General features: G+C 41.5%; 1 protein-coding gene and 1 long non-coding RNA gene across 2 annotated transcripts; both read left to right on the top strand.

Moving 5' to 3' along the window:
* The first annotated feature begins 34,077 nt into the window (after window positions 1-34,077).
* On the top strand, window positions 34,078-39,195 carry LOC117553042. Its single transcript, XM_034226795.1, has 2 exons — window positions 34,078-34,105; window positions 38,308-39,195. The coding sequence occupies exon 2, from the start codon at window positions 38,314-38,316 to the stop codon at window positions 39,193-39,195; it is 882 nt and encodes a 293-aa protein (XP_034082686.1). The 5' UTR covers window positions 34,078-34,105; window positions 38,308-38,313.
* A 41-nt stretch (window positions 39,196-39,236) lies between these two features.
* LOC117553043 lies at window positions 39,237-40,161 on the top strand. Its single transcript, XR_004570068.1, has 3 exons — window positions 39,237-39,316; window positions 39,758-39,913; window positions 40,135-40,161. It is a non-coding gene; the product is annotated as an uncharacterized LOC117553043 (long non-coding RNA).
* Window positions 40,162-72,089: the final 31,928 nt, after the last annotated feature.

The following is a 72,089-nucleotide window of genomic DNA, read 5'->3' as shown; positions in this document are numbered from 1 at the left end:
GACGTCTGTGAACAGGTTTTCTAAATTAATTGTTGACCTCTTATCTGCCAGTGCAGCTTCAGAATCTTAATACTTGGACTGTGCCAACTAAATAAGAACCCCAACATCTTTAGGTAAACTAAATAACATATTTCAATAGCTCTGAATTTCTGACAAGCATCTGTGTTTATTTTTAAATGAAATCATTGAGATCCCAGTTAAAATCTAAATATAATATGAACTGCTAATGTTTCTGGTAAATAAACACACTAATGTTATGGATTCAAAAACAACCAAAATCGATACTAACAAAGTGAATGATTTCCTGGTGATACTGCTTTTACCTGTCAGTGCTTAGATATTATCATGCTGAAAAAATGAATACAGAATTCCAACAAACTGTCATCAAATGTCTTTCTATTATGAATTTAGATGAAATGTATATCCCCATAATGACCTAAACAATAAAGTCTATGGCTTTTACTTCTTTACCCGGCTAGTTACATGATGTTGTCTAAATTAAATTCTGTCTCATTACATTACTATGTTTTAGATTTAACTGTAATATGTTCTTTCTACATTTCAAACCTCAGTTACTTTTATACCTGTTGAAACATTACTCACAGGTCAACTTCTTCAGTATTCCATTCTGGAATTACATCTCTCACAGTAGCCCCTTGGCCACTGATTCTGCATCTGTGTTACCTGTTATAACTCAATTAATATTAGAGACATGTCAACATTCATCAAACAGTATCTTATCCCCAGATATGGAGCAGGTCAATTCTAAAACTGTCAATCAATGGTCAGATTGAACAATCGAGTTGGGGCAGCAGGTTCCTTTCAGTCCCTAAATGAAAAATGTACATTGTGGAGTTTACACTCCCCCTTTTGACACATGAACTCATGTGTAACCAAAATCCTGTATGGGAAGAAAACCTTCAGGTAATAATGGATTATAAGAACATTTTTCTCAAATGTACATCCATCATTTCCACAGTAAACACTTCAGTGAAATGAAGTGTTTCTCTCCATCATTCAGTCAAAGAAACATAATCTTCATGTTTTAGTTTGAGTATCACATTCTGCAACCTGCCACCTCCTGTGGGAGTGAAATATCAAGTAGATTAGAAACGGGTCACCTGTACGGTTTTCCAATTTTTGTGGAATGTTAGGAAACCTCTCGTTGCCCACAGAGCCCCAGAATAATGTGTTAGTCCAAAAGCATGCTTGATTAGTCATTGTTTTAAATCATGCAGTTGCACTGATCACATGCAGACATACACTCACATTCACACTCACACTGTCAGGTTGTAAAGTCAAGTTTGGTCAGGTACACCCCAGAGTCAGTCATTGACAGTGCCTTCTCAAGTTACACTGTCGGTCAGGGTCAAAGGTCAGTTGGTCTCAGTCTTTTTGGCCATGTGTCGTGCTCTGCAGAGACTTTGATATTTCAGCATAGGCCAGTATCCTTTGTCTACAAAAATCTGTATATATGGAGCGCCATCATTTATTAATTCACAATTACAACTATAATGTTCAAGATATCTCTAACTTTTCATTGGAACAGCTGCTTCCCACATTCCCTGCAAAGTGTTAGCCAAAAAATGTCACTTCCTTATTGTACTACTACTGCAGTTAATTAACACCTAATCTATATTAACATGTCTAATAGATCTATTTCAGAAACTTGTGCATATAATTATTATCTTGAGTCAAACCATTACTAGGACCTGTGTAGCTTTTCATAGGTCATTATACTCATTTATCTTCAATTCTGGTCTACCTAAAAACAATGTTAAATTATTTAGCAGTGTGTGGAATCCCAGGTGTCCGAACATGCAACAATTACTCCCTACTTTATCCTATGGTAATAACTATGGCACAATGGTGAAATCAATACTTTATAGATTGGAATACTATATTTGGCTTGGCACCAGCTCTCCCTTTAGCCTTATCCATACAAATAAAGATTTGTCTTATAGAGTGGTTCCTAAAATTACCCTTTTAATGGTGATCAATATTGTAACAAATGAGATCAGTACTTTATTCACAGGTGAATACAAATCTCTTGAAGAATGATTTGTTAACATGATGAAAAGATTGAAGAATATGGTTATACTCTGTCATGTCTCCCCCTTTATCCCTCAGTGTGTTTTAGGATGATTCTCATTTTACTTTATAGTTTCCTCTTTACTGCTATTGTTAATTTACCAATTGATTAATTCATGGTTAATACAACTTTTTTCTTCACTTTATTTATCAAGTCAATTCAAGTTCTTTAAATGTGCGCTTATAATAAGTGTGTTTATGTGTAAACTCACTCATTCCCGTTGATTCCCTTCCCCTCTCCTCTGGTTCATCTCAAGCCGCGACCCCGGCCACCTCACATTCTGCTCCACCATCTCCTCTGATTCTGACTCCTCCCCCTTTATCCATCAGCTGTTGAATCCATTCACTGTAAGTCTTTGAGGCAGCCATCTGCCCAGCTACATCTGCAGCCCCCATCATGCCGCGGTTTTTGTACTGCTTTGCATTTCATCTCCACCTTTACAGTCTCTCTGCTGCTTTATGGAGGGCGGATTCTGCTCTCATGTCCCACACTTTGCTCTTGTGCCAAATCTTATGGCTCAGCTTGGAACTTCATGCCCTGCTTGAGGGACTGATGAGAGTAGATCTCTGCCTGTCAGCAAGCTGTTTGGTTCTGGATGCCACAGGTGGAGATAGTTCTGGATGCAGTTCTTATTGTTGTTGTTGGTTCAGCTCTGGTTCTCTGTCTGGTCTATTGAGAAGGAAGAGTCTCCTGGTTGGGATAGGCCTTTGTTTGCTCAAGCGGATCGGGGTCTTAGCCGTCTGACAGGCAGAGAGAGAGAGAGTCCAGGTCTCTGGACGCATTACCTATAGAAATTCTAGCACACTGAGGTTAAATAAATCCAACCCTTTCCACTCTGTCTCTTTCTAATCATACTATTTGTCTTAGTAGTTAACTGCCATCTAAACAACACCATTAATGTCTACTAATGATATTACAAAAACTCCATCTAATAATCGTTTCGTCCATTGTGACATATTTACACAAACTACGTTTTTCAACACCCACATGTTTCCAGCATCGCATATTTCACACACTATGAAAGAACCTCCCTGTACTTAAAAATCCCACTGCTTGGTCAGAACAATAGTAAACCTGCAGAGCACACTAATCAGATCACAGTAATTTAATTTGACCCAAGTGTAGTCCTATGTCGTTCCTAAAAATGTTAGCAAACACCAAACTCCAACAACATTTATAGATAAATTGATTTAGCAAAATTAAATCTTATGTAATTCAAAATGTGACAAAAGAACAATGATTTGTCTTACACAAGATTGTGGTCTAACACAATGACTCTTGACCTCATGGGGTCAATTAAATTGGATGCTGATCATCCTTAACATGTGGCCTGAAGAACAAAAGGACCTCTTACTCATTAACCCAATGGACTCTCAGAGATGAGATCTAGCCATGAGGTGGCTGACTTTAAAATGAACTGTGACAAATAAACCACATGCGTGTGGGTACATTATATTTTACACAATATAACACAAAACAACACTCCATTAAAACAATAACCACTCAAATGAGCCTTGGTGAAAAGCATGAAAAACAAAACAACTTAATCTACTCTCATTGTTCGTGTACATCTTTACTCCAACTATTGATCATAGTACCTTGTCTCTCTCTCTGTCTCTCTCTCCCTCCCTGGGCCCTGCAGATGTCCACAAGCTTCTCTCATCAATCACCTCCATGTGTTATCAAACCGTGTGAGATGGCTTTTAGCCTCGTGCAGCACCTCTGTAATGTTTAAACATTAACAGTTTCCTTCTGACTGACAAAGTTACACAACCTTAAAAACACAATTGTGGTGAATTGTTTGCGCTCTCAGTTTCCTATCTCACTGTTGTCTGATCAATACAACTCCTAAATAACATTACAATATATATTTCTTACAGTGAGTTTGTTATCTAATGTTTAACAAATTCTCCTCTTTCTATGTCTAATCTAGGTGGAATAATCCACTATTATATTCAATTTGAATCAAACTTTAACCTGCATGTACTTCATATACTCAGTAAACCTATTTTTACTTTCCCTCAACGTTACTGTATGCAATTAAGTTCCTCTGAAATATAATTAAGTACAATTCTCAGTTAATGACAAATACCACGAAATTCGCAATGCAATAGTAACAATCAGTTCTCAAAACTTCTCATGAAAACCACAATATCACGTAACTGTATCCCCCAAAAACTATGCTAAAAACAACAAATTATAGTTTCTTATTTATTTAAATATCTACCACCTCAAATCACACATCGATCTATTAATTTTCAATGTTATTCACTCCAACTTCAGATCAGTCGTTGATTATTCACTCCTTATTTTAAATTCAACGCTCAGCAGCCATTTTTCAGGCATTAGAGAAGAGAGCAAGCAGTCTGGCTCTGGGCTGCTGCACAGCAATTAGAGCAAAGCTGTGGAGAAAAAGGGGGCTTTTTTGAAACAAGAATGACTTCGTATTACTTTATCTGACTAAGGCTATTGTATGTTCAATAATATATTGTATTTATCCACAAGCACATAAATATATATCCTCCACGCTGTCTGTTCAGCTTTTAAGATGCGATATTTCTTTCAACAGAATGGGCGTTAAACCCAACAGAACAAGACAGTGAGAAATCCGTTAATTTCAATGGCTTTTGAAGTTCGCTTTTCTGCTCTTGCATTCACATATAGCTCACCTCCAACTCCTATGAACCTTGGATTTGCTATTCAATTTTGTCACGGATGGAGACTCGATACTACCACTTGACTTCCACCAACGAAGTATACCCTGCGGGGACTCGATACCTCCACTAGGCGTAGGGACTCTTATACCCTTCCAGCCGCCAGAGACTCAATACCTGACGCTGAAATACTTCGCTGCTTCACTTTTATATTATATAACTTTCCTACCTATGCTAATATATGTATTGCATTATCTTAACGTGAAGACTATGACACTGGGAAATATCTTTGACAACTCTAAAATGTAGCTTGAGCCAATTACAGACCTTCGATAGAAACAGTTTTACCTTTCAGTTGTAGGATCCTTAGTTGTCAGAGATTATTCCAGGCATCTCCCTCCGTCCGCTGCAAGTGCTTCCTCTAAAAAAAACTACTCATGACGTCACCACGTCCTCAAGTCACCACGTCATGACGTCATCACGTCGGGGTCACCAAATTGTTGGAGAAGATATCTCTGCTCCGCACCGATCCTATATGAGTTTGCTTTAAAAGAAGGAAAACTCAAAACAACCAGGACGAGGGTTAAACAATAATCTGTTTTAATGATAAACGGTAAGAATACATTACACTTTCAAAGGGGTGGGTGTCACCCCCACCCCCTGCTCTGGTCCAAATGCCGGGAGAACCTCATCCTCTTGACGGCAGCAGGAAAGAGACCGGACACAAGGCTGAACAGGCTTACATACAAGAATAAAACGGGAGGGGTTGGGTCAGCTGGTCATCTTTTCAGGTCATCTCATTGGGAGATGCAAAAGATGCTGTGTCGCAGCGAATCAGCGCGTGCCAGCAGAGGACCCGCAAACAGTCTCAGTTTGAAGCAAAACAAACACATCTGGCATTCGCTGTCTCATATTTCTGCAGCCTCCACACACACAGCCCCCCACATTCCAGAGACCTCAGTTGTGTCTAAAGGATATTCCCTTGCTCACAAAGATAACACAAAGATTTCATCTCTCATATCTCCAACTTCTGGTTACACAGACTGCTTATTATTAATACAAAGTAATTAAACACACACATATACTATTCAAGATATGTAGACTTCCCTGAAACATGACATGCTAGATGTGAAGTAAAACTTCTGATGTTGCAATGTTGAGGTGGAATGAAGGAGTCTGGATCGTCGTTAGCCAAAGCACTGAGAGTTTATTTTACAAGTACATTAATACAGCCGGGGAGATCACTTAGTTTCACACGTCCTGTGCACCCACCAAGCCATCTCTGACCACAAAGAAACCACAGCACGCACCAACATGAGAAGAGGCGGAGCCATGCGTTTACCTAATCAATAGCAGATGTGGGACAATAATCTGTTTGTCCCGCGAAATGCAGGTAGGCCTGGACGCTTCCCCCACAGGAAAGGGGGAGAAGCTTTTGACCTGTGACCTCAACTTTCAGAGGAGTTTTGACTTTTAAATACAAAGCATGTTTGCAATATCACAGATTCTAAGAAACAATAAGAAACTCTATAATCAAGATCAGATTAAAATATTCTCTTACAGTTTCACTCTTTTTATCAATCTATTGATAACCAATTAACATTAGTCTAAGAATATTTCAGTCAATACTTAAATCAATAAGCGTCTTCAGAGTTGGGTGCGCTCAGATACATTAATTACATCAAAAAGTAGAACAAGATTGAAAACACTTCAATCACCATGATTGAACACAGTCAATCATAATAAAATCATCTCTCTTCAGTGCTTGGTATCTTTTGTCAAAAAGCACAATAATAAACACGTGAAATACAAAATATAATAGCAAAATATATGTTTCAAAAATAAGATCTTTTATCATTTATCACTCAGTTAATCTCATTCATCAAACACAAATTCTAAATCAGTTTACATCTCAAAGATTTACTTCAAGGCAATTTCTTATTAAAAACACAATTAGAATTTAGGATTATAAGAAATCCAATTGAGGTATAAAATCAGAATCATGAGAGATCCAGCTAAGGTTCCTAGTTAAGGTATAAATTCACAGTGATGAATCGATCAATCTGTAATCTGTAAAGTTAGTGTCCTCAATCTTTAACATTACTTTACGTTTACTTCATTACGCTTTATTCAAGAGTAAGGCACTTAGTGATACATATATTTCATTCAAATACATTTGTTCAAAATCTGAAAAGGAAGAATCAGACATTTTATTTGTATAACAACCTGAAAAGGAAAAATCAGACATTTGTTCTTTAATCCAGAGTATCAACTGTAATCAATTATCAAAACATCTGTTCTTTATTCAGAATATCAACTGTAATCAATTTCTCAATCGCTGAATGGAGGTACCCATGGGTCAGAAACCACGATGGAGACCCAGAGATCTGGAAGCTCAGCGTTGTACATTAATATTGTGTCCTTTACAGTCGAATGCCCCACTAGCCTTTGTGGGGCCTGGAGGGCAGTCTTGGCAACCCTTCGTATGGCTAATTTAACTACAGTGATCAAACAGATCACTAGGATTAGCACAACCAAGATAAACACTGAAACAGTAACAACAAATGTAACCAACCCCGCTCCCCAGGATCCAAAGGTTCCACTTAATTCCCCAAATGTAAACCCATGAGTTTCATGCAATTATTTTATTCCCCTGGCAGTATCATGAGCCATATCCATAACTTCAGGTGTGGCATCAGAAATGAAAGAACAGCACTCTTTTCCTATCACCTTGCATGTGCCCCCCTGGGCAGCTAAGAGGAGATCAAGCGCCATGCGATTCTGTAGTGCTACTGTCCTAACTTCCTGCAATTCTTTGTGTTCAGCTAACATCGCTGTGTTGGATACATTTAGATGGTGTTCTACAACTTTGGACAGTGCCACAATTTCCTGCTGAGTAACATAAATACCGTACCAAGGCAAAAATAGGCTAGCTATCTGTTGTCCTTGTGTAATTGACCTGCTGTTCTTGTGTAGAGAGGGAAGAATTGCTGCGATCTCCTTAGCCTCTACTTTACGGATTAAAGGGATTAGGTAGGCTAGATAACAGGTGCCATAAAAAAACGTCATATGGCACACAGCCGTATGCACGATACCCACAAACTAAGTAAACTCTCTGTGGGAGGGGAATTCTGGCTACATTTACCCTCACTATGGTATTACAGTCGCTGTGTCCCACATCAGGAGAGGTGTGAGATCCTACTTCATTCTGGAAGCAGATGGACACATTCTTCCATTCATGCACCACAATTGGGGGAACATATACTGAGCAGTCACGTGTAGGGGGCTTGCCTAAGGGTATTGGCTGCGTACAGTCATGTATTTTAACCTCAACAGAGTCCACTGTTCTAGAGCCAAACCAGGGCACAACTGTTACCAAAGCTTCAACTAACAAAGCGGGTGTGTGTGGTTGCATTATGCATGGACTTGTGACGTTAGCCGAACAATTAGTCTGAGCTAGAGCTAACTGGAATCTATATTCAAAAGCTAGGTTAACGTATTTCTTCATATATATTAGTTTTAAAAACATCAACCGTTTGAAACCGTCAGGTAGGTAATTTGTATTTACTGTATCAACAATGAGAGAGACTAAGCCCTTGTACTGTAAAGGTTGCTCAGAGTCTATGGGGTAGGAAGGAGTATAACAATCCTCCGCCTCGTCGCTAATTCTGGATGCTATGTCATTCCAGCTTACTAAACCGTAATCAGCTTTTGTGAAAGGAATTGGGCTAAACATAGGAGAATGCATGGATTCTGGCATATTTTGGCACAACCAACAGTTGCTAACATTACGTTCATGTGCGTAGTCTAACATTAAACTTACTGCAGAATTAGTTTTAGTTCGTTTAAAAGGAGTAATTAAGGCCTTTTTTGAAGAATCTACCTCACCTTCTGATTGTTTAAGTGGAGTAACATCACCTCCTGATTGTTTAAGTGGAGTAGATGGAACATTTGTTTTGCTATTTGGTCCAGTAAATGTGCATGCAGTATCACCTGGATTGGGAACCTGGTAATCTGGTTTCCTCATTGTACATTTTACCTTATCCCTTATCAGTGTCTTGAACTGTTCTACAGTGCTACACCACAGTTCTGGGGGCATTTCTTCAATGGTGTTGAGAGCCAATCTTACCACCTCTGATGAGACCCCGAACCAATGGTACTGGTTCTTTGGATACATCTCCCACGTTGGGTAAACTAAGGACACAGGAAACACAATAATACAGTTAGATGAGTCACATATTGAAATTGGGCAGTTAAAGGAAATAGTCTCTGACTTATGACCAGGGAGGGAGACAATCCTCCTTATTCTCCCTCCTTTTCTCTCTCTTTGTGTCTCTTGCACCATACTGAATGTCTGTGTGGTGTTTGGATACAACCTGTCCTTGTCGCTAGGCACTGCTTTGCCCGTTGGTGTTGTTTTGCCCTCAGGGTCTGGGCCCTGAGTGGTCAAGTCGTCTGCGCTCTTAGATAAGAGCACCTTATTTTCTCCCTCAGAGGGGCGAGGTCCCCCGCCACCTGTCGTTGGGATTTTCAGAGCTTCATCTAGCAGGGCGTCCTTGGCCAGGTATAGTAAACCTAGAACGACTATGATGATGACTGCCTTCACACGCCAGCATCCGGTAGAGGAGAGAGACGACATCTTGAAGCGTGAATCCACTCCGCTCTACCTTGTACTCTCAGGGCTGTTCTGGTCACTATTAACACCTGGAAAGGACCTTTCCACCTGGGAGACAAATAATCTTTTTCAAGCGATTTGATTAGTACATTATCACCAATCTGAAAAGGGTGGGTGGGCCCCTCTCCAGGCTGAGGGAGCCTGTCAGCCACCTGCCTGTGAAACTTTCTCAACATGTCAGTTAGATATTTGACATAGTTAATCATGTAATCATCTGTCCACAAAAGAGTGAGTCTGTGGGGTATTACTGGGGGGCAAGACCCTGTGAACATTGCCCTTCCCATCAATATTTTGTGTGGGCTAAGCCCTGTCGTTGCATTTGGTGCACTTCTGATAGAGCACAGAACTAGCGGCAGCGCGTCTACCCATTTTAGTCCTGTGGTCAACATTGTTTTAGTGAGTTTCTCCTTTATAGTCAAGTTCATTCTCTCAACCTGACCTGAGCTCTGTGGATGATAGGGAACGTGCAATTGCCATTTGAACCCTAACACTGTAGCTAGACTCTGGGTTATCTTAGAAATGAATGCTGGACCTCTGTCACTGTTAATCCCTGCTGGAACACCAAATCTAGGGATAACATCTTTGAGAAGACACTTTACAACTGTTCTGGCGTCTTATTTTCTGGTAGGGTAGGCCTCTACCCATTTGGAGAACTGGCACACTATTACCAAAATATATTTGAATCCTTGGCATGGTGGCATGTGCGAAAAGTCAATTTGCATATTTACAAAGGGCCCCGAGGGGGGCGGTAAGTGTTCATGCTGAACTGGACCATTTCTTCTTCTTGTCTGCTGGCATAGCATGCATCTATCTACAAGGGTCTGTGTAGCTAGTGTGATGCCTGGAGAAAACCATTGTGACTTTATAATCCCATTCATCCCTCCTTTTCCTACATGTGATTTGCCATGTGCAACATGTGCCAAAACATGGAGGAACGAACGGGGACAGACCATCCGGCCGTCTGGGTGGAGCCACAAGCTGGACTCAGCGTCAAGTGTACAACCTTGTCTTAGCCATAAATCTTTCTCCCTAACATCAGCGCGGGCTTGCATGTCCGCGACATCATTAAAGGAAGGCAAACAAATGGTTTCTGCACGCAGGCATGAAGGCATACCAAGCACCACAGGGGAGAGTCGAGATGAGTAGTATGCAACAGGCCGGAAATTAGAGCCATGCTTCTGCACCAAGATGCCCGTTGCAAAGCCCCCTTTCTCATGGACGTGCAGGTGAAACGGCCGATGGTAGTCAGGTAGACCTAGGGCAGGAGCCGATGTGAGGGCTCGCTTTAAGTCCTGAAAGGCAGTGTGCATGTCCTCAGACCATTGAACAATGTTAGGGGCAGCCTGCAGAGTGGCAGCACGCAGGACAGAATCCATCGCAGCATACTCAAAAATCCAGTGTCTGCAATAATTTGCCATGCCCAAGAAGGAAAGCATGTCCTTCTTTGTGCGAGGTGGTGGTACTTTGTTCAACAGGCAAATCCTTGCTGGCGAGAGGAGACGGTGTCCATCCCTCAGAATGTGACCCAAATACGTGACCTCAGTCTGGCAGTATTGCAACTTGGCCAGGGATGCTCTGTGTCCGCATTCAGAAGTCTTTTCATGAGCAGAATGGAGTCGATGCGACAGGCGTCTTTATTGTGAGAAGCTAACAACAGGTCATCTGCGTACTGAAGCAAGGTACTACCTCCTGTCAGGACCAAAGTGTCCAGATCGCTCTTCACAGCTGCTGCATACACCGTAGGAGATTCAACAAACCCCTGTGGGAGGCGCGTGTATGTGATTTGTTTACCTTTAAAAGTAAATGCAAACAGATACTGGCTGTCTGGATGCAGAGGAACAGAGAAAAACGCTGAACATAAATCAATCACTGTGTAGTACTTAGAGTCCGGGGGCAGAGAAGCTAAAATCGAATTAGTGTCAGGCACTATTGGAGCTGTCGGAATGACAATAGCGTTAATAGCTTGCAAATCTTGGACAAAGCGCCACTCATCAGGGCGATTGTGTTTAGGTATGGGTAGAATTGGAGTATTACAGGGACTAGTTGTGTAAATTAACACGCCCTGATCGATGCTTTGGGGAAGAGCAATTGGCTCCGCGAGACGCAGCAGGAAATGCTCCCCTCCAAAGTTAATTACTATAGGTGCGTGTGTGTGTGTGTGTGTGTGTGTGTGTGTGTGTGTGTGTGTGTGTGAGAGAGGGGAAAGTGTGGCTTCCAGCTGGGCCTGGCAGCGGGCTGCCATGGCCCCCACCTCCTTTGGGTTACTGCCTGGCGTAACAGCCACTGTGACGTAGGGGAGGGTTTCTTCAAGATGAAAGCCCTGCTGTGAGGGTGTTAGCCTGAGGGGTAATGCACACCCCTGTTGGCCAATGAACAACAATTGCTCACTTGTCAACCGATCTGAGCTGTTGCAAAAACCTCTTACTGATCGCGCGTAGTCATCTGACAGATTAAAGGCAGCTGTGAAGTGACAATTCAACACAGGTCGCATAAGAGACATTAAAGACGCACACACCGGAGAAATGCTAGCAATTTTCTGAATCCCTGTTGTAGCAACACACTCTCACTCCCTAAGCGTCCAGGAGCGACGTTTGGTCAGTGTCCGTGGCGTCCAGTTGTGACGCTCCTAGGCTCCTTCAGCGTCATAAAGGGACGCAAATAGCTTTCAACTGATTGCAATGTATTCCCATCTGCGGCGGAATTTGACGCTCATGGAAGCACGACATTCGTTTGTGTCGGCTGCCCTTAAAGGCAATGTGAGCGTCCATTCCCATTGGATAACGGAGAATTGTACACCCGGAAGTAAGTATTCCTCTTACTGTCGATTGATTTTACAGTGATATCTGCACTACTCATCGACTAAAAAACACCAGATTATCCTTGTTAATTACACAACATTGATTGGTTTAAATTGTGTGCAATGCTTTTGTATTTTTCCCCTTCGATTCGGAGAAACAAATATTTTTTCTGAGTAAAGGATGGCAGAAAACACTACACTACCCAGAATCCCCAGCTATCGTTTGGACTACACCATGTGCTCTGTTTGACAAACCCCGTGATAGTCCTCAAGCTCTGTGATTGGAGAGTGTGCTCCGAGGGTTACGCCGATTCTCGAACAGCACTTGAAATGGGATGGAACCACAGCAGACTGTCCAAAACTGGATTTGAACGGGTCCACCGCCTCCCCCACCCCGTCCCCGTCCCCAGAACTACACATGCTGGCTATTCTGTTTCGCAACATGCTCTCTATCTATGGCACGTCTCTACTGGGAGTTGTAGTTTTAAAAGACGTTTTCGTATTTCCCATAATAAGAAGTTGCCAGTATTAAACTGTGTACATCCCTGGAGGTTTAGGGGATAGGAAACACTCAAATGTAAAACATATAATTAATAAATGGGTGAAAATTGCTTGTGCCCATAATGGGCAGCATTAATATATATATACACACATGCCAGCTTAGGTCAGAAGAGCTTTATTTAACAGCTGGTCTTATGTTTTTGACCCCTCCTGTTGTTAATTGATAACATTACATTACATTACATTACATGAATTGATAAGCCTGAAACATGCACCTGTCAAGGTTCAGAGGCACATTTTGCAAATATGGCAGTAGCCATCGATCAGCTTAAGATAAGATATACTTTATTGATCCCAGGTTGGAAACATTTGCGTTACATCAGCATGTGTTACAGTTGTACGTATGCAGTGGTGTTTATTTGTAAATCATTTAGTATAATCACACAAATTCTGTGTTTTATATTTAACAATTCTGTGTTCTTTATGTATTGATTGTTCAATACCTGACAAGGCCGGAGATGAAATATCTACATACATCTTATAAGAGTATAATACATTATGTATAATATCAGTTAAAATAAGTGCTTCAACATAGTTAACATTGCTGGAGGTATGCACAAATATTGATAGATGTCTTGTAATGCACTATTGAGGAACCTGCGACCCAAGTTTTTCATTCAATGCAGAACTACACCATAGTTGTGTAGGCCTATATGATATGTCAATAAACCTTAGAAAATCTTGAAATCTAGAAAGGGATGTGCAAAATAGTAATTATATACAGTCTTTAATGAACTATTAGTAGAGAATAACGAGTAATGAATATACTTTATAGGGATCCTATTAATATCTAATAATACAAATAATGAAATTCAATAACATGCTTTAACCACTAGGTGTCCCTTTATATCAGCTGTGCACCTTTATGGTGTAAATACAGCCTCTCTACCAATTGGATCAAATATAAAAGTCAGCCGAATTAGTGTTGATACTGCAAGGAGACGTATTGTGTGAAAAGAAATGTAAGATGTTGTTTAATTGCTGATATATTTATGACCCACGTCACGTTTTCAGTTCCTCATGTTTGTCTATAAGTCTTCTCATCAGGGCTCTATAAATACAGAACTACGGCAGATATGTAATATTTAATGCAGCCGAACCGTGTATTACAAAGCCGTTATGTGATGACTTTCAAAGAGAAAAGCAAGCACACTCGGAATAAAGTATTTTTAATTTTTTTTTTAATGTTTTCGGTCTGTTTCCGGTATTTGTTAATGACGATGTGCTGTGAGATGTGAGACTGGAATTGCACAGGGGAAAATAACGTATCTTTAGATGCGGATTTTGTTAAACTAATATGTTTGCGCTGTGGATCAACACTATACATTGACGGGGAAGGGGGTAGCAATAAAGATAACACCATTAAACAGTTACACAACATAACAGAAATAATATCGATAGCAGCGTCCCTAGCAACCACCTTGATAACAATGAAAACGTCGCGATTTCCTGAAGTAATCTTCGTAATAATTAGCAAACTAAAGATCATGTACATCCACTGCACACATAATCTGAAATAACAACTCATATTTCTCGCATCAAATGACATCAAAACGCATTTTAATGGCCAAACTAACTTTAAAATAGGCATTTTCCACCGAGAATAAAACGAAGTTCGGCCATGTTTTCTTTTTCTGCAGGGAGAAATTTGAACATCACGTGACATAGACACCAGCCATTGGAATGAATGGTGAAAAAAAACGGGTTTGTCAAACAGAGAACATGGTGTAGTCCAAACGATAGCTGGGGATTCTGGGTAGTGTAGTGTCTTCTGCCATCCTTTACTCCGAAAAAATATTTGTTTCTCCGAATCGAAGGGGAAAAATACAAAAGCATTGCACACAATTTAAACCAATCAATGTTGTGTAATTAACAAGGACAATCTGGTGTTTTTTAGTCGATGAGTAGTGCAGATATCACTATAAAATCAATCGACAGTAAGGGGAATACTTACTTCCGGGTGTACAATTCTCCGTTATCCAATGGGAATGGACGCTCACATTGCCTTTAAGGGCAGCCGACACAAACGAATGCCGTGCTTCCATGAGCGTCAAATCCCGCCGCAGATGGGAATATATTGCAATCAGTTGAAAGCTATTTGCGTCCCTTTATGACGCTGAAGGAGCCTAGGAGCGTCACAACTGGACGCCACGGACACTGACCAAACGTCGCTCCTGGACGCTTAGGGAGTGAGAGTGTGTTGGTTGTAGAGAAAACAGAAGTCATGTTGAAATCTGGAAATGACCAACAATAAAGGTTGTCTCACGATGATTGAATTAATTGGACTGCCTGATAGACTTTACTGTCAGGAATTGTCAAAAACAATCCGCCTGAAGTGCAATGTATTGTTGCCTGTAACTTACATAGTAAGTCCCTGCCCATTAGATTGATCGGGCTTCCATCTGAAATAATGAAAGAGTGTTGCACGTTTGATCCATTAATTGAAACATTAGTGCTCTCTGAAATGGGTTCGGACATAGAAATTCCAGCAACTCCTATTGTTGTAACAAACGTATTGGTTGCTTCACACACTTTCTCCTTAGTACGCACGGCAGACAATGTGGCACCGCTGTCAATCAAAATATCTACAGCCGTACCACTAAAATCAACGGGCATAATCGGATCTTCACGCGGGTTATTGGAAAGGCGAATTGTTGCTGCTTGAATGGGGAAATGCTGTGAATCTGATCCTATTTCTTCCTGGCACCCCTATCTTCTATTAAATCCACTTTGTTGACCGTTTTGCTCCTGTTGGATCTGTCTGTCATACCGTGGAGGCTGCATTAATGCGGGATGTCTGGACTGCTGGGGAAGGGGGGAGGGCGGGCTGGGAAAAGGGGGGCTGAGTAAGGGGGGGCTGGGTAAGGGGGGGGCTGTGTGTGCTGCTGGACCTCCCACCGCTTATCACACTGTCCTGACAAACATGACATCGTGTCAATTTTTTAGAATTGTTGTTCTGCTGCTGTCTGCTCTTATTTTGATAATCCTGTGATCTTCCCTGATTTTGATACTGCTGTGTGTGGTTTTGTCCCTGAGTTTGATAAGCCTGGGTGTTTTGAGGAAATTGTTGAAGCAGTTGTGAAATTCTGGGGGTAAGAAATATTTGGCTCCTATAAAGGGCCCGCATTGTGGCGATCGTCATTTTCCAGGTTTTAACTTGCCATTCAGGAGTCGCCATCATGTAGGCTTGAGCTGTCTCTGGGATTAAATTATGTAACAAGGTCTGTATGGCAAACAAATCATTACCCTCTCTTTTAATGCCCGCATTATTATCCCATACTGTCATGAAACGCTGGATAAATTCTGGGACATTTTCTGTTGGGTTTTGTACACAAGCCGTCACTTGGGAAAAATCTGTGTGAGTCTTAGCGCATGCTCTGATAGCCAATGCAGCGACGTTTTGTATCCACATGTCTCGCGTCTGTGTCAGAGGCCAATCACCTGCAGGCGTACACTCAGGAAATTTAAACTCGTCTCTGCACGTGGGCCAATCTGCTTTGTATGTTAAGATTATCAGCTGTTTAACATCATGAACCAAACAGTTATAAACTGAGCAGACATTAGTCAACCATGACAGATACTCATCTGGACTTTTAGTGGGACTGGGAGCGTGGTTAGTGACATCAATGACCTCAGCGGGTGTCCAGGGCTTAAAAACTGGAAACTCTCCTATCAGAATTTTCGGGGCGGTCACAGTTTCAGCAGAATTATTATTCTGAGATGTTTGCATTCTCGTGTACATTTTACGCTGGACATTTGTTGGAAAACTGCTGCCGTACGGCGATCCTGGGTAATCGTGTAAGCGGAGTGGTGGAGTGCGAGGAGTGGGGGTCTGTAACGGATTGCCGTCTGAAAAATTCCCTTCCCCCGCTGCTGCACTCTGCTCCTCTTGTGCCGATTGTAATTCTCTATATTGTCCTGTCTGATATCTCAACCCATTTTCATTCATGATAGCTGCAGCTGTCATTAACAGATCATCATCGGAGTTTCTCGCAATGGGATTTGAGAGTTCTGTCGCGGGAATTATTTTTGTACAGAGAGATACAGCCTGCTTTCCTTCCAGCAGCCCCGCGTCTGTCAAAATGCAAATGAGCTGAGACGGGCTTGGAGATTTACCCTGTCGTTTAACCCAATCAAATATGACTGACTTTGCAATGTCTGGAGCATTTTCACCGTGTCTTTCCCTAATTCTGGACATGTTTTCTGATCTTACATCAAAAGCAGCCTCTAGGCTAATAAGCAAATGACAACTTTTTGCACATTGAGAAACCTTATCAATAAGCGCTTTGAGCTCAATGGAGCCTCGCTCGCTGCCAACAGATTTTGCATTCTTCCGCTCATCATAACCTCTTTTCTCTGCAATTTCCATCCAAGCCTTCACACATTCTGTCATGTATTGCCGATCCCATGAACAATTTGAATTATTTTCCACCAGTTTAAATGCTTGCCACAACACGGCCATATCAAAACTACCTGTAAGAGGCCAGTCAAATTGAATCAATCCTTTCTGATTAATCTGTTGTGAGTGTTCGCAAAGTAACGATGTAAACGGCATAACTTTAGACCAATCCAAGGTTCTTCCGACAATTCCAGACGGCATATTTGGAGAAAACAAGTGCGTGTAATGGCTTTCTGCAATTGGATTTTTAGAAAGTGTCTTTGTGCGTGAAATCGTTTTCCTCTTACCAACTGAATTGTTTGTGGAGGCAGTATTACCCATGTTTAACGGTTAGTACAATAAAACAAACACTGCAATTAGGCAAACAAACATGTACTCGCAACAAAATCAGCGCCCTGGCCAAAAAGTCATCCAGTTTAATTTAATCCGAATTACGGAAACCTCAACGGGAGCACTGAAATATCTGTTTAATATGGGCTCTTCTCAGCCATATTTACTAGTAATCTGTTGAAGAGCAATAAACTACTTTATTCTCAATCAAAACCACTATGCAAATTTAGTGGTAAAACTGCTCTACCAACCGAGAGCAGATATTTTTAATTAATTCAGTACTCTTTTTTTTTAAACAACAGCCAATTCAATAATCCGTTAGTTTATTAAACACAGTGTGAATGTAATATTCTGGTATCACCCTTCCCATTTATAATCGTTTTATTTTGTTCTAAAACTTATGGTGTGATTAGCAAAATACAACCCTGTGCTCTATATTCCTCGTGTGCCGTTCACCACAGGGGGGAGGGGAATTCACCCTCCCTCGTGCAGGCTGAGCAGAAACCAGAGGCGGATTGATCTGACTTAAACCGTTGAAATCTCCAGAATTCGGCGATTTGTTTCAATTACAAATCCTCACATTGCTTTTGAAACAGAAGTTCCACCTTGCTGATGCTCTCCTTAAGGTCTCTCCGAATATTTGCCGTGTGTAATTGTCTAGTAATTTAATTCCAGGAACCACACACAGCGGAAATCGGTAAAAGTCGATATTCCGAGGTTATTTATTAGCCCCAAATATTCTTATTGTTTTATACATGAGCTGTGCTTGCTTCTGTGGGCACTTGCCCCAGCAGCAATCACAGGAAAAATCGTACAGGATAGAATCACCATCAGACACCGATTTCTCAGGTTATAATTAAGCCTTCAAATGTACAGAGTAGAGAGACCAAAAACAAATTGCACTCGCGCAGTTTCACAGGTAATTTTGATACCGTCAATCACAGAGTTGGTAAGGCAATATCCAAATATAGATTTGAAATTACACTTACCAGCCCGACGATCTGTTGGTAATTGTTCGTGACGCGAATTGTGAAGTAAAACTTCTGATGTTGCAATGTTGAGGTGGAATGAAGGAGTCTGGATCCTCGTTAGCCAAAGCACTGAGAGTTTATTTTACAAGTACATTAATACAGCCGGGGAGATCACTTAGTTTCACACGTCCTGTGCACCCACCAAGCCATCTCTGACCACAAAGAAACCACAGCACGCACCAACATGAGAAGAGGCGGAGCCATGCGTTTACCTAATCAATAGCAGATGTGGGACAATAATCTGTTTGTCCCGCGAAATGCAGGCAGGCCTGGACCCTTCCCCCACAGGAAAGGGGGAGAAGCTTTTGACCTGTGACCTCAACTTTCAGAGGAGTTTTGACTTTTAAATACAAAGCATGTTTGCAATGTCACAGATTCTAAGAAACAATAAGAAACTCTATAATCAAGATCAGATTAAAATATTCTCTTACACTAGAGATCTTAAGAAGAATATACTCTCATCCACCTAGCCCCCTGTCCTGCATACCTACACCTCCCCCACAGAGCAATAAAACCCTGTTTACTCCATGGCTCCCCAGAATGTTTAGAGCAAGTTTAGTCCTCACATTTATGAAAGAATAAAGCAGAGAAGTCAATAGAACACAAACCCAGGTATTGTTTGAGCAGTATTCACATATCTGCTCAAGTAGCCTTATCCTGCATATCTTTAACACACACACATCTTTATCATTAACAGAAGTTGATTGTTCCTTTTAGCCTAAAGGCTTCTGTGAACTTCCCTTCACCTCGGAGTCTGCTTTACTGGACTGAATAAATGTATTGATAATTCAGAAGGACTATTGTCTCTCCTAACTGTGTGACTCAATTCTCAAGGCTTTTTATGGGTCTGCCTGTCATGCATCATTAACTACAAGAATGTAACTGCATTAAATCTGAGGAAAATGTCCCTTGTAGTTCCCTTGTTCATTCGCACAGACTATTGATAATTAACAGAGAAACTCAAGGGGCCTCTTTTAATATCTCAAAATTGCAACAAGACTTTCTGCCATTTCAAATGTAACACACTTCTTAAATATCAGATGATAATAATCTTCATCAGCTGATGAGTATTGTCTTGTCATGTTTTTTAAATGTTGTACATTATCATTATGCAGGGTCGGATCCAGACATTTATTCAGGGTGTCCGCGGGGTCTTAAAAAGTATTAAAAGTTGATAAATCAATTTAGCGAAAAATAAGGCTTTTAAAAAGTATTAAAAAGTATTAAACGGCATTTTCCAAGGTATTACATTTTGTAGCTTGTTTGCAATAAGTATATAAATTATATTCTAGAGTTTGCCTGAATTTAATCATTGCGTAGGTGTGTAGTGTGATTCTGTGTAGTTTTATTTTTTTTTCATCCCGTTGGATTTGACGTCATCTGAACAGGACATTGCACACTCACTGATGACTGCTGCTTGATAGCGCGCGAAGGTCTGTTGGAGGATATGGAGTTCGAACCATGGCTGAGGCCCGTTTCTGGGAATAACCGTGAGGCCTACTGCTGCGTGTGTCGGAATGCGATTAGTGTTGCCTCGATGGGGATCAAAGCTGTCCGGTCCCACATGCTAAGTGCTAGCCACAAAGCCGCTGTGGGACGCAAACAGCAGGTCTCAATCGCGCATTTCTGCGCAACATCACCGCCCCCACCCACCATCGCTGAAGCTACTACAGCCTCCGCCACTTCATCTAAAGTTACTGTTGATCTCCGAGTGATGCTGGCCGCCACTCCAACGCTGCGGGCAGAGGTTCTGTGGTGCCTCAACACCGTAATTAAACACCAATCCATCAATTCCAATGAAGGGATTTCCGATCTTTTCCAAGCTATGTTCCCAGATTCGAAAATAGCCAAGAAGTTCGCCTGTGGAAAAGACAAAACAGGGTACATAGTCCGATTCGGCTTGGCCCCTTACTTTAAAGAACAGCTCGTTAATAGCATCAACAAGGCTGGGCCGTTTGTGCTGATGTTTGACGAGAGCCTTAATCAAGCCACCAAGAAAAAACAGATGGACGTCCACATTCGTTATTGGGATGATGGCTGTGTCCGGGCCAGGTATCTTGGGTTGCAATTTTTGGGACACGGAAGAGCCGAGGACTTGTTGCATCACATTAAAGTAAGTGTATCTCTAGTCTACTTGCATTTCGTGTTTAGGGCCTGCCTGGGCTATAGCCACGGGTCTTTTTTCTTCAATCCCAGCTTTTTTTATTTTCAAAACATTTATTATGGATATGAATTATGTGCTTTGTAAACGACTGAATCTTTTGTGGCACACATGGCTATTTTCGGTAGATTTGGCATCTTTTCAGACGCTCTTAGGCAATTAGCGAGTATTATTTAAGATGCGACTAGCGACACATTTTTACGACAAAAGTTATTACCAGGGGAAATGCGAGAAATATACATAAAGATCTATTATATGGTAATTTAGCATGTTGCTCAGAGTAATCTCAGTCAGCAGCAGCACCATATAGATAGAATAGATTATATTATACGGCTCTGGTCAGCAGCAGCACAGCGTCTCTCCCTCTGGTGAGAGTGAGTTACTATGGTTACGGGAACGCTCTGTGTCTCTGTCGCCCTGAAACACAGTGGGAGGAGAGAACGGAGATACCACCAGTAATTTGTTTCAATTATAAAATGTAAGTTAATAATGCAATCTTGCTTCATGAAATTTGAACACCAAATAAATGACTAATTTAAGTGTTATGAGTGACAAACCTATAGTTGCACCTTACCGTGCATCTGAATGACCCTGTATTTCAAGAATACACTTTCAAGGATTGTTGTCATTAATTTATTACTGTTAATTCACAGGAATGTGGTGCACAACTGAAGATGAGGCAGCTTATGTCTGTCAGCATGGATGGACCCAACGTCAACTTCAAATTGGTGAATCTTCTACAGAAAGAGCATGCAGAGCTCTATGGAGGTGCTCAGCTTGTCCTTGTTGGAAGCTGTGGCCTTCACACCCTCCACAACGCAGTAAAGGCCGGTTTTACGATGTGGCAGTTTGAAAGGCTCCTGAGAGCAATGTACTACCTCTTCCACAACGTTCCTGCGAGGAGAGAGGACTTCACCAGTCTGACAGGGTCCTCCTGCTTCCCACTACCATTCTGCGGCCACAGATGGGTTGAAAATGTCCGTGTGGCAGAGAGAGCGGTTGAAATTTGGCCGATGCTACAGAAGTACGTGGATGGTGTCAAGAACAAGAAGATCCCAAACCCTGCCACAGCCTCTTATGACACCATTGCGGCAGCACAAGGGGATCCACTCATCATAGCCAAGCTGCAGTTCTTATTTGCGATATCCAGGACCTTCAGCCCCTTCCTGTTAAAATTTCAAACTGATGAGCCAGTGATGCCCTTCTTAGCTAAAGACTTGGCTGAGTTACTGAAGGTAATAATAACAGTAATTAAACTGAATTTGATTAATCCACAATAATGGTTCTGTCGTTGATTTCTTGTTATTTCTTTATAATATGGTAGAGTCTACTGAGACGGTTTGTGAAGAGGGAGCTCCTAGAGGACATCACCCCCCTGAAGCTCACCAAAGTCGATGCAGCTGATGAGAAGAACTGGGTCTCCCCGATGAATGCTGACATAGGCCTTGGTGCTGAATCTGTCATCAAGGTAATTTTGATATATTTTCAGAGATGTATATGTATAGATTTATACAGTTATGGGCCTACTATGTCTTTGCTCTACCTGTACACTGATCCAGCCAGTGTAATATGATAAATTGACCTTTTTACCATTTTATTATGCTAATGAAGGGACATTTGTAAATCATCCATTCTGCACAATTTACAGTCTATGTATTATTTGTCAGGCACTTCAGAGCAAACCAGGGAGCAGAGTAGGTGAGCTTTCTGTGCTCACGTTCAGGAAAGAGTGCATGAAGGGCCTGGCTGCAATGGTCAAGAAAGTGCAGGAGAAAAGCCCCCTCAAATGTGAGCAGGGATCCAGAGTGGTGCATCGGAAAGATGAAGAGTGTAGTCCAAAGATTCCTGGAGGACAAGCAGTTGGCAGGAGGAGTTTCAGCTGGTAGGGACAATAGAAGCTTGTGTGGATTTAATTATTACGCATTCTTGTTTACATTTGTTTTAGGAAATCTACAATACACTGTGCTTTTTATGTGTACATATGCTGCGAGCTATGTATCTCTCAAACGAATGATGAAGCAGATGACTGTGGAATGAAATATAATGACATATGAATAATTACTTATTTCATTTTCTCTGTCAATGTTGTAGGTGATGTTACGTCCAGCAATTTGAAAGATTTCTGTCTGTTGAGGGTAGAGGTGAAGGCTTCCTCTCCTTCTAGCCATTTGAGCAGTGGCTCGATGTTTTCCTGCACGAAGCTCTCAGCACATACCCTGAGCTGCGGAGATTCTGCCAGAGCCTTCTACTTCTGTCCCATGGTCAAGCCACGGTTGAAAGGGGGTTCTCGGTCAACAAGGAGGTTGAAACTGTCAACCTCCTTGAAGAATCCCTGGAGGCACAAAGGTTGATCTGCGACCAGGTTAGTGTCTGTGGGGGCGTTCTAAAGGTGCCACTCACCAAGGAGCTCCTGGCTTCTGCAGCCTTCGCAAGATCAAGGTACAGGATTTACCTGGATCAACAACAGAAGAAGAGACAGAGTGCCACACAGAGCCTCAAGAGAAGAGCAGTTGAAGATGAGCTAGAACAGCTCAAAAAGAAAAGGAAGATCCTAAAAGAAGTGTGCGGCGTCCTTCAGAAAGATGCAGATCAACTTGCTGAACAGGCTGAGGGAAAAGCTGGATCTTTAATGGCTCAACTGCTAACAAAGTCCAACACCCTCAGGAGGAGGCACAAAGAGAAACGCATTGAGCTGGAACAAACCGAAAAAGAGTGGGACAGCAAAGCAAATGAATTGAGGCACATGCCATGATGGGTATTTGTGAGCTCCTACATGGCATTACCCCGCTGAAGCTGACCAAAGTTTAATGTATATTTCATAGTACAACATTTTGTCAATTGTTTTGTTTATTGGTCAAATACTGGTTTATTTTTCTAATAAACCTTGCATTGGGTTGGTCACAAAATTCATTCTCTTGTGCTTTGTTCTATCTGAATTATGATAAGGAGTTATCATAAACGGTTTAGTTGTGCTATCTTACAATCAATACTGTATATAGTAAATGTGAGGTAAAGTGTGTCGCCAATGTTAGAACTTGAAGTGGCGATGAGGTCTTAAAATGTATGGAAAGGGTCTTAACCTCTTAAGCCCTGAGCCTGTTTTTAAGGTTTCAGGCTCGAAAATGCTATGCCCAAAACAAATGACTATAACTTAACTTCTAAAAGGGTTATATGAATAATTTATTTTATCAAAGCAAGGTTACATCTGTGAGTTGGATGTAGAAGTGTCAGAATCAATATAGATATTTCTCAGTCAGAGTAAATTCAGATGGAATATAGTAAAAAAAGGTAAATTCTTACCCTCGCCTAAAAAAAAAACATTACTGATAGTGAAAACTACCCTTGAATGATGGGATAGTAGACTAAAAGCTTTAGGAATCCAAAGTATAACATATAATAAGTACACTGTATCAAGATTGAGGCAAAACAAGTTAAAGTTGACCTTTTTAGAGAGGTTTAGCTAAAAGTAGTCCAGGCGGACTGACCTTTGGGCACATTTGGGCACATTTGGATACCATCAGTGCCATTTGACCTTTTTCAGGTACCATACTGTAAAAATAATTTTATTATCACTACAGGTAATCATTCCATCCAAATACAAGTGTTTTTAAATTAAAAAATATATATTTTTAAATTACATTTTTTTTGTATGTAAATGGTGTGTGTATGTCTGTGTGTGGACTTTGCCACAGCCCTTACATGTTTACCACCCGACTAACACTTCTAGGAAGGTTTACTTGCACAATAACAATTAGGAAACATAGGATACACTTGGGGGGGAGTGGTGGTGCTGCTGCAGGGACTTCACCCCTCATGTCTGCAGCAAGCTGCTCCCTGAAGGACTTCTGGGTGTGTGGCTTCGTCCTGCCGGGGTCACCCCTCATCTTGTGCAGCTCCTTGTGGAGAAGGAAGCTGTTCACCACTGCAATGTCCAGAAAATGGTAAAAAAAAGGTCTTGTACCATTTCATGGTTTTGTGGTGAACACTGTAGTACCCAATCAAAGCATCGGACACATCCACGCAGCCCATGCTTCTGTTGTAGTCCACCACAGTGTCAGGAACGGTAACAACCTTAGTCTTCCACACACCAGCCCGTTTCACTTTCCTCCTGACAGTCTGTCCACTGAATCAGAAGATGCAGAGGGAGGCTGAGTTAGTACTGGTGCAGTCGTCCGGCGGCGTAGCTTGGATGTTGATGGCTCTGGGGCAACTGTATGCTGATCTGATGCACGTCGTAGCTCGGATGAGGCAGATGTTGATGGCTGTGATCCAGAAGCCATTTAATACTTGTCTTCATCACTGTGAAAACAAATGTGGAAAAAACAATTACTTTGATTACTTCACTGGATTATTCTTTCAAAAATGTAACTCAAATCAGAAATAATTCCTCCATTTAGCGTGTGTGAAATAACCGTATACATATATACTGTTATTTCATACACGCTATAGTATATATATATATATGTATACTGTTATTTCACACACGCTATAGTATATATATATATATATATATATAGACTGATATACAATACAGCTTTATTTATAATCTGCTAATAGTCAATGTCTGTAGAACTACAAAACAGCATCCATTTGGCGTGTGTGGAATAACAGTATATATATATATATATATATATACTGGGTTGATATACAATACAGCTTTATGTATATACTGCCGTGTTATAGTCACGAAATACAGTTAATCTATTTATACGTTCACCAACATGATGTTGCCATTGTTTTAGTTTCTCACGGAACGATAACGCCACAACAACAAAGCGGCGTCCATTTTGTATTTTGCAAGTGTGGAATTACTATAGATTACACCAAATACACAACTAATAGATACAAACAGAGAGAGTACATACCTTTCCTGAAGTTCCTAATCAGGGTTTCCTGCTGTTGTCTCTGTTCGCTGTGTTCTCTGTTCGCTGTGTTCTCTGTTCGCTGTGTTCGTTGCTGCTGTGCTGGAGCGGTTGTGCGGGCTGCTTCTGCTACGTCTGTGCGTAAAGCAGCCGCTGCTGGCATTATTCATACTAAGCAGGATCCTATCTCTGGAACCCATTGGTCGATTTGGGTGATTGACACCTTTTTTGAAACTTTGGAGCCAATAGAATCGAGGGGGGGTTAGTAAATCCCGCTTTACACTTACGTCAAGGAGAGAGAGGCTTGCGTAAACAGCACGTGAGAAAGCCTAAACCCCGGACTGCAAAACTTTATACCTACGATGTGGCCATGAATGTAATGATGGATTATCAGGAACAATTCTAAAGTGACTAAGAGACATTGGATTAACCTTGAGCAGCGTTTTTATTCCCTTGAACACGACTTTTGATCACAAAACAGCAACGGTAAGACATAATTATTGTTATGCTTTAGAACACTGTTGTTGTTTTCTTGCTCTGTTCTGGCTGCTCGCTCAGTGAGTTTGTGTCCTACAGTGATGATACTTATATAAAAATAATCTGTGGAGTATCAGCTTTCAGCTGATATGTAGTTTGTGCAGAACATATTAAGTTTTAAAGATCGTTTTTGCTAGTTAGCACCGGAAGTAGCATCAGCCTGTTTTCACTAAGGGCTAATGCTAACGCTTCTTGTGATACTTGTGTTTTGTTTCGGTAAAAATGGCTCATATCATTAGGTTGCTGAGTTTTTTCCCGTTATTTGAGTATAAGACATTCATAGGTTTTTAAATATTAAGAAGCCCCCAGACGCTGTCTCCTGCAGTGACGTGTTTTTCCGCCCGGTATCGGGGGGGGCCGGGTTTAAGAGGTTAAAAAAGGTCTTAAAAAGTATTACATTTGACTTCAGGATTCCTGTATATACCCTGTTATTTCAGACTTGATCATTTTACTCTTTGTCCATTTCACAGGGACAGTGACAACCAGGACGACACTGATCCTCTTAGGAGTAAGCTTCTGCTTGTGTTCATGTCTTCCCTGATGTCACTATTCACCCATTGTCCGATGTGTAAAGAGAACTCGCCAGGTCGCCTTCGGAGAACAATGGGCACATTTGTGGAAATCGATCAAAACTGCAAACATTGTGGTTTTCAAAGGTAATATTTTTAAATGATGACCATGCGAAATATGTATTAGAGAATGATATTTGTAGGTGGTCCTATTCATGAGATACTCATACAGGTTGTATAGTATGATAGAAAATTGAATTAATATATTTTTCTCACAGGTCATGGCAGAATCAACCTTTAATTGATAAAACTCCTGCTGGAAATCTTTATGCGGGTACATCACCAACAAAAGTGCTGAGGGTACTGAAATCCATCAACTGCTACACCATCACAACAAGGACATTTCTGAATCATCAGAATAAATTCCTTCAACCTGCAATCAAGACAGTCTGGACCAAGAATCTGAACAACATTGTGCAGAAACTGAAGGAGACGAACAAACACAAAGAACTGGTGTTAGGAGGGGATGGACGCTGTGATAGCCCTGGTCACTGTGCCAAGTATGGATCATATACCATACAAGACCTCACAATAAACAAGGTGTTGGATGTTCAATTAGTGCAGGTCAGTATTAGTGAATCTATCCTATGTTATGAATAGCCTCCTCCAAATACTTTATAGCCAAACACAGCTGAGAATATTTTCTATCGAACCCAAAACAATATAATTTCAGGAGTGTTTTTTTTTGGCCGATGCATTTCAAGCTCAAAGCATTAACCATGTTTACAAATATGACCGCTGAAACAGGGTATATGCAGGAATTCTGAAGTCAAATTTAATATCTTTTAAGACCTTTTTTAAGACCCTTTCCATACATTTTAAGACCTCATCGCAACTTCGAGTTCTAACCGGTTACATTGGCGACACACTTTACCTCACATTTACTATATTGATTGTAAGATAGCACAACTAAACAGAGTGCAGACAGACTACTGAAGCCTCCTCTCCATATGAACTTCAACCTCTCTGTGAAGGTCAGGTTTAATGCAGTATGCTGCTTTGTTGCTTCTGTACTCTGTGCTCTTTCATTCCAGTAAAACTCCTCAGAAACCAGTATTTGACCAATAAACAAAACAATTGACAAAACTTTGAACTATGAAATATATTAAACTTTGGTGAGCTTCAGCAGGGTAATGCCATATAGGAGCTCCCTCACAAATACCCAGGGGTTAAATTGGGCTGGGGCTTGTTAGAAATTAAAATCAATGTTTTGATGGCATAATGTACCTTAAATGTACCTTTAGTTTAAATGCTGTTTTATACTGAAAAACCAGAAGTTCTTGTGCACAACCAGTTAAGCTTTTATTCTGAAAATCCTTCATCTCCGGTTAGCATTTAGCATGAGGCTAATATACCATTTCCTATAGAGGTGAATTTAGCAGCGATATGATATGATGTTGCACACCGAAACCTACTGATTTCAACACTACAACTATAGACGTTGAGATATTATTATTGTTGGATATTAAATGAAGGTACAGTTTATTTGAGTACGTTATCGTTTACAGATGTGGGTAGCATGTCACAACATTCGGAACGACCGGAAACCAAATTGCTGTGAAGTATTTCCTGTATTTTTTGGAGTATTGATTACAGCGTTTAGAATGTGTTAAATGAAAAGTCATGAAAGAGTTAAGGAGGAGAAAAGGCGTGTTTAGATATATATTGAATATACAATGTCTGTATCCTGTGATATGCGTAACAACGGACATTAAATACGCGGAGAGCCGGCCCCCAGGGAGGAGCCAGGAGAGGATATATAAACAACGAAACCTGAGGGGTTCGGCCTCTTTCTCTGCTAACGAGAGCCAGATGCACAGCTGTATTTCTGTTGGACAATATCCTGTTTGTGATTTTACCGCACCTTTTTTATTAATTAAAGTACCAATTTTGAACCTCCAGAGACTCCATTTAGTCTCCTTTTTAAGCTTCTCTTTCCTGGACGCTGAGAATAAGAACACAGTTAACAGGCTGTCCGGGGCTAAGCCCGGCACATAGGACGATGCTCTGACGTCATCACCCTCACACATTTGTCATATGTGACCCGCTCTATCGAAATCAGTCGGAAGTCGCAACGGCTCATTTCAAAATAAACGTGGATTTGCGTAAAAAACAATTTTTTCGGGGTTTGGGTGTTTTGTTTGATTTTAAACAAACAAAGTCTTGGCTTTCAGAATATGAAACTTTTATTTCCAAACTCACACGATAAATACATTCTTTAAGCTTGTAAAGGGAAGATGACAGGCAATCTGCTCTTCCGCAGCGCCGCCCCCCCCTCCCTCCGGCTGACATTATGAATGTAAGCGTAGAGTAATCATAAATAACACGGCAGGGTCCGTTACAGTTTGTTTTCATCTGATTTCAATTAAACAAAGTCTTGGTTTCAGAATATTAAACTTGTTTCGGCAAATTCAGATGATAAATACAACTTTGAAGCTTGTAACGGCCTAATTACAAGCAGAGAACGGAGTAATTTAACATCACAGCAAGCATAACAACAGCCGGTGTTTCTCGTGAGGGTTTTCCCCGGGAAACAAACGCAATACACACAAACGCAAAATTACACAAACACACACACACACACACACTCGCGAGCTTCCCCCAGACCAGTAATCCAAACGAAAATATCTTCCCTCCGTAGTATTTTGATCATTTGCTCCGCTAATAATCAATCAGATCGATGGATTCCAGAGAAGAGAAAACTTTGAAGGCCTTTTTCTCAAAATGAGGACTTGGTGACAGTCATTATATAATGTGACATATTTCGCTTAATATTTGGAGTACAAAAACAATCCTGATATCATTAGAAAGCTAGGAATATCCTCTTTCCAGCAGTGTATACAACTCAAAATGTGTCTTCGGGTCAATGCGACTGATTTCGATAGAGCAGGTCACATATGTTTACAAAAAACGATATATATGTTAAGAATTTTTCGTTCTGAATATAGACTATATTTAGGGTCGATATGTCGATAGGTCGATACCTTACTTTAAAATAGCAGATCTCTGTGACCGGATATAGTTTGGCTTAGACCCCGGCCAGTAAAACGCAAACGCAAAAAAGTCTTCTGTTCACACGCATTCGATTCATTAACGTGTCCGTTCCATAGGGTCCGTTCACATTAGACCGCTGGAAATGCTGGAAACGCTGTAGTACATATGCCAGGCCTGTAAGTGGCGCTGCTGCCGCCACAAAATACACCAAAAGCAGCGAAGAAGACCCCGGAGCATGGTTGTCATGGTTGCCCTTCTGTTTATTCTCCGCGGTGGACGGCGTGTTCTCCTGCTGTATATCTCTCAGGTAGTCCACCAGCAGATAACACCCCCCCCCCCCACAGAGCGGAGCAAGGCAACGAAACTTAAAGGTGACATGTCATGCTTTTCCGGTTAGTACCTGTCCCCTTGTGTGTTATGAAGGTTTTTATGCATGTAAACGGTGTGCAGAGTCAAAACCCTCAAAGTACACCATGTAGAGAGTAAAACTCTAAAACAGAAAATACCTCCCCAAAACGCCTCGTTGGAGATACGTCTCTGTCCATTTGATTCTTCCGGGTACATCATGTCGTCCCCGGAACGAAATGGACCAATCCGTGGAGCCGTTACGTCCGCGGAGCCGTTACGTTAAGCCCCCGCTGATTGGTCCAAATTGACCAATCCACGGACTTCCTCACACACTCAGTGCATGCAGCTCTGCTGATCTCTCCTCCCTGGCTGCAGGCTGATAACAGACAGTTGGGATCGCGGCAAAATTCTCTCTGCAGACCCATTCTCACAGCGTTTATCAACCCTTTTCTTACTCAATATCAAGCCACACTTATTGTTTTTACTTCGGCTGTGACTTTGTGTGTGCTCAGGGTGAGTTTGGCTGTGTATCGCTAAACAAGGAAATCACACCTCCACGGAGCTTAGCGCGATTCAGAACGTCCCGACTGGTCCCGACCAATCGGAGCACACTGGGCTCACAGGGAGGAGGAGGGGGGGGGGGGGGGAGCAAGAGCTGCAACGAGCCGTTTAGTGGAGAGAGTGAATACACGTAGTTTACAGAGATGCTGTATGCGAAACCAATGTGAGTTTGGAAAATTGCACAGTATAAATCTATTCTAGTAGACCTCAACAATGGAATTATGATCAGTGGAAATGGCCATGACATGTGAGCTTTAAAATAAGAAGCAGCATTTTATGGCACGCTATGCATGGGGCCACCTTGGGGGGGTTTCCGACATGTGTTGGAGCAGATATCTCTGCTCCGCGCCGATCCTATATGAGTTTGCTTTAAAAGAAGGAAAACTCAAAACAAACAGGATAGGGGTTAAACAATAATCTGTTTTAATGATAAACGGTAAGAATACATTACTTTCAAAGGGGTGGGCCCAACCCCTGCTCTGGTCCAAATGCCGGGAGAACCTTATCATCTTGACGGCAGGAGAAAAAGAGAGCGAACACCAGGACTCAACAGGAGATATTGTAAAAACAAGGGAGGAGCTGTGTGGCTGCTACCCCCAATACAGGTAATCTATTGGCCCATATATAAACGATGGGCTTTCGTAGCGTATCAGCGCGCGCCAGCCGAGATGATCCGGAAACAGTCTTAGTTTGAAGCAAAAACATCTGGTATTTCTGCAGCTTTCACACACACATTCTACCCTCTGCTGTCTTTAGCATATGTCTATATAAGGATATTTAGTTTTCACTCCTCCTATCTCCAGCTTCTTGTTCATATAAACTGCTACTATTAAATACAAAGTACTTAAGTACACACATGAATATATAAAAACACACTTCTTATATATCAGGGGACATTAAGATGAATATAATCTTCAATTCTCCACACATGTTGTTTCAGTAAATTAAAGGGTGTTTCATGTTGTCGTTGCTGTGGACCTTCTTAATACTTTGGAAAATGCCGTTTAATACTTTATAATACTTTTTAATAGCCTTAATTTTCGCTAAATTGATTTATCAACTTTTAATACTTTTTAAGACCCCGCGGACACCCTGTGAAAATCAAATGCTCTATGATAGCCATCTTTATAAAATATGTGTGTTCTGAATGTATTTCCAGAGTAATGAAGTCCCTTCAAGTGTCCACATGGAAAAAGAGGGGCTTGTGCGATGTGTCCAGTTCTTGGAGAGTGAAAACCTCGTCATGAAGACAATTGTGACAGACAGACACACACAGATCAACAAATGGCTGAAGGAAAACCAAGAACATGTGGACCATCGGTTCGTAGTTTGGCACCTTGCAAAAAGTAGGTTAATCTTTAAACTATAGTAGAATTATAATTCTCCAATTCACCACAATTAAAAAAAATACTGAACTTTCTGTTTTATAGACCTAAAAAAAAACTGGTAAAGCTTGCAAAGGACAAGCAATGTACCGATATTGGGGAATGGATACAATCCATTCTGTATTGGGGTACCATCTGTATTGGTGTGCCGTATCAACTCCGGATGGAAATGGAGAAATGATTGCTGACAAATGGCTGTCCCTCAACAACCACATTATAAACATTCACACCAAACATGGCAGAGTGTTCGAGAAATGTGCCCATGGTCGGCTACCTGCAGCTCAGAACCGCAAGAAAAAATGGCTCAAAGCAGGTAATAATATTTTCTATGACAATGGACCACTCATTAAATGTTGTGTTGGAATGTTTTTGTGTCTTCAGTAAAGAAAAATGATATGCAGTGAAGAACTAATATTTTTTCTATTATCGTATATCCTATATACTTTTTTGATTGTGTATTTTCAGATTCAGTGCCAGCACTAAAGCTGAATAAAGTTGTCAGCCAGAAAGCTTTTGTCAGAGATGTCAAGAAGATGTCACCTTCACAGCAAACCTACGGGGGTAGTGCTGCGTAGCTGGACTCACATTCAGGTTCAGGTCCGGACTCAAGTCCAGAGGTTCAGGTGAACCCATGGGTTCTGTCAAGTTGTGTGAGTAACTAAAGTGAACTTATTGTGAGCTAATTATCAATTGAAAATTAACTCATAATCAACTCAAATTCAAACTCGTCAGGTTTATTGTGCTCCCTTCCAACTTGTGTCTACATTTCTCTACAAAGTACAAATGTAAAAAAAACACTTTTTGCCACTTAGTCTACAAATGACTTATGACAGCAACTACAGTGAACTACTACAAAGTTCAAACATTTATTTCATTTACCAAACTAAAGTAACCAAACAGTCCCTGAGCTGACTGAGCCTAAATCCCTAAAACGTTGCTGAAAGGTACACTCTAAAAAGTGTACTTGATAGTAGTTGAAGTAACTTAATACATTTAATAAATCTGATTCAGATTTCTGCTTTAGAGATTCCAATGTACTTTTGTGGGTTGTATTCATGTGATTTTTTTGTTCGTTGACTTGACTTGATATTTTGTTATCAGTGAAAGCAAATCAATCAAGTTTCTCTCATCTAACGTGCGTGTGACGTCATGACGTCAACGTCTTTGCCAGATCATTCCACCGTCACATTGCAGCCTTTTTCTCTTGAGACGTGACTTCGACATACGGTAAGTGTGATTCAGACAAGTTATATTTCTTATATAAAAATAATGTACAATGTCAGATATAACATGTTCCACCTAAATTGTTTAAATGTTGTTGCAAATATTTAGCCTTAACGTTTGAAAACTGAAGGAACCAAGCTATGATGCACTGTCTCCACTGTTAGCTAAACCGCTAGCTTTAGCTCAAACATGACGATAGTTGGTTACTTGCGGGTAGAAGCATACTCTCTTGGTTTAATATTGTCACTGAAATGTGTTAAAGTAATTCCTATTGTGTACTGGCGTAGCTGCTTATTACCAAATTAGCGCAAACTAATGCGCAAACTGGGTCATGTTAAGGCTAGGCTAACTATCGTTATTAGTACATTAGCTTGTCACCAAACAGCACATGTTTTTTTTGTACTATGTTGGCGTGTTTGTGTGAACGGTTTAATGTGGTGTCGCCGCCGTTGCGTCGAGTGTAATTATAAAGACGATACGGAATCACCGAGCAGTGATGGGGCATGTTGCGCTGGTGAAAGCCCGGTGATGCATCCGGCTGACGAACATATAATTTAACCTCGGTGTGTGGGAGATGCAGTAATAATTTGTTGTAGCGGTCGCCTCGATGGCGGGACTGCCTTCTTGTTTATGCTGGAAGTGGTTGATGCGGCGTTGATAAAGCCTCACATTTATAGTAGCTCGGTGGTTAAAGCGTTATCCAGCTCTGTGTTGCTGTGCTAATGTGCTAATAAGAAGCCCGGTAGTGTAATTTGCTGTTGCTGATAAGACCATTACTATGTTTGGGGTGATAATAGGTGACTGTGAAAGCTTAACAACGAATAGAAATGTCCCCCCTAATATAAATGTATTTATTTTTCTTCTCATGCCTGACTGGTGGTGGTTTCTTCAGGCTTTGACACATCGTATTGGACTACTACCTAAGGTACGTGAAGCTACACTACTGTGAGTGATATAGAGAGTACTTTAATGTGACTGTGTGTTCTGAAAGTAATTTCAACGTAAACGCAAAGTGCAGGTGATTATAGGACAAAATCCACTGTTTTGTTTTCTGTGGAGTTATTAATTTTAGAGTTCAGCCAAAGCTAATATACAAATTATTTTTTACCTATAAAGATACTCTCAGTAAAGCCCACCTTTTTCGTTTTTTCAGTGTCATGCTTCATGTGGAGATGCAAAGACTGTGGGAGGGTGTTTACAAGAAGATCTGAGCTGCTCAAGCACTACAAACTGAGTCATGGGAGCTACGGACGGGGTCATTCATATCCATGTACTTATTTAAATTGTACATGTAGATTCAAGACCTGGAATTCTCTAATAAGCCATTTATCAAGAAATCACCCTGCCCAACAAACAGCCACCAAAGCTGTGTCCACGTTCACATGCCATATTTGTGGTCATAATCAACTCTCCACAGAAAGACACTATTTTCAACACATCTTCCAGCATCTTAAAAATAATGAGACTGTAACATGCGTGTTCCGAGAGTGTGAATATAAAACCAACGTCTATGAGAACTTTAAAAGTCATAAATTCAGGAAAACATTCTGGCCCAGGAAATGCCTGTAAGCCTGGCATAACTTCTGTTAAAAAATCTTCTGCCATTGTTGGTGATGATTTTTCAGATGGGGAAAGTATAGAGAGCAATGTAAATTTGAATTGTTCTTTGGACAACGGACATACTGAGAACTTGGAGAAGGATATTGAGCTTAAAATAGCTTTAGTCCTCCTTAAATTGGAAAATGTATTTCTTGTGTCTAGTGCAGCTGTAGATGAGCTTTTGCAGGAGTTAGGTTATCTTTCTCTGCCAATCACTCAGACGACTATTAGCAAGGTATTACAAGATAACGGATGCCAGTTTGACCAGTCAGTGGTTAAAAAACTAGCGAGTGCACTCTGTGATACAAACCCTGTTAAACAAGCAATTGAACATAAAGGTCCACTTTGCAGTGCTTGGAGGCGAAAGGCTTACTATAAGAAACACTTTAACGTAGTTGAACCAGTGGAATATATACTTGACAGAAAGAATAGAAAGTTGTTCCAATATATTTCAATATTAAAGTCTTTGCAGCAAATTCTTGACTGCCAGACTATCTTAGACCAGGCTAGTAATTTGAATACTTTAGATAAACAGCCACCAAGAACTTGTGTGCACACATACAGATCTTTTTTTGATGGTGCCTTTCTTCAAACAAAATGAACTGTTGCCTAAACAAGAAAGCATTTCATTGATATTATATATTGATGATTTTGAGATATGTAATCCTCTTGGTACATCAAGGAGGAAGCATACAATTTGTGGTTTGTATTGGATTTTGGGTAATTTGCCACCAGGCTGTAACTCTGTTTTGTCCTCCATCTATTTGGCTGCTTTAATCAAAACTGATGATCTGAAGTGCTATGGCTATGAGAACGTTTTAGAACCTGTAATTAAGGATCTTGTAATTTTGGAACAGAGTGGGATATTTCTAACAAAGTTGGCAAGAACAGTAAAAGGCACAGTTCAGTGTGTGGTCGTTGACAACCTAGGCGCACACGGTATTGCTGGATTTGTTGAACATTTCACAGGGTCATACGTATGCAGATTTTGCACTGCAGAAAAATCTGACTTACAGACAAAATAAGTTAGAAGTGGAGTCTTTACTCTGAGAACCAAAGACATTCATGCAGATCATTTAAGAATCCTTGAGGAAAATGGATTGCCCAACTACTATGGTGTGAAATCAAAGTGTATTTTGTCAGAGCACCTTTCATATTTTGATGTTACAACTGGGTTTCCTCCAGATATTGTGCACGATCTTTTTGAAGGAATTGTTCCTTTTGAACTTGCACTTTGTCTCAATATATTCATTAAAAAAAAGTATTTCACATTATTTACATTGAACAAGGCAATATCATCTTTCAACTTTAAGTGGACTGACAAAACCAATCGACCTCATCCTGTGCCTCTTAGTTTTGGGTCCAGAAAAACTGTTGGGGGAAATGCCCATGAGAACTGGAGTCTAATCAGGTTTTTGCCTTTTTTTGATTGGACATAATGTTCCCAGTGAGGAACCAGCTTGGCAGATCTTAACAGATCTGAAGGACATTGTTGATCTTGTGGTCTGTCCCGTTCATACTGAGGACTCCATTGCATATCTTGATTTCAAGATCTCTGAGCACAGAATCAGATTTCAAGAGGTTTTCCCAGACGTTAAGCTTAAACCAAAACACCATTTTTTGGAGCATTATCCATACTTGATCCATCAGTTTGGTCCACTAGTTCACCTATGGACTATGCGTTTTGAAGCAAAGCATAGCTTTTTTAAAAGAGTAGCAAGGAATATCAGGTGCTTCAAAAATGTGCTCCTTTCCCTTTCAGAGAAACATCAGTTTCAGATGGCATATCATTTGCACTCGTGTAGCTTTGCCAGACCTCCATTGGAAGTGACAAATATATCCACTGTACACATCGATGTACTGAACAAGGACATTTCAAATGCCCTGAGACAGAAGTCTTCAAATATAGATACAGTGAGCTTTGCCAAAACTGTGACATATGGACTAAACTACAAGTGTGGCATGATCTTGATCTATGGGTCTCTGGGAGGACTTCCAGAGTTTAGTGAAATCCTCAAAATGGTGATACTGCAGGACAAGTTGATCTTCATTGTGAAAAAGCTCAGTGGATGGTACATTGAACATTATAGAGCTTATGATCTCAAAACGTCACCAGGCAAGGAAGTGGAACTTCTTGAGCCACAAGATCTACATGATTCCTACCCACTGGCAGACTACACAATCCGAGGGATGCGTCTTGTCACATTGAAAAGATATGTCCATGTTTAAAGGGTGAGGAAGCTCAAAGTGATATTTCATTAGGTGGAAAAAGAAATAATTCATAACTACCGTAATTTTCGGACTATAAGCCGTGCCTTTTTTCCCATTTTTCGACCCTGCGGCTTATATAACGGTGCGGCTAATCTATGGATTTTTACAGCTAACGGCCACTAGGGAACCTCCTAAATCTATGGATTTTACAGGTTACAGTCCACCACCTTTAACACTATGGGCTCTATGACCGGTCCGCACCCGCCACCTTTAAGCGGCGGGCTCCAGCAGGAAAAGCTGGAGGCCGGAAAAGAGTGAGACAGGTAGCGCGCAAAAGTAAAAGTGGAACCGAGAGTGGTACGAGAGACAGAACGAGAGCAAGACAGTTTGTGCAAAGGAAGTTTTCATGCACAAACCCTGCCGGTACGTGCGCTGGGAGCGCACCGTTTAAGTTTGAAAGTTGAAAAGTTTGTGTGTCTGAAACGCTATGTGATACAGTACAGTTTACACAGCACAGTACATGTTCTGTAGCTACTATTGCACTAAATGGTAACGCTTGAATACGTTATGCAAATATGCAACTTGTTTGTTGAAATGTTAATAAATGGGAGCTTCCTCAAACAGCCATCTCTTTCCCGACAATCCCCTCTGTGCACGAACCCTTACATATGGTAATTAAACATTAAAACACCTGCGGCTTATCGTCCAGTGCGGCTTATATATGTACACATCATTCAATTTAGCTGCTGCGGCTTATATGCAGGTGCGCTTTATAGTCCGAAAATTACGGTATTGTGTTCTCAAAACAGATTTATTTCATACCAGTGTTTTTTTTTGTTTTCAAAGGTTTTATTTATCATTTCACCAACAAATAATTACACTAGGTAAATATCAGAAAATATATAAATGTGTGGGCTTTTTTTGTGTGGTCAGAGTTTTAATGCTTCACCTGCAAAACAACAATATATTTGTTTTTGTATGACTTCCTATACATATTTGTTATTGGTGCAAGACTAACTATCAACCCTTTGGAGATTTCAAATGATAACATTCAATTTGTTTGCACATATAAGTTGTCAACTGCAGATGGAACCTAACATTGAGGATAAGGGTGGGCATTATGTCATTTTTTAAAGATGTGCTGATTGAGTCCAGTCAGCAAATGCCGCCAGTGGAAAAGGGATTTACACAAAGTTGTAGTCCTTTACTGAAAACTGATAACACATCTATAAGATGATACATTAACAGTGTGAATAATAAGGAATTATGTTTAATGTGCCTTTCTTAAAACGTATTGTGCTTGTGTTGTCTTCTCAGACTGCCATGGCTGATTCGACGCCTGCAAGACTGAAAGTGATTTTGGGGGAGAACAACATTGAAAAACTGTCTCTTCCAAATGGCATACCGGAATCATTGGATGACCTTCTCAGCAAGTTAAAGACTTTCTTTGGGTTAAAGGGCGACGTCAGACTGCAGTACATGGACCAAGACTTTGGCAACGACTTCTTCAATCTGAATTCCACCACTCAACTTCAGGATTTGGGAACAATCAAAGTGATCCACCAGCAAACAAATACACCTTTGAACATTGCCACTGATACCACATCATCGTCTTCACTTGAGTGTGATGGCAATGTTTCGTTGGCATCAGATGACACAATAATCCTCTCATCCCCCGAATCTGTGTCCTCTCGAGCCAAACAGTGGCCAGCGGACTTTCCGATTCCTCAATTTTCATATGACACGGAGCTGCAGCTAGTGAAGGGGAATTCTGAGTTTAATGGAAGCCACAAAATGTTGACTGTCAGCTCCCGAAGCAAGTCTGATATTCTGAATAGACTTGCAGAAACAATTTACGGGTACAAGGCCTATCCAGATGATTCACATTTCTGCACAGTAGCAGAGGCTCTTATCAAAAAGCATCCTTGTTTGAAAGAACCTGGCTCATTCAATGGCTGCAATGGATGGAAACAGCGCCTGAAATATAAGATGGGAAACTACAGGACTCAGCTCAAATTGCAGGGGTGCCCAGAGCTGGTGGTAAATTCCCTGAAATCTAAAGCTGCTACAGATGCTTTCCCTGCTAAAAAAGTCAAGAGGCCAAAGCGAGCTGAGGCTAACTTTTATCCATCCTGGTGCCAATCTGGAAAGCCTGGAAAAATAAAGACTAGAACTTCTGACAGACATCAGGATAAGGAACAATAATAGAGTCATCGCAGACAAAATGGCTCACACATTCGCCTACAGACGACAGGAGGTGGTAAACCAAGAGCCAAGAATCAAGGACTTCAAAGACAGGTGGCCGGCACTGTTCCAACACAAAGAGGTAATAATCTAGTCTGTATCAATTTTTTAGTAAGCTTTTATCCATTCATCATAATATGGTGTGGTAAAGATTATGTTTAACAGTGTTTACTGACAGCATTTACATTTTTAGTTTGTTATACTTTTTGCCAGTGTGTAGGCATGCTTAGTTTATTTATTTTTTCTTCGAGCGTGTAAAACCAAAGAAAAATACAAATGAAACAAAAGGTGATACAGTTTTATACAAATGAATGCAATAACAAAACAAAACATTTAATTAATAATTGAATAATCTGTAGTATCATTGTTTGGTATCAATAAACAACAAAGCTTTAGCTAATTACACGTCCGAAAAGGGGTCGGAAGAAGTTTACACTTGCTTCAATGGTTATTTTTTCAAATGTTAATTGCATACAGACTGAGTCCAATTGAATTTACTCATTTTTGTATTATTCTTTCATAGATCAATGCAGAGTTCCAGAGGATAATGACCATTCCTCTTGAGGAGAAGTTCATGGCCCAGTTGGACATTCACTCAAGTCAGCTAATCACAGTCATCCGTGCCAAAGGAGGATCAACACGTCAAAAGACTGCTGACATCATGGACATTTTTGACCAGGTAAATCTGCATTGTCAAATGAGTCCTTGCTAGCTAAAAGGGATACCTTTTGTGTATCCTTTTATAGATAAATGGGGAGGGCAACCGTTGTTTTATGAAACTCAGTAACTAGGAGTGTCCATTTGTTTCTAAATAAAGTGAAGGATTTTAGCTGTAAGAGTAAGGAAATCTGTCAATAGACATTTTGAAAAATAAAATTAACCGAAATAATGTTGTCCTAGACTGAAGACATTCATCTTCGGAGGGAGTGTGTCCTAAGAGCCCTCATTATCTTCCTGATCCAGATGAGCTTATCAAGGAATATCTGGTAAGTTTTAACTGCAATTTGTATGTCAGCACAGCTTGTCAAAGGCACACGTGCTTTGATATTAATGCTGTAAAAGGAAAATGTCTCTACTAAAATAACACCTGTCGGGTTTGATTATATTCATAATCTTGGACATTTGACATCATGTAAGTTTAAAGCACCTTTGTGGTTTTCCAACTCCTCATAGCACTTGTGCACGTTCACATTCACCCATTCATACACTGATGGACCATGCCACCTAAGTATGTAAATGTAGCTTGTAAATATGTTGTATGATATCCTCTATTGTTTTATGTTGTTTTATGTTTCATGTGGAACCTATATGCTGCAGGTCTCCCTTGAAAAAGAGATCTATGATCTCAATGGGACCAATCTGAATAAATAAAGGTTACAAACAAACAAACCTGCTCATCAGGGATAACTAAAGCATAGCATCGGAATTTGGGTTTTTAGTAATTTTTTTAGTAAAGTATACTGCGAAACACAACATGTATATGTAAAAAGTAGTCCTAGCATGTTTTTAAAAAAAAAAATACTCATTGATTGAATTTTACACATTTTAACACAGAACAATGCACGGACCGAAATCTTACCTATCAAATGAGGAAAATAAACGTAAAAAAATCTTACCTACTCTAATGCAAAAACAGGAGAAAACGAATTATCCAGAAGGAAAAAAAAGAAAGGGTTATGCACTCCTAAGCAAAATGAAACGTGTCTAACAAAGACAGGTTTAGTAGCTTTTCTACCCAGTCTCACAACACGAGAGAAAGGACCGGCATACGGTATAAATAAGCACTCAGCGTAACCGGACAGACATTGCAGCGCAGATGTGTGTTGGGAGTAGGAGAAGTCTAGTCGGAGAGAGCCCGAGGAACTGCACGGCTGCAGTTAAATATCCTCTCTTCTTCAGGTGGACCAATCAGCAGGTTGAAGGTAGCTAATCAGCTTAACGGGCACCACCTGTTGCTCACACACACAGACACAGGAGGGAAAAAATGTCCACACACATGACCTAACGACCCAGGGTCGTAACACCCCCCCAACTAAAAATCAAACATTTCCCCCAAAGAAATGTTAGATTCACTGGGACCTGGACAGAGCATCAGCCATAACATTATCAACCCCCTTCTTGTAGCACATTTGGACGTTAAAATCCTGTAGCAAAAGGGACCAACGCATAAGGCGGTGGTTGCTGTTCTGCATCCGAGATAGAAACACGAGAGGATTGTGATCAGAGAAAATCCCAGTTGGCACAGAACTCGACCTTATATACACCTCGAAGTGCTGTAATGCGAAAAGTAAAGCCAGTGCCTCTTTTTCGATGGTGCTGTAATGAAGCTGGTGTTTCTTGAACTTCTTCGAGAAGTAACAGACCGGATGATCAATGTCCCGCTCATCCTCCTGCAGAAGTACTGCGCTAGTGCACTCGTGTCTACCTCCAACTTAAAAGGGCGGGTGAAGTTTGGAGCAGCAAGTACCGGGGCACTGCAGAGGACCGCCTTTACGGCCTCGAAAGCCAACTGACATAACGATGACCACCGGAAAGGGACTTTAGGACTTGCTAAACCCGTCAAGGGAGCCACAATATCAGAGACATTTCTGCAAAAAGCGCGATAATAGCCAGCCATCCCCAAAAACGTCGGCGCTCACGGCGCGTCTGGGGGGGTGGGACATCTATAATAGCCTGTACTTTAACAGCCACAGGGCAGACCTGACCTTGTCCCACTTGCTTACCTAAATACGTCACTATAGCCTTCCCAAACTCACATTTAGCCAAATTGAGTGTGAGGGAAGCTGAACGCAAACGATCAAATATTTCACTCGGAGTCTTCAGATGCTCAAGCCAGGTGGATGAATAGGCCACAATATCATCCAGATAAACTTTGCAGTTCCCAACCCCACATAAAACCCTGTTCATCAGCCGCTGGAAAGTGGCAGGTGCATTTCTTAACCCAAACGGCATAACCGTGTACTCCAAAAAACAGTCTGGTGTGACAAATGCACTGATTTCAGCAGCACGCTTAGTGAGGGGAACCTGCCAATATCCCTTTAGGAGGTCCAACTTTGTAACATATTTAGCAGAACCCACACGGTCCAAACAGTCATCCATCCGTGGAAGCGGGAAGGAATCTGGTTTAGTAACGGCATTTAATTTACGTAATCGTTACAAAAACGCGGCGTCTTATCCGGCTTAGGGACCAGGAGCGATGGTGAACTCCACGGGCTATTGCTTGGAACGGCGAGACCGTGTTCAACAAGATACTTCACTTCCTGACGCATCAATTCTCGCTTAGCCGGGTTGACACGATGGGCATGCTGCTTAATAGGCTTGTGTTCGCCTACCTCAATATCATGAGCCAATACAGTCGTTTGAGTAGGAGTATCCCCAAACAAACACGGATAATTTTCAATGAGCCTGCGAATATCAGCCCGGGGCGAGTAAGGTAGATGTTTTCGATGTGCATTAAGATCGGACAATATGGCTGAATTACCGAGGCGCGCACAGGACACAGAAGCGCGCCTGTCACTCAGCCCGTCATCACTGGGGCTGTAAGGTGGTTGAGTAACAGACACAGAGGCGATAGGCGCTACCATCGGAGATTGAGCAGCGCCACTTTCACGATCAACGTACATTTTAAGCATGTTTATATGACACATCCGAGTTTTCTTTTTACGATCCGGAGTACGGATCATATAATCCGTTCCACTGAGTTTATGGCCCACCTCATACAGGCCGGAAAATTTTGCTTGAAGGGCCAAACCAACAACGGGAAGCAGAACTAATACCTGGTCACCGATTTGAAACTCCCGCGCAACTGTCTTTTTGTCATACCGGGATTTCATCTTAGACTGGGAGGTCCGGAGTGACTCACGGGCCAAATCATAGGCATGATGTAGCCTTTCTTTAACCCTCTGGAGTCGGACTCCAGGTGCGCATAATTTTACGTAATTAATCATATATTTCCGATTATAAGGAGTAGAAATATGATTCAGATATCCGCATAATCACTGGAAGAGTAGCTTTCCAGCGGTATCTCCTGTGAGACTGTAACCAGGGCACAGCAGCCAATATGGCCGCTCAAAGCAGCTTGACTTTACACTGTGGATTGGTGGATTCGTGTGTCCGTCAAGGAAATCTCGGCCGGCAGCCATCATGGTCTGAAATGACCAATGGACATCGAGAAATCACTAAGAACCTACCCACCAAGTAAACAAAACATAAACCACGTGTCTCCCATCAGTTTACGTCTTTGAGGAGAGAGAGAGAGACAGAGAAAATGGCTAAAAAAAACTTTACAGTTGCCGACTTCGCTAGAGATTTTTTTCGCTAGCAGCAGTGAAGATAGAGCCTCAGAACCTGAAGTCTTCGACTCTTCTGAAGAAGAAGAATACAAATACAACAACAAGGATCCATTTGGGCATGGGTAAGTATAAATATTACAGTAATAGTTGCGGAAGTTTATGAAGAGTATTATGCAGAAGATGTGATGCAGCATATTTTTGGTATATTCATTTTAATCTCACCAATATATAAGAGGTGTATTGCATCATGTTATCCCTAAATATATGTGTGGGTATATACATTCCTGTGTATTAATAGTTGAAGGAACAAAATACATTTTTCCTCTTAAATATAGAGAGGTTTTTGATAGATTCCTGAAACAATGTTCCCTTTTTCTTTAAAGTAGATTAGCGCAATAGTCTTTTTCTTTCACTTTTACCCTTTTCATCAAAAGGGTGCTTTAGGCTATTTTTGAGGGGTAAAATGCAGAATTACTTGTGAGTTCTGTTTTGAGTGAAAAGATTACCCTTTTGAGTGTTTTTCTTGGTTAACCATTAGATATAGTGGCTAAATTCGTTCTAAGTTAATTATGCGCATCCTGCAGGCCTTGAGAATTTAGTCACACAGTTAAGAGAGACAATGGTCCTTTTAGACTAAGGGTGAGCTTACTTCGGGTGAATAAAAGTTCAGAGATGATTGGGGGGGGTATGAAGACAGTTAGGCGTTGTTGGTGAGCTAGTTCTGAGGATGTCATGGGATAATGACTGTTTTATTCCTAACAAGTATGGCTTTCATAAAGAAACACATGACTTGGGTGATAAGATGTGTTTTGTTGTAAAATGGGCCCGTTTGGTTTTCTGCTGGCCAGCGCTGGGTCACTGTGACAAAGCATATTTTGCGTCTGCCAATGAGAGGACCTGAAAAGATGACCAGCTGACCTCACCCCTTCCTTCTGTCTTCTGGTATATGTTCTGTCGATTCCTGAGTTCGGCCTCTCTTCACATGCTGTCAGGACAGAAGGATCTCCGCAGCACGCGAACAGGGCAGAAGTGGGCCGGCTACTTCTTAAAACATTACAATATGATTTTAGTATATTGTATTATATGGTATTGTAATGTATTATAGTGCATTGCATTATTACCTTTGATAATTAAAACAGATTGTTTAAACTGGTATCTGGGTGTTCTCTGTCTGATTTCCTTCCTGTTATGATTTTAAGCAGGACTCGTCAAAACGACACGCGGAGCCGAGTGGGGTTGTAAAAACCTCGAAACTCCAACAAAGCGTACAACAGTTTTATGATACTGCCCCATCTAAAACACGAAGGGATCTGACTTTATTACATTTGAGTTGAGTGTTTCGTCAACTTAATGTGTTGCTTAAAATAATACGTCTGCATACAGTATATGTGACAATGTAACTAAGTGTTGCACGGCCAGATACGGCTCGAGAAGCTGACTCAGATAAGGAAATATTGTGATATCGATGTGAGATCGATGATCTGATTGATGATGTGATGTCAGTGTGATATGAATGATAAGTGCGACACGTCGGCGTCTTCTCTGCATACGGCAGTTTAAACTGCATTTCCTTTTTCCTGTAATATGACTTGATAGATTTAAACTCCGCACACTGAGCTCTGATCGGTCAGCAGGTGGTGCTTTCACTGAGTTGATCTCTTTTCTATCGACGCCGGAGGCGGGCAGCGTAAAATGAAAAAAAAAAGTTATTTAGCCTTCCCAAACCTGAGCCTCACGCGCCGCCTATGTGTAGGCCTACTGTATACATACAAAGGCCATTCAAGCTAGAGTGCTTCTGGAAATGTTCACATCAGGCACCTTCAAGTTAAACAATACTAAACAATTAACACAGTAGGCCTAAATTATGTGGATTAAACCACATTTATTTCGTTAAAAATAAACGAAATATGATTTTGTTTGAAAGATTAAGATCAAGTTAAACAATCAGGTGCACACTTTAATGTGCCGCCACCTCCGGACTCGGCTTGACTCGGTTTAAAGAATGCACAAATGTGTTTAATAGTTTATGTCAGATATGTACTAAGTAGCCTAAATACATTTGTTCCTGCTCAAGATTAGATTCAACTTTATTGTTAATGCACATATTGCAGGTACTGAGACAACGAAATGCAGTTTAGCTTCTAACCAGGGGTGCAACAAGCAGCGAAAAGTAATGTGCACAATACTACAGAAAACAATTAACACAGTAAATTATGTGGATTAAACCACATTTATTTCGTTAAAAAGAAATGAAATATGATTTTGTATGAATGATTAAATGTAGGGTAAATTGCCCTAATGTGGGACATTTTTGCATTTTAGACTTCGGGAATATATTGCGATATGAAGCCGATACAATAAATCAAAATCCAGTACCATTCCGAAATCCCCAGTAATATTAGACACTAATAATACAGTAAACTATTAACACTGTACATATTATTGTTTGCCCGTGGGATTAGGATGATCGGTAGTGAGACCCGTGCTGCATTTTCCTCCGGTCGGATGTGATATAAAAACAAAGCGATTATTTTTGTTGTTGTAAACTCACGTGGATTAAACTACATGTATTAGTGCATTAATTTCAACTCGCTAACATATGATACATTAAATGATCGTGAGGATGATGATTGAAAATCGTTTGTTTGAGCCTGGATGCATTTCCTGATCTAAAAACATAGCGATGGTTTTGTACTTACGCCAACGTGAATTAAACATTATTTTGTTAAATAAAAACATGGTGATGTTTAGTAAATGATTACATGTCTCTTATTTAGCACAGAATATGATCCTATCCGTGACATATGGATCTTAACAAATATCCGCTATATCAGATACCTGTAGATCAGCTGTTTATTTCACATGAGTTCCAGTGTGGCAGCTTTTTAATCACGGCTCCCCCTGGTGGATCCATGATCCATTGCAGCTGGTTTCATTATAATTAAATGTATTTATCAAGGGGGCGTTTCAAGTCCTGCGGGGGGGTTTTCCTTTTCAGAAGGGGCCCACCCCGTGCCGATCACGGACCCGCACGGGTAGGCGTCTGAAATGGAGCGCTTCATCTGTAGGCTTGTGACAATAGAGCGAAGTGATTGGTTAAGCTGGGGAGTGACGCCCCCGATCACTTATTGAGAGGAGAGAGAGTAGTAACATGGAAATAGTGAATGAATGAGTAAAGAAGGTCTTCCTGGTTGAACTTGCGCTGAGCTTCATTTCAATCAGGAGAGACAGTTTTGATGTAAGAGTACATATTTATTGCCAGAAATACACATGAATGTAAAGGAGTTTTGGCGATTAGGCCCCGTTGTGCAGGAATATCATTCGGGAAGGGAGAACCGATCCGAGGAAATCCCCAAAAGAATGAAATATAATTAAATGAGATGTACTGGGTTTCTTACCTTACGAGTTAGCTGCGGTAATCTATGGATATAATGAGAGAATTATACGGGGACGGAGAAGACATGTTATTGACTAGCGTAGGACTAAGAGTGGGATAATGTATGGATGGACACAGGCCCGGTTCCAGAACAAAATGACTAAGGGTGCATCTGAGATTAAAGAGGGTGCAGTGGTAAAGTGCTATTTTTATAAATGGGGAGTGGACATAACACCCTCTAGGGCAGTGGTTCTCAAATGGGGGTACGCGGACCCCTAGGGGTACGTTGGAGTACTGCAGGGGGTACGTGAGATTTATTTTATGTTAAAGATCAAATGCAAAGCTTCCAAATATGCTACATTTTTATAGAAATGTTGTTTTTAATACTGCCTGTATTTTTTATTTTATTTAAATCGAGATAATACACCCAAAAAAAAGCTTTTTATTGATCCTAAACTCGACCCAAAGCCGTCTGAATTTCTGACATGTAATTCCCAGCAGCCTCCGCGCGCGTGACGTAATAGTGGCCAAACAGTCTCTGGACCAAATATCCCGACTCGGCAGTCTCGGTCACATGTTTTTCTAAAAGAAAACTGAATTAACATGGGTTATTGTTGAGCTTTTTGTTGTACGAACGGTGCGGGATCTGGGAGAGTTTTACATGCATTTCCCAAAGACCAAATCATCCGCAAAAAATGGATTTTTTTAGTGAATCGTGTTGGATGGCAACCGACAAAATGGAGCAAGTTGTGTTCTGACCACTTCGCGTGTGATGCATACGACGTTGATCCTGCTATCATGAAGTCTGTTGGTGGAGAAGCATTAATAGCACGTCGGAGGCTGAAACCCGGAGCCGTCCCCTCCACATTTCAGCACAAGAAACCACTGAAAGAACGAAAGAGCCGGGCGATGCAGAAACGCCAAAGAATTGAGGTAAACAACTTTTGATTAGATTTCAAAGCGCACGGAGCACAGCAGATAACGCAGATAACGGAATTGCAGTTTTATTGCTTATAGAGGTGGGCACCGTTAGATTCTGTGTCTTTACGATCATAAACAATGTGTTGGATGTGGAGCTAGGATAAGTAATAAGGGCGCTAGGAGTGATAGGTTAGCATTTTTCGCTCGGGGCTAATTCACTGTTAGCATTGTAGTTTATCTGCAGCTCATTCATCGCTCCTCCACTCATAACGGAAAATGTCGAACGTCCTACAGTCGGTGATGCAGACTTCTTCTCCCATCTCTTCCTTCACTTTCCCATAGTTGTGGCAGCACTTGTTTTCTCGGCTTGTAGGCATGGTCTGGCAGTTTCCACATCTACACCAATTCTCAGCACCCTCGGCCTCTTCCTCAGATGGCGAACTTGAATCATCGCCATCAGCACTTTCATCGGTGATATCAGGTGACGTTTCCTTGCATTTCCTCTTCGACATCAGAGGCTCGTATAGATATGGTTGGATGTCGACAACATACTCCAGATATTGGGTGGCCTCCGACTCAGAATCAGACATGATAGACGAAACTAAGTTGTACTATCGGCGGAAGCCGCTGTGAGCCGCTGCGAGCATTTTTCGCTCGGGGCTAATTCAGAGGCTCACTCAGAGCGCCTGGACTTTATTTTTCTAAACCTCTCTAAAAAGGTCAAATGTCACTTGTTTTGCATCAATCTTGATACAGGGTACTTATTATATGTTATAGTTTGGATTCCTAAAGCTTTTAGTCTATAGTCTACTCAGAATCAGACATGATAGACAAAACTAGTTGTACTATCGGCGGAAGCCGCTGTGATTGATAAGCCAGGTGGAAATATGTTTGGCACATCTGACGTCACGCGCCGCAATCTTGCGGAGGAGCGGCGGAGAAAATAAATCGTCGGACTTGGTGTTGGGGGTTGAACAAAATTAATTACTCATATTATCTCCGATTTTAATAGTGCAATATCTTAGATAGTGTTGTAGCTATATGATTTCGATTGTACTGGCAATTATACAAAAAGCTTTGCATTTGATCTTTAATGAGAAAGAAAAAAACATAAGTAATGCATTTAAACAAACTACTAATCGTAGATTAACTACTTTATTCAAAGGTTTACAGTAATTCTTGATAATAAAATGGGAAAAATAAACGGGGTGCTCTCTTTTCCTCTCCCTCTCCTGACAGCCCGTCAGTCTCGTGCAGCTCGCTGAACCTGTAATAAGTGATCCGACAGTAAAGAATAAATATATTTATAACTAGTTTATGGCGGATGATCTCGAGTAGGGAAGTGTTACTACTGTAAGTGAGTGGGCTCGAGCCTGCGACTCGCTTACCCTGCGAGACTTCCCCCAAAACAAAGAATGTGCAGTGCACGTCCTTAAGGTTTTTTTTATTTTTTTTTAATCCGTGAGTGATATGATAGTAGTGCTGCGCTGAATATGGGCATGCACTTACTTTACATGATGCGGCGAGTCTAAACTGGGAAACAAGCAAGGGTTGGACGGGAATGAGCAGGGAGAGAGAAGGAAAATAGGATAGGGTGAGCTGCCGCCCCCTGTGATACTGACTATTGCATGGAGCAAGACTTCTGACGCGCAGGCAGTCTGCAAGATTATTATTTTTTATTTTTTTATTTATTATATATATTATTTTTTTTTTGCGTTTGTGGGAGAAGTGAGGACCTACCTATACCTTACCTAGATGTACCTTTACCCTGAACCTTGGAACTAAAGATAACAATAACATGTCGGAAATTCTCGTTGCAAACTGCCTTCTTGCCGGCCTGCACTTGACGCCTTGTTGCTACGTAGAGGTGAGGCGCGGGAGAAGCAGGAGATGAGGTGAAGCTTCGCATGCGAGGATGTAGGGCCCGTTCAGCGTGAAGGCCGGAAGCGCCGCTGGTGTCCTCTCGAGAGGCCGGCTGAAGGCGTGCGTCAATTGTTTGCATGAAGTGCCAGGATGCAGGGTGTTGATCGAGCCATTACCCGGGGGCGGCTGCTTCCCGTAATGGTGAGCGTTAGAGCGAGCCAAGGAGGTTTCATGGGGCCCGGCTTCCTTTTTTCCTCCCGCGTCCGGATCTGCGAGGTTGCCAGCTGGAGCCGCTGGCTCGAGCTGGGGAACGCCGCTTGTAGCTTGATCCGCGAGCTTGCGGAGCTGGTGAAGAGATAGGCATGGAGCTGGAGTAAGGCCCATTGCCCTGCTGCTGCAGTTGGGAAAGGAGGAGATCTGCCACTGCTGCAGGTGAGCTGCCGCGGGATACCAAGCGGCAGCTTGAGGAAGTCGATGCGATCTAAGGCAGTGTGTCGGGCCCGGATCAAAATCCTGCTGGAAGCTGGTCGTAGTCTGAATACTCTGAATCGTACATCTTGAGAATTTAAGAGGTTAGTTTGACAATTGCCGTCTGTGTGTTGCGCCAATTCACCTGGAATGAGAGCTGTCAGAGGGGAGAGCAGATTTAAAAGGTTTAGCGGAGCGCTATGATAGGCTTGTGACAATAGAGCGAAGTGATTGGTTAAGCTGGGGATCACTTATTGAGAGGAGAGAGAGTAGTAACATGGAAATAGTGAATGAATGAGTAAAGAAGGTCTTCCTGGTTGAACTTGCGCTGAGCTTCATTTCACCGCTCAGTGTCAGTAAATATTGTGCAGTTAGTATTGGACTACAAGATAGATGCAAGCCTGTACAGGTAGACTTATTTAAAGCATAAATGAGTCGGTTGGGTTCTGGAGGTGTGGTTACAGCATTGTGCTTGGTTGGCGTGGCCTGTGCCTGGTGGTGGGGCCCAATGTGATATCTTTTCATGGGGCCCAAAATCCCTGGCGGCGCCCCTGAGTATAGATGTGAACCATTACCCTACATTTTTTTAATTGGTTGAACGAAATACTTTTATCAGTGTAGCTGAGGATCCTGGGTAATCAGATCAGTGGCTGTGTATCGCAATGATGCTCGAAATGTCCCTTTATAGGCCTACGTCTGTTTCCGGTTATTTTTATTTTGAAATTCAGTTCCTGACGGACGCCAAAAAAACCTGAGATTATGGAATGAAACAAATAAATAAAAATTGTTGAGTAAATAACAGTGTGTTATTTAGAAAAGAATAACAAATTAGAAGGAAAAAAAGATTAAAAAAAATACAGATTTCAGTATTCTGAGGCTCTGAGCCCCATTTATTTTCCTCACAGACGGCAAAAAAAGTCCGACATACGATTTAAAATAAAAACAATAATCGTGGCTTGATATTGAGTAAGAACATGTTTTTATGAACCCCACAGCTTCCGGTCTTCCAAGACCCGAACGGACAAAAAGACGTGTTGCAGGCACGAAACATACTACCAATAGAAATACATTGCTTTTAAAATCGTTCTGTGTGTCACGAAAAAAAGGGGAAAATCGTGTTGGTGAACACGAATCAATAGATTAAATGTCGTGACTATAACACGAAATGCCGTGTTACTGGGTTGGTATTTAACAGTGTTGGGCAAGTTACTTCCAAAATGTAATACAGTACATATTACTTATTACTGTCTTTTCTAAGTAATAAGTTACATTACAATATTACTGTATATTTTTGTTATTCCGGGTCCGGCGTCCATGGAAGTCCACCGCCCAGGGCTGTACTCTCCCTGGATGATGATCATGGCGGCGGGGTGTGGGCTACTCGCTCATTGCTAGAGATGCCCCCGCCTCACCAGGTCAGAGCGATTATTGTGCCGCAAGGCCGAATAAGTAGCTTGGTCCACGGGCCTTGCCCCAGGCCCGGTTCCCCCGGGGACCGGTGCTCGGTGGCTTCACATGATATAGGGTCGACCCTACTTCATCACAGGCCCAGAGGTTGCGTTAACCGAATATTTTCCGTCTATGACAGATTTTTTTTAACAATGACGGAAAAATCTGAAAGCAGTCCGTCATTTTGACGGATTAGAACAAACTCGGAACAGCGCCAAAGTTTCCCGCAGCGAGGCTCCGGTGTTAAGCATGCCTGCCAAAAAGGAAATGATACTGTTTCCAAACCAAATGTTGCCCTACAAATCATTGAAATGTCTGTGAGTTTTGGCTTTACGCTGTGCGCACTCCCGCGAGGTGCAGTGGGCATGCATAACACGGCGCTAACAGTTCACAAGCGTGTGCTAGAGATGGCAAATCCGGATCCTTTTACGGACTCAGGGTCTTCTGAGTCAGTCATTGAAGAGATCCGGATCATATGAGTCATTTGAGTCAGCATCACCAAGACCATAGAAATCCTATCGGTGAAACCGAAAACTTGTTGCATTTCACGAGCATATTAAACTGACGTTATATTAACCTCCGCTACACAGTGTCTTTTGCTTTAATAAAAAATGTTGATCACAAAAAAAGGGTTATTTTGCGATTTGGCGAATCTGAGTCTGCTGTTGACTCCTGCATGAGGACGAGTCTGCTGGATCTCTGGATCTGCTGCTATACGGTTACGGCTCTGAGTCCGCACGAATCTGCTGTGTTTTGCACAGTGAGTCAGGATTTGCGAATCTGAGTCTGTGAAGTTCCACTGACTAACTCATAGGCTACTGGTCTCTCTCGATCATTGTCCTGGATTCACGGATCCCGCGATTTTGATTAAGTCCATTATGTTTCCGGCTCTAAATTAAGTTTCAGTGTAGACTTCTAACAAAATTGTCATGTTGTGCAACAGTCTCCTGCGTGTAATAGCTGCATTTCCAATAAGGATCATACTTGGCAAAACGTTTATTTTGAACAAGGAAACAAACAATGACAAATGATATACAATTGCAAAACAGTTAGAATATATAAAATGTCTTAATTATACAATTATTATTATTAAATTAAAACACAATTATGCAAAATTTGCTTTAGTAAAGGAACATATTAAAATAACTATATACATATAGGCTCATGCAGTGTTTTTCAAAGTGGGGGCCCCGACCCCCCAGGGGGCCCCAGGGGGGTCACGCAAAGTTGGAGGGAAAAGGGATTTTTTTTTTTTAAGTTTACTTTTTTTTTTTTTTAGATGTTATTAATAACTGTATATCAATCTATGTGTCCTTTGATGCCAATCTTTTAATATTTTTGTTATTGAATCACACGACCGCCCTTCAAGCCAATCAGAATCGAGCTGCCGCTACTGAGAGTGAAACTGAGTATCTGCTCAGCTTTTGGAGCAAGTGAGAGCTCTGCAGCTGGACATCTTAATACACTCTGCAGCTGGATGAGAGCACGGATGTAGCAAATGTCGCAGAATTGCTTGCATACAGCATTAGATTTATTTCAGAAGACAACTTTGTTGAGGAAATATTATTTTACAAAGCACTGGAAGGTATAGGACCACATGAAGAGACATTTTCCAAGTTTTAGATTAGTACATCATCTCAAATGGACTTGACTGGTCTCGTTGTGTGGGTGTGTGTTCAGATGGGGCAGTGGGGCTATGTAGGGATGGGTACCGATCCCCGGTATTAAACGGGCCCCGGGGCTGAATTATTAAAGACCGTGGTACCGTTAAGCTCCGTTAACGCCGTTAAGCTCCGACGTTAACTGTCATCCTTTAGCTCAAAAAGCATTTAAATACCGCATTTAGAAACTGATGAACTCAGTGTGCATCTGGACCCGGTGACAACATTACCTATTGACGCAGCAACCACTGTAAGTTATATTCTTGTTTAATTAGACTTCTCGGTTTCATTTATTCGACTCTGTATAATTGTTACTGTAGCTTAAACGGCTAAATCGCTTTTGAGAGATTTTAAATCTCAGATCTGCTCAGGCGAAACCTGCTTTACAGCTCTCAGCACTCAAGCCTGCATTATTAACATAGGCAGGGCCAGTCTATTGATTGCGTGAAGTAGAACCGCGTGACTCAGTCATCCTTTAGCTCAAAAAGCATTTAAATACCGCATTTTAGAAACTGATGAACTCAGTGTGCATCTGGACCCGGTGACAACATTACCTATTGACGCAGCAACCACTGTAAGTTATATTATTGTTTAATTAGACTTCTCGGTTTCATTTATTCGACTCTGTATAATTGTTACTGTAGCTTAAACGGCTAAATCGCTTTTGAGAGATTTTAAATCTCAGATCTGCTCAGGCGAAACCTGCTTTACAGCTCTCAGCACTCAAGCCTGCATTATTAACATAGGCAGGGCCAGTCTATTGATTGCGTGAAGTAGAACCGCGTGACTCAGTCATCCTTTAGCTCAAAAAGCATTTAAATACCGCATTTAGAAACTGATGAACTCAGTGTGCATCTGGACCCGGTGACAACATTACCTATTGACGCAGCAACCACTGTAAGTTATATTCTTGTTTAATTAGACTTCTCGGTTTCATTTATTCGACTCTGTATAATTGTTACTGTAGCTTAAACGGCTAAATCGCTTTTGAGAGATTTTAAATCTCAGATCTGCTCAGGCGAAACCTGCTTTACAGCTCTCAGCACTCAAGCCTGCATTATTAACATAGGCAGGGCCAGTCTATTGTCGCCCATCAGCTGTAGATAGTTAACTAATTAACCTCAGCTGTGAGAACTGAGCAATCAGGCGTCCATTTCGGGTAGCTCTTTCCTGGAGCGTCAGCTTCAGCGGCAGACAGGCTAAGACTGACAAAGACATTAGAGTCCTACAGGAGTAAGACTGACAAAGACATTAGAGTCCTACAGGAGTCACGAGGGAGGCAAAGAGGAGGCAAATCCTACTTTGATTGAGCTAAGTATCGTTGGTGTTTTTTAATTTTAAAATTTTGTTGTTTAGCCCCTCATGCTATAATCATGTGTATTTTCTCCATTCCTGTTCATGTGTCTTCTCGCAATTATCACTGGCCCCGTGTATCTCGTAATCGATATAACCGGCCTGCTCTCGTCTATCCCACGTGCTCCACTGAGATCCAACATCTAGTTTCAGGTGGCCTGTGGAACTGCCAGTCAGCTGTTCCTAAGGCTGACTTCATCTCTGGCTACACCTCCCTGCAATCTCTGGATTTCCTTGCTCTCACTGAGACCTGGATTACTCCATCCAACACATCCACCCCAACACATCCACCCCAGCAGCTCTCTCCACTGCATATTCCTTCTCCCATACACCCAGACCCACTGGCAGAGGAGGTGGCACTGGTCTCCTGCTCTCTCCCAAATGGAGCTTTTCCCTCTTCAAGCTACCTAACTTTACTCCTTCCACCTTTGAGTTCCATGCCGTCACAGTAACCCATCCTATACAGTTAACCATTGTTGTTCTCTACCGTCCACCAGGCGCCTTGGGGGACTTCTTGGAGGAATTAGATCATCTCCTCTCACACATCCCTGAAACTGGCCCTCCCGCTGTACTTCTCGGAGACTTCAACCTCCAGATGGGGAAGATAGACGAACTAACATCTCTGTTAACCGCCTTTGCTTTCTCACTCTCTCCGTCCCCACCGACTCATAAAGCTGGCAATGTCCTTGATCTCATATTCTCAAGGAACTGCGCTACTTCTAACCTCTCTGTAAACCCGCTCCACACATCCGATCACTTCTTCATTTCATTCTCTCTATCCCTTTCCAAACATAACAAACTAATCTCTTCCCATCCTACACTTGTCCGCCGTAACCTTCGCTCCCTCTCTCCCTCTACCTTTGCCTCGTCGGTGCTCTCAGCCCTCCCTTCCTCTGATTCGTTCCAACTACTGCCTCCAAACTCTGCTGCAGAAACTCTCCTCTCTACTCTCTCATCCACTCTGGACTCGCTCTGTCCTCTGACATCTCGGCAGGCTCGTCAGTCCCCTCCGGCTCCCTGGCTAAATGATGCACTGCGTGCTAATAGAACCGTCCTTAGGGCAGCAGAGCGGAAATGGTGGAAATCCAAACACCGTGACGACCTCCTAACCTATCAAGCTCTCCTCTCCTCTTTCTCTGCTTCGATCTCTCAGGCAAAAAGCACTTTCTTTCAAGATAAGATCCAATCTTCCTATTCCAATCCTAAAAAACTATTTTCCATCTTCTCCACCCTCCTGGACCCTCCAAAAGCTCCTCCCCCCTCCTCACTTCTGTCAAGCGACTTTGTTACCCACTTTGAAAAAAAGGTTAATGATATTCGCTCTTCTTTTTCTGACTCACCTTTACTCACCGCTGGGTCACCAGACCTTCCTTCCACCAACACACTAACCTCCTTTTCCCCTCTCTCTCCAAGTGAGGTTCTTACCCTCATTACCTCTGCCCGCCCTACCACCTGTCCTCTGGACCCTATCCCTTCAAACCTCCTTCAGACTATCGCTCCTGATATTCTACCGTTTCTCACCCATTTCATCAACACTTCTCTAACTTCTGGTCACTTTCCCAACAGTCTCAAGGAGGCAAGAGTAAACCCTCTCCTAAAGAAACCCACTCTCAACCCGTCTGATGTTATAAACTACAGGCCTGTCTCTCTCCTCCCGTTCCTGTCTAAATCACTTGAACGCGCTGTCTTTAAACAACTCTCCTGTTATCTCAATCAGAACAACCTTCTGGATCCGCACCAGTCTGGTTTCAAGGCAGGTCACTCCACAGAAACTGCTCTCATTGCTGTCACGGAGGAACTGCACACTGCCAAAACTGCATCCCTCTCCTCTGTCATCATCCTGTTGGACCTGTCTGCTGCATTCGACACGGTGAATCATCAGATCCTCCTTCGCACTCTCCAAAAACTTGGAGTTTCAGGCTCTGCACTTTCCCTCCTCACCTCATACCTGAAAGACCGTACCTACAGGGTGACTTGGAGAGGGTCTGAGTCCGACCCTTGTCAATTAACTACGGGGGTCCCTCAGGGCTCTGTTCTTGGTCCCCTCCTCTTCTCCTTGTACACAAACTCGCTCGGATCAGTCATTAGCCCGCATGGTTTTTCTTACCACTGCTACGCTGACGACACCCAATTAATTCTGTCCTTTCCCCGCTCAGAGACCCAGGTCGTCGCACGCATCTCTGCTTGTCTAGCTGACATCTCTCAGTGGATGTCTGCTCACCACCTCAAGCTCAACCTTGACAAGACTGAGCTGCTCTTCCTCCCGGGAAAAGATTGTCCAACTCTTGACCTGACAATCAACATCGGCACCTCAGTTGTTTCCCCGACTCAGACTGCAAGGAATCTGGGTGTGACCCTAGATAACAACCTGTCCTTCACTGCAAACATCGCTGCTACAACCCGCTGCTGCAGATACACGCTTTACAACATCAGGAAGATACGTCCCCAGCTGACTCAGAAAGCGACTCAGGTTCTGGTCCAGGCTCTCGTCATCTCACGCCTAGACTACTGCAACTCCCTCCTGGCTGGTCTACCTGCATGTGCCATCCGACCTCTGCAGCTCATCCAGAATGCAAGGCAAGGCAAGGCAAGTTTATTTATATAGCACTTTTCAACACAAGGCAATTCAAAGTGCTTTACAAAAAATGAAAGAGATTAAGAAAATGGCTAATAAAATAAACATTAAAAGAAAAAATACATGGATACAAGTTACAGTGCTGTCAATTAAACATTAAAAGAAAAAAGTACATGGATAAAAGTTACAGTGCAGTCTAAGATATGAATAGTTCAATTAAAAGCAGCGACAAAAAGAAAAGTCTTCAGCCTGGATTTAAAAGTAGTCAGAGTTGCAGCGGACCTGCAGGTTTCTGGGAGTTTGTTCCAGATATTTGGAGCATAATCACTGAACGCTGCTTTACCATGTTTAGTTCTGACTCTGGGGACAGAAAGCTGACCAGTCCCTGAAGACCTGAGAGATCTGGATGGTTCATAATTTAGCAGGAGGTCAGAAATGTATTTTGGGCCTAAACCATTCAGTGCTTTATAAACCAGCAGCAGTATTTTGAAATCTATTCTGTGACACACAGGAAGCCAGTGTAAAGACTTCAGAACAGGAGTGATGTGATCCACTTTCTTAGTGTTAGTGAGGACTCGAGCAGCAGCGTTCTGAATTAGCTGCAGCTTCCTAATAGATTTTTTAGTGAGACCTGTGAAGACACCATTGCAGTAGTCCAGTCTACTGAAGATAAAAGCATGGACAAGTTTTTCCAAATCCTGCTGTGACATTAGTCTTTTAATCCTAGATATATTCTTTAGGTGATAGTAGGCTGATTTAGTAACAGTTTTAATGTGACTGTTGAAACTCAGGTCAGAGTCCATGACTACACCTAGATTTCTGGCTTTATCTGTTGTTTTGAACATTGCACACTGAAGCTCAGCGCTAACTTTTATACGTTCTGCCTTGGCTCCAAAAACCATTACCTCAGTTTTATCTTTGTTTAATTGGAGAAAGTTCTGACACATCCAGTCATTGATTTGTTCAATGCACTTACTCAGTGTTTGAATTGGAGCATAGTCTCCTGGTGAAATTGTTACGTAAATTTGTGTGTCATCTGCATAGCTATGGTAACTTATTTTGTTGTTCTTCATTATCTGAGCCAGTGGTAGCATGTAGATGTTAAAGAGAAGAGGCCCCAAGATGGAGCCTTGAGGAACCCCACATGTCATATTTGTCAACTCAGATGTGTATTTACCTATAGAAACAATGCAGCGGCTCGTCTGGTTTTCAACCTTCCTAAATTCTCCCACACCACTCCGCTCCTCCGCTCCCTTCACTGGCTTCCGGTAACTGCTAGAATCCACTTCAAGACACTGGTACTTGCTTACCGTGCTGCGAATGGATCTGGCCCTTCCTACATCCAGGACATGGTTAAACCGTACACCCCAGCACGTGCACTACGCTCTGCATCAGCCAAACGTCTCGTTGCGCCCTCGCTGCGAGGGGGACCCAAGTTCCCATCGGCGAAAACACGTGGGTTTGCTATCCTGGCTCCAAGATGGTGGAATGAGCTCCCCATTGACATCAGGATGGCAGATAGCTTGCACATCTTCCGGCGCAAACTGAAAACTCATCTCTTTCGACTCCACTTCGAGCGTTAGAACGATTAACGAAGCACTTTTATATTAATAAAGGACTGGATTACCTAAAGCCAGTTGAGTAGCACTTGAAATGTTTGGCTCTATGAAACCTGATATACTTATATGATTCTGTTTTCTTCAAGGTTGTGTCTTCCTGGTCGAATGTACTTATTGTAAGTCGCTTTGGACAAAAGCGTCAGCTAAATGCAATGTAATGTAATGTAATGTTAACGGTCTTTTTATCGGTAGAGACATGTAAAAAATATATGTATATGTATTATTGCTACACAAACATTATATTGCAGTTTGTGTTGCCAACTCCGTTTCTAATACGCAAAAAGACTGCAAAATGCGTCTTTTTAGTATTTTCAATCTTTCCAATCCAGGCGAGAGATCTCTCTCCCCCGTCTGCTTGCGAGGGGGCGGGGCAGTTTACACACACGCAGCTGCTACATGCAGCAACACACACACACGGAGGAGATGGCGGAGAGAACGCGCTCCGAGGTGTGGTTAAACTTTACCCGTCTCGCTGTGGACAATCCTCGTTACCAAAAGTGCTATAAGAGTTTAGCATGTAAGGGCGGGTAACACGAGCAATTTGTCTAAACATTTAGCAAAAGTGCACCACATTCAGACGGAGGAATGCACCGGGTTCGACTGTCTTTCTAGTAGCTCTGTAGCCCCATCCACGAGTAACGTTTCCACGTCAGGTGTTATGTATGCTAGCAGCAACACACAGAGTTAACTCAATTATACAAACATGGGTTAATGATTAGAGGTAACCGAGTTATTTATTTTGTAAAAGTTTCAGCTATTCTGTACATCAGATTATTTAATACGATTTGTTAAAACATTGTTGTTTCTTTTAACAAACATTGTTGTTTCTTTTAACATTATTGCACTGTGTATACAGTGCAATAATTATTTCATGCTAAATGTAGCTCTGTTGGATATCACTAGATCCTGTTACATCCTGACCCTAACCCTAAAACCGAAATAAAATAACAAAAAAAAGTAACTAAATCCGCCAGAAACCCGAAAATCTTCGCGCGGGTGACACGTGCATATGTCCCGTTTCTCCATTTCTGGAAGTTGGCAACCCTAGCCGAGGGGGACCTTGGGGCTTAACAGGTTAAGTAATTTTGAGTGTTCCCAAAGCCCCGGTGTTCTGCAATTTGTGTGGGCCTACTGTACTGTTGCACAGTTTATACTGTATAAATTATGTCCAGGACAAGGTGTTTGGAAGTTTTGGAAGATTCATAGCTAACCACACTGAAGATTATGGAGGTATTGATCAGTCTTCTCATATTTTTAAGCCTCAATTTGTCCTTTCCCCCCCCCCCACCCCCAACTTCACCAGAAGTCATAATTTAAAGGGGACCTATCATGCAAAATGCACCTTTGGACGTCTTTTATACATGAATATGTGTCCCCGGTGTTCCAGGGAACTCACCAAGTGTCAGAAAACACAACCCTCTCTATTTTACTCCTTCGCCAAATCTCTAAAAAAGTGTCTGAAACGGATCTGAAAAAAACGGATCCAGATTTCAACACTTTCCTACGTCACAAAGAGACGTGCTCCGCTTATTGGTCAACTCTCCACCTATCAGGGGAATGAGCCACGGCCACGTGCATTGCCGGGATCAATACCAACCATCCGGGAGCAGGCCAGTGAGGACACATCCAATTTTGAAGCTGTAAGTTTTTATTTAGCGGTGTTTTTCCTGATAAAGCTATCTCTAGCTTGTAGTATGTAGCATGTAGCATGTAGCTTCGCCGTATCAATGTCGCCTCAAACCCAAATAGTAATCGGTTAGGTGTTTATATGTTTTTATAACATTTTATATTGTACGCTCCGCAGTCTTTGCTTTGTCTTTTATTTTAATTATCAGGCATTTGCTAACATGTTCAGACATACTGCCGTAATGGCGATCTGTGTGAAGGCTGTAAAGCCACGCCCTAGCCGATAACACAAGTATTTATTCTCCTATTTATTAGTATTTTGTATCCTCTAAAATCATATTGAGTAAGTTATAATAACAAACGTAATCTTCTGTAGGTAAGTGCCGTTTTTTGCAGCGTTATATGTAAAAGCTTTTGTGATTGTAGTCTGTAAGAACGATCAGATATCATCGATCTGTAAGCTACGCTACGCTAATGAGACATGCCGTTTTTTGCAGCGTTATATGTAAAAGCTTTTGTGTGTTTACTTGTTTGCGCACATGAATATAAATGGGGGTGTGTGAGGATACAACACTGTGTGTATGTATGCGAGGGGACACACACACCACGAGTAAAACGGAGCTAAAGCCCCGTTGGTATGTTGTTGTTGACAAGGCCTTACCTAGCAACAGGCTAATTAGTGGCTAGCACTCATTACAGTCAGTCTACTGAGCTCAGCCCCTCTCCAACGTATCATCTGTATTGAGTCAGAAACACAGCATGCACGTTACGGTTCAAAACTAACTCAGATTGGAAAAGGCTAAGCAAAGAGCTTTGCTAAATAGAGAGTTTTAAGCCCCATCTTTTGGGATTTCAGACTATATTTATCCAAATAGTATTTTCTCATCCTGAATACTAAATTGAGATGATTTTGTTCTAACTATGTTTTCTTCTTTACAGGCCAGCACCTCACATACTTACTAATTAGTGACAATTTGTACATCCTTTGCTATTATTTACATTTTTTTTTATCATGGCGGAAATGAAAGACTGTACCTGGCAGCCCTGCACTACAATGAAAACGCTGAGCGTGCACAAGCCAACATCCACTGGTAACCCTCTGTATAAACTGCAGTTCCCAAAGGCCAGGAAGGGAGAATGCAGAGCAAAACCATTAAAGACTGACCCCACATTCCGTAAGTGTTTAAAATATTTATTATACAACTATTTACAAATATAAAATTAGAAAGAACTTTCAGTTTTTTACATGCATATACTAATCTAAACCACATTTTTTGTTGTGCTTTTTTTTTAACATTGCACAGGCTACGTGGCCAACTTGATGGACCTCATCTTCGACCAAGTCTTTGTGGACCCTGCACCATTATGAGCGACCTGACAGGGACGAGGTCATCGCCGGGTATGCTACACGGTTCAATTTGGCTGCTGTCTGAACCCAACATCGACATTTTGCGGATCAGGAAACTCCTGCCTCCTTGAGGACAACGCAGGCCGGAATCACCACTCTGATCCTGCGTCCAAGGAAGCCCCAGCACCAGCTCACAAAGCTTCTGTAGGCTAGATACCTGTGACGCCTGAAATCATTAAAAAAAATATTTAGTGTAATTTATACAAAATACAAGTACATTTAATTTTTTTTTATGGGTTCAAAGAACCGTTGATTTTGACAATAAAGTTCCGAGTTGATATCAAATGTGTCGTGATTATTCATGTTTGGATGGGTAAAGAATATTCTGATTTCAAAAGCATAAGGTTGTGTGTGGACTTTTTTTGTCGTACACATGGGTGTGTTATGCCATTGCTGTGTAATAATATATATATATATATAATAGTACATGTACAATGAAAGATTGCATAAAGCCATATACACCAGTATTTATTTCCATGAACAATATTAGCATTCGTTTTACAATTTCAGTCAAAAGAAACAAACCACTCACTGCTCTATTTGCCTCAACTGTAGTCCACCATGTTCAGCTCTGTAAATATTAAATGCATTCTGCAGGGAGAACACATTCAGGCACACAGGCTCCAATCCAGGATGGTCCACCATACAGGTTACAGAGTCCTCAAGTTCCTGCATCCGTCTTGACACCTAGTGTGATAAACATATTGAATGACATGTTAAAAATGCATTCTCTAAACAGACAACTTAGTGAAGCTATCAAAAATGTTACCTGTGGTATCTCCATGCAGCACACATTCTCCGGTTCAGAAGGCATCGTGGCGCAATTTGCACATGTACACCTGTAGAAAGAAGTCAATAACTGAGCTTTTAAAAACACATGAAACTACACACACTGCTGACAACTGAGGTGTTGTTGGAGTTATACTTTTTATCACCCTAAGTTATTGAACTTTCCAACGGTTGTTGCACGATGTTGGAAGAAAAGGGCTGTAAACTATTAATAAACGCAATGAGGCCATTGTATATATGCTGAAAATATGAATGTCTCCCTTTATAAATATATATATGTATCGCTGTTTTTGCGTTACAAGCTCTAAGTTATAAACTGTACACATAGCATTCTTGCTAATTAGCCAAAATATGAACGGAATAAGTAGCAATCATCGTAACAGAGTAAAATAAATAGGAACAACAGCTTGTCAACTAACCATTCAGAAACGTCCTGCTGCAACCGAGATCTTTGCACCTCCACCAAGACCTCCGCTGCTTCAGGGTCAGTCTCTGGATCAAATTGATAATACGCTTGAACACATGCATTGCTCTGAGATGACATGTTTATTCCACACTCGTAATCACAGCAAGCATGTTAACGTGACTCTCACCGGCTCATGCCCCGCTCTTCTGCAGGGGGGCGTGGTCAGCTGCTGCTCAGAATTTTCAAAGACAGGCTTGGAAAAGAGCGAAAATGAGCGAAACGAGGCATGGCTAAAAAATGATCTGTTTGGTATTTTGAAAAATAAAATGTATAAATATACCTTATATAGGTATGGTCATACACTATATCATTTAAATATAGCATGATAGGTCTCCTTTAAGGGGTCTTCTCTCAATTTATTTTACCGGGGGATCATTCCCCGGGACCCCCCTAGTATTGTTTGCTCACCATTTCCACAGCCCCACCTCAAATATTTTCCACCAGCCGCCACTGCCCACGCATCAACCAGGAAACGACACCAGTAATCCACCTCACACTGTCTGCTCCTCGAGCGCCAACATGGCACCCAGACCCCACGCAGCATTCTCATCTGTTTGTCATTACTGATGTCATTTTCTGGTTTGCTAACAAACGCCATTGTAAAACATAAACACTGATGTTCAACAGAGTGGGCGAGCTGACCAATCAGAGCACAGTGGGCTCATAGGGAGAGGGGGCAGGAGCTCCAACAAGGCGTGTATGACAGAGAGTGAATACACATACTATACAGAGATGCTATATGAGAAAACCAATGTGATTTTGGAAGATTGAACGATGTAAATCTATTCTAGTAGACCTCAACAATGGAATTATGATCAGTAGAAATGGCCAAAACATGGGACCCTTAAACGAGGTGAAAATCATTATACGTCTGGGCATGTTGAGAGCTGCTATTACACAAAAGGGGAGTTAGTAGCTTCCGTAAGAGCCAGCATGCGGGACCGGCTGTACAAGGTTTCGGTGAGTGTTAGCTAACAAGGTACACTCCCATGTTTTGTTTTAGCAACTACTTTTCTGTGTACCTTGTCTTTGCCAACACTCATGTTATCCACAGCATACACAGCGATCTTAACGAAAAAACGAGTTGCTAAAACAAAACACGGGAGTGTACCTTGTTAGCTAATGTTAGCTAGCTGACATTAACGTTACACATTACACTCGTTTAACACTCACCAAAATCTTGTACAGCCGGTGCACCAGGGTTGAGAGACGAGCATGTGACAGACGAGGTCTGTACTTGGTTTTTATTATGTTTAGATGAGAGAATCCCCTCTCACAAACTGCACTGCTCAAAGGCAGTGTAAGAGACAGTTTAACTAACTTGTTGATGCTGGGAAAAGAAAATTGTAGATTTCCTGTATTCTGGTGCATGAGGAAAATGATGGGTACATTTTGTAATTTCATCCAGTAGTAAAGAAACATATTTGATTATTAATTCAGAGCCGCCTTTAATGAAAAAAACACTCATTATTTATTTAAACTTAAAGAGCTTACGAAATGAAGGACAATACTGTTCTTATTACGATAATAGATATACTATTATTAATGGGAAATCATGTCATTCATGACAATATGCCCGCTGTATTTATAAATCGTGGTTTATTACAACTTTCCATGCTTGCTTCCGATGTTACACGACCGCTCCGAACAAAACAGCTTTCGCCGGTTAGTGACGTCACGCACGTCACGAGTAGAACACTTGTTGAATAATACACTACCTATATGGCTGATGTCGGACTCTGGAGACAGAATCGAGTGACAGTGAGTCGTCAATAGACTCGGTGCACTTTCAAGAAGGAGGATTTTATTGAAGAGGATGCCGGTGTGGTGGAATCAGATCATGCGGGTGAGCCTAAAGTGGTGGAACCATACCAGTTTGAGCCACAGTATTCAAGTAGCGGTAGAGATACAGACGGGAGCGAACATGGGGACGATGATCCTGGATTTGGCGGAGAACACAGACTGGTATACATTTTGACTTTAATTCATAGATTCTCAATAAATAGTAAATCAATAATAATACATCGTAATGTAGCAGGCAAACTTGGCCCAGGCAACAGAAGACTGGTATACATTTGACCATAATTCATAGATTCTCAAAAAATAGTAAATAAATAATAATGACTGCTGAAAAAACCAGCTTAGATAAATGTAGCAGGCTGTTGTAAATTGACCAGCCAGTAGATATTAGGCTGGAATGGTTGGCTGGTTTAGAGGGGTTTTGGACACTTTAGCTGGCCAGGATGGCTGGTTTATCCATCTATCACCAGCTTATGTTTAATAATAGTATTAAATATACCCTGCTGGGAGGTTACCAGGATTCCAGGTGACCAGCACACATTAAATACTGGTATGATTATTTAAACAAGAGAACATACATATATTACAAAGATTCATTGTGTCATGTATTCTGGTATCTACCAAAAATAAAGACATTGTATAGTGTTCATAACAGTATTTTAATTTAATAAATAGCTAGTTATAATAAAATACACAGTAACAATACAATAATTATACAAATAACAACCAACCTGCAAATCAAACCACACATCAAAAATAAATATACTATCTAAAACAGGTGCATTTGATTTAAAATAAAAGTAATACATAGAATTCAATATTTAAATGGTAACAAAAACCGTAACACTATATATGATAAGAAAAAGGCAACAAAGAAAGTGTTTTTGGTTTTTCCTTGTTCATGTCCATAATGTTTCCCGTTGTGTAGCGTCCAGCCTTTCCCAATCTGGCCTGCACTTCTGTCTGTTGAAGCCACTTCTTCACGCAAACTGAAAAGAAATGTACAGATATAAAGTACACTGTAAAAAGAAAACTTGACATTTACGTTAACATTTGGGCTGCTGTGGTTGCCAGACCCGTTAAAGTATAATACATTACAAATTACAGTTGGTTGGCATAGACGTTACAGTCAACAACTGCTTATGGTGAATTACAATGGCAAAAACAAATAAGAGCTAGTGTACACGGTGCAGCTGTATTATCTGGGAAATAGAATAATCGGATCAGGATTCGGTATTGGCAGACAATCCATATCAAATGAATCGGATCATTATTAGCATCTGATCACCTTTGTCGACTTGCAGCCTAAATACAAAGATAACTCCACTCCTCTCCTACCACTCTTACCTCTAATAAGCCTTGTTAGAACTAGTGTCCGAGTCATAGGGTCCAGAGGCCTGTACTACGAAGCTGGTTCAACCTAACCTGGATATGTTTGAGTTAGCCGGTTGGCCTAATCCAAAACATACGCGCTCTCGCTAAACGGTCCTACGACCCAGGTTATCAAGTGGATCGCTCAAGCCAGCCGTGTCCTATCTAGTTAGGTGCGCGTTCACATGAAAGGGGTGGTATCTGGAGCATTCGACCAATCACAGACATGGAGAAGCGTACTGACAGCGCAGCGTCATACTTCCTGAATGAAAAGTCAACTATAATATTAGACAGAATATGAAGACGTTAAACTTTAAACAGCCATGACTTAAACACTTGATCCAGGATCAAAGCCACAGAGCTGCACCTGCAAGGTGAATACAGCTGGTAAAAGAAAACGTGTTTGAATGCGTACATTAACAGGTTTATGATATCACTGCCCCGTCTAAGACACGAGTGGATCTGACTTTAATTACATTTGACTCGAGTGTTTTGTCAACTTAATGTGTTGCTTAAAATAATCCTTCTGCATCCAGTATGTGACACTGTGAGTGTTGCACGGCCAGATACGGCTCAGCTGACTCAGATCAGGAGATATATGATACATTATGAAGTGATATGCCGCGGACTGTACTTAATGTGACTCTGATCCGGTTACTTATGTTGTGGCAGATATTTCAGTAAGCTTTCTTAACGCTAATGTTATAATAGTCAGATTGCTCTGAAGATGGAGGAGATATTCTATTAATGTTCACGTTCACACAGTCGCTGATTTTTGCCGGCCGTCTTTCCTGCAACGGCAGCTTTTCTGTATTTCCTTTCTCCTGTAATATGACTTGATTGCTTTAAACTCCGCACACGGAGCTCTGATTGGTCAGCAGGCGGTGCTTTCACTGAGTTGAGCTCTTATCCTGCAACCTAACCTGCTCCGGAGCAGGCTAGCCGCTCAGCATCAGTTACCACGGAGATCTAGCCCGCTAAAAAGAGAACCAGCTTCGTAAGCCCGGAAAGCCGGAGTTTTCCCTGAAGTTAGCCGGCTAAGCGAAAATCCTGCTTTGTAGTACAGGCCCCAGGACTGACTGAAGTCATGTGGAACAGAGGACAGGCATGGTTCCATGTACAGGAAACTGGAACAGGTGTTTTCATCTTTTCTGCCTGAAGATTCACAAGTTCTTGATCAGGTGTTTGATGTGGGCTGGCATGATCCTTTCTGCAGCGATAAATAAAGAAAACATTTTTAATAATGGTAATGATGGTAACAACAATAATATTAGTATAACTATTTATATAGCACTTACACAATTGCAAAGTGATTCTCACATCAAAAATCAAGAACAAAACAATATCAACAATAAAAAAACAAATTATTACAGGAATGTTAAGAGACAAAGAAATGTTTTTTCAGTCTTTACAATGCACTGTTGGAAATTACCTTCCAAAGGCTAAATTCAAACTCAATACCATAAATAACTGGGTACCAAAGTGCTTTACCTGATAGAACACGTTCCACACGGAGCAGCAACCATCCGGCTGGGCCTTTTGCTGCATATCATCTCCTCCCTCTCTCTGGTGTTAGGTTCCAGTAGATTTCTACTATCCAATAAAACAGAAATTCCCCAAAAAATCATATTAAAAAAGTAAAACAGAATGACTTGCTGTTGGCATTGAAATTGATTAGAATCTCACCATTTTCCTGGATGTCAGGAAGACGTTCCCTTCAAGTCTGTAACCAGTCATAGGAGTTCAAATGCAAAGCCTGAATGATGACAAGAGCAAGAGACTTACATTTTACAATTATATTTTTAATTCATACCAGAGCAGTGTGTACATATGCCCTGTACGACATGCAGAGAACAGATCAAATCCCCTGACAGACTCACACACTTTGGTGATGTCCTCATCTGATAATGTTTCATTTTTTTTAGCAGCAAACTAACATTACTCAAAGTAATGGACCCAACTCATTTACAGTATGTTTTGCATCTCCTCAATAATGGTCTGTATAGTTGAGTAGAAAAAAACTGTCCCTACAATTTCAGGTAGATTAACACACATTTGTAAGAAAAGTTTACAATGAAGCACAAAACCCCTCTTTGTATTAAGCGAGCTGCCACATAAAGTGCAGCTTAACATGCTAACCTTTGGTGAGCTACAGTAAAGCTAACTTCATGCTCAACACAAAACCTTTAACGTGCATTACATTGACGATTTTAAACACAACTTAACTCTCTCTACTTGCAAGATAACGTTTAGTTAACTTACCCTTAAATAACTACATCACGTTTTTCAGTGGAAACACAAACTGCAGAAAACGTTAGCTGCTAACTGTTGTTTTGTACAAACTGTAAAGTCCACTGAGACAAATGTAACATTTGTGATATTGGGCTATATAAATAAACATTGATTGATTGATTGATTAGCTAAGACAGCTAGCTCTTAAGGGAAGTAACATAGCTTCATAGCAAACGTAAGGTTAAGTTAACGTAACGTTGTAAGAAAGCAAAACGAACCTTCGAGAAAGCTTTTACTCTCTCTCCTTAGCGGGCATTGTTGATTGTTCGAAACACGATCTCTCGATGTGCTGCCCTCATCGTCAGTTTCATCGACCCCGTGTTACCTGGTCCAGTAAAAGTCCGCCTCATACGACGCACTTGTTTTGTCCATATACGCAACATTTGATAATTTTTTGGCCACAAAAACATCCCATAACCAGATGTTGAGACGGCCCCACATCCCCATACAACATATATTGCTGTGCATCCTTTGTCATAATATTTGGCCCTTCAATGAATTCAAACGGGACTGAGCTCAGCTGTGTTCTACTCATGACGTCACCGCCGGAAATGGCCGAAGTTGATGTTTCCGGCGCAACGAACGATTGTTACTAACTGACAACTTTTGTATGCTGTTATAATCGTGATTTATTAAAAATAGATCAATAATAAAAAAATCATATGGCACATTTCACAATACAAATGCAACCTCTATCATATACTAAGCCCACTAACAGGTGCTAAAAGCATTTCTTAAGCTCTTTAAGCATCTCTTGCATGCAGTTGCAATTTCTGTTAAATGAATTTATTTAACGTTATCAAATGATCAATCAGATTAGACCAGAGGTTCCCAAATGTTTTCAGCTCGAGACCCAAAAGAGAAATTTGATGTCTCCCCAGGACCCAAACTTACAAAAATATCATGAATCATGAATTAAAATCAACTACTGATAAAGACCACAACAAAACATGAATTTAAAATGTATATGACATGTATTTCATTGTAAAAAGAACAGTACAAAACTCTGCCAATTGGCGACCTTATAAAAACAGGTACGTGACCCTAACTTTGGGAAAGACTGCTTTGACTAAATGATGGCCCCAAAAACATGCCTCCTTTTTTCATTTGCAGAGATAAAGAGCTGGCAAATCTCTTCTATGTCAACTTGATCAAGTTTCTCTTGGTGGATGTGGCAGACACCCACATTGTTCAAACGACGTTGACTCATGGAGGAGCGGAGCCATGTCTTAAGCCTTCTTAAGGCACTAAAACTTTGTTCTGCTTCGGCTGAGGAGCATGGCACTACAAGAAGAAGTCTAACCAAAGACTCTACTTGGATAAAGAGAGCACGGATTTCTAGCAGCATAGCTTTGAGAGCGTTTACTGTGTCAGTGATGGTGCTGAATGGATATTGAAGCTTAAACATTGCCAGCTGTACCTCCAGTGAATTGCGATTCAGTTCTGGGTAAAGACTGACAACATATTCCTTTCCAGAGACTAGGATCCTTTCCAACTTGTTAAGAGTATCAAAGCTGCTCTGGTCAAAGCGCTTGGTCAACTGTACATCAACAGCATCTAGCACTTTGAAGAATTATATTCTATAGTGCTCTTCAGTTGATGCTGGTGTGAACGCTGCTGCATTTCCTTTGTAGCGCTTAGGAGGCATCTGGATGGTCTCAATGCCCATTTCCCTGATCATGTCACAGGCCCTTGCATACATCTGATGGAAGCTTTCATCAGACCTCTTCACTCTAAGCGGTTTTTTTATTTCACGCAATCAACTGCAGCCAGCATCCCTGTGACGCTTCCAGTCTTGCTCTGAAGGGAGTGGTTGAGGCACTCTAGTTCTTTAAGGGCTTCTGAGGCTAGAAGAAGGCAGAGCCAAGTGTGCCCCTTCTGAAAGCGTTCCAGGAGTCCTCTTGCGGTTTTGCATGTGTCAGAGGAGCCAGATGCAGCCTTTTCTTACAACTACCTGAATGGCCACTAGCCTCACAAGCCATCGTGTAGGGCAGAGGGGCTTCAGACTGTGCAATCTCTTTCAAAATAGTCTTGTATTTTCCAGACTGGTGGTAGAGAGTGCCAAGTTTGTGGACCAAATTCAGTGCATCAGACACAACAGGGGATGAGCTACAGGCTGTCTGAGTCACAAGGTTGACACAGTGAGGACCACAATGGACATACAAAGCAAGAGGTTACTCCTCTCGGAGAACTGCTTGAACTTCTTTGCTTTCGCCGGACATGTTTGCAGCTCCATCGTAAGTCTGCCCTCGAAGACAGGACAAGGGCAAGTTCAACCACAGGAGAACATCAGTTGCCACCTTAGCCAAATTCTTCCCTGTCGTTGAAGACACCTCATATAGACCTACAAAGTCTTCATGAAGGATAAGGTCATGATCCACATAACGGATACATATGACCTCTTGTTCAACTTCCGAAACATCCTGGGTTCCATCAATAATAATGGAGTACTGAAGTGCGGGCAACCCATGTACTGTATTTGTACTTGGCCATGATATTCAAAACCTCATTTTGAATCACAGCACTTGTGTAATTGTTTGAGGGCTTACTCAGCCATCTCTTCTGCACATCATCATCCCCTGATCTGAGTTGCAGAAGCTGCCTTAGATTGCCTTCATCACAGTCATGGCCACGCAGAGCTAGACCCTGACGAGCAAGAAAACGAATTGACTGAACTATTTTGAGCAGACATACAGATGGAGCGCTCCATTTCAGACGCCTACCCGTGCGGGTCCGTGATCGGCACGGGGTGGGCCCCTGCTGAAAAGGAAAACCCCCCCGCAGGACTTGAAACGCCCCCTTGCTAAATACATTTAATTATAATGAAACCAGCTGCAATGGATAATGGATCCACCAGGGGGAGCCGTGATTAAAAAGCTGCCACACTGGAACTCATGTGAAATAAACAGCTGATCTCCAGGTATCTGATATAGCGGATATTTGTTAAGATCCATATATCACGGATAGGATCATATTCTGTGCTAAATAAGAGACATGTAATCATTTACTAAACATCCCCATGTTTTTATTTAACAAAATAATGTTTAATTCACGTTGGCGTAATTACAAAACCATCGCTATGTTTTTAGATCAGGAAATGCATCCAGGCTCAAACAAACGATTTTCAATCATCATCCTCACGATCATTTAATGTATCATATGTTCGCGAGTTGAAATTAATGCACTAATACATGTAGTTTAATCCACGTGAGTTTACAACAACAAAAATAATCGCTTTGTTTTTATATCACATCCGACCGGAGGAAAATGCAGCACGGGTCTCACTACCGATCATCCTAAACCCACGGGCAAACAATAATATGTACAGTGTTAATAGTTTACTGTATTATTAGTGTCTAATATTACTGGGGATTTCGGAATGGTACTGGATTTTGATTTATTGTATCGGCTTCATATCGCAATATATTCCCGAAGTCTGAAATGCAAAAATGTCCCACATTAGGGCAATTCACCCTACATTTAATCATTCATACAAAATCATATTTCGTTTATTTTTAACGAAATA

Source organism: Gymnodraco acuticeps, unplaced genomic scaffold (genome assembly GCF_902827175.1).
Source record: "Gymnodraco acuticeps unplaced genomic scaffold, fGymAcu1.1, whole genome shotgun sequence".
In the NCBI taxonomy this organism is placed as follows: Eukaryota; Metazoa; Chordata; class Actinopteri; order Perciformes; family Bathydraconidae; genus Gymnodraco; species Gymnodraco acuticeps.
The sequence above is the reverse complement of the archived record's forward strand: the minus strand, read 5'-3'. Positions and strand labels throughout refer to the sequence as shown.

Coding starts and splice junctions, on each gene's coding strand:
- LOC117553042 (XM_034226795.1), top strand. CDS start 38,314: ATGGCTGATTCGACGCCTGCAAGACTGAAAGTGATTTTGGGGGAGAAC.